Genomic DNA, 72,089 nt, shown 5'->3' on the forward strand with positions numbered 1-72,089 from the left:
GCCACAGAGATTCGCAGTTTTCTTGGTTTGGCAGGCTATTATCGCCAGTTTGTTAGGGATTCTCATCTATCGCATCGCCCTTGACCAAGTTGACTCAGAAGGGTGCTACATTTGTATGGTCGGATGAGTGTGAGAAGAGCTTTCAGAAGCTCAAGACAGCTTTGACCACAGCTCCAGTGTTGGTTTTGCCATCAGCTTCAGGTTCATATACCGTGTATTGTGACGCTTCGAGAGTTGGGATTGGTTGTGTGTTGATGCAGGAGGGTAGAGTTATAGCTTATGCTTCTCGTCAGTTGAAGCCCCATGAGAAAAACTACCTCGTTCATGATTTGGTGGCTGCCATAGTTCATGCATTGAAGATTTGGAGGCATTACCTGTATGGCATATCTAGTGAGGTGTTCACTGATCATCGCAGTCTTCAGCATTTGTTCAAGCAAAAGGATCTTAATTTGAGGCATCAGAGATGGTTGGAGTTGCTTAAGGATTATGATATCACTATATTATACCATCCAGGAAAGGCCAATGTGGTGGCCGATGCTTTGAGCCGAAAGGAAGTGAGTATGGGGAGTTTGGCATGTATTCCAGTTGGAGAGAGACCTCTTGCAGTTGATGTTCAGGCCTTGGCCAATCGGTTTGTGAGATTAGACATTTCAGAGCCTAGTCGGGTATTGGCATGTGTTGTTTCTCGGTCTTCATTATATGATCGCATCAGAGAGCGCCAGTATGATGATCTGCATTTGTTTGTCCTTAAGGATAGAGTTCAGCATGATGATGATAGAGATGTGACCATCGGTGATGATGGGGTGTTGAGGATGCAGGGCTGGATTTGTGTGCCCAATGTGGATGGGCTTTGGGAGTTGATTCTGGAAGAGGCCCATAGCTCGCGATATTGCATTCATCCGGGTTCCACGAAGATGTATCAGGATTTGAAGTAGGACTATTGGTGGAGAAGAATGAAGAAAGATATTGTGGGATTTGTAGCTCGGTGTATCAATTGTCAGCAGGTGAAATATGAGCATCAGAGACCAGGTGGCTTGCTACAACATATGGATATACCTGAGTGGAAGTGGGAGAGAATCACTATGGACTTTGTTGTTGGACTTCCACGGACTTTGAGGAAGTTCGATGCTATTTGGGGAATTGTGGATCGGCTGACCAAGTCCGCACACTTCATTCCTGTATGTACTACCGATTCTTCAGATCGGTTGGCAGGGATTTATATTCGGGAGATTGTTCATTTGTATGGGGTTCCGGTTTCCATCATTTCAGATAGAGGTACTCAGTTTACTTCGCAGTTTTGGAGAGCCATGCAGAGAGAGTTGGGTACTCAAGTTGAGTTGAGCACAACTTTTCATCCTCAGACGGATGGGCAGTCCAAGCGTACTATTCAGATATTGGAGGACATGTTGTGTGCTTGTGTTATTGATTTCGGAGGGTCCTGGGATGAGTTCCTACAGCTTGCAGAGTTTGCTTATAACAACAGCTACCAGTCGAGTATTCAGATGGCTCCATATGAGGCTTTGTATATGAGATGGTGCAGATCTCCAGTTGGTTGGTTCAAGCCCGGTGAGGTCAAGATATTGGGGACTGATTTGGTATAGGATACTTTGGAGAAGGTGAAGGTGATTCAGGAGAGGCTTCGTATAGCGCAGTCGAGGCAAAAAAGTTATTCTGATAGGAAGGTTCGAGATGTATCCTACATGGTTGGCGAGAAGGTTCTATTGAAGGTTTCACCTATGAAGGGTGTTATGAGATTTGGGAAGAAAGGGAAATTGAGTCCTCGGTTCATTGGGCCTTTTGAAGTGCTTCGGAGGATTGGGGAGGTAGCTTAAGAGCTTGCTTTGCCACCCAGCTTGTCGAGTGTGCATCCGGTATTTCATGTTTCTATGCTCCGGAAGTATATCGGGGATCTGTCTCATGTTTTGGATTTCAGCACGGTTCAATTAGATGATGATCTGACCTATGATGTGGAGCCAGTAGCTATTTTGGATTGTCAGGTTCGGAAGTTGAGGTCAAAGGATATATCTTCAGTGAAAGTGCAGTGGAGAGATCGGACCGTGGAGGAGGCTACCTGGGAGACCGAGCGGGAGATGTGGAGCGGATATCCTCACCTATTCGAGGCTTCAGGTATGTTTCTTTACTCATTCGAGGACGAATGTTTTTTAAGTTGGGGAGAATATGACGACTCGGCCAGTCGTCTCAGGAGTTACCACTCTGTTTCCCCCATTTCAGCTTCTTTATGCTTCGTTATTCGTGCTTTTGTGGTATCGGGTTGGTCGGAACGAGTCCGGAATGAGTTTGGTAAAGTTTGAGACACTTAGTCTCTTTTAAGAAGGCTTAAGTTGGAAAAGTCAACCGGATGTTAACTTATGTGTTAGAAGAATCGGAAGTGAGTTCCGATGGTGCGGTTAGCTTTGGGAAGTGATTTGTGACTTAGGAGCGCGATTGGAATGAGTTTTGGAGTTGTAGAGAAGATTTAGGCTTAAATTGGTGAAGTTGATATTTTAGCGGTTCCGGTTGATAGGCGAGATTTTGATATAGGGGTCAGAATGGATTTCCGAGAGTGACAGTAGCTTTGTTGTGTCATTTGGGATGTGTGTGCAAAATTTTAGGTCATTCGGACGAGATTTGATAGACTTTTTGATCGAAAGCATAATTTAAGAGTTCTTGGAGTTCTTAGACTTGAATCCTTTGTTAAATTGGTGATTGATGTTGTTTTGAATATTCCGAAGTTTTGATACGTTTGAACGATGTCATGGGATGTGTTGGTACAATTGGTTTTAAGTTACGGGAGTTGCGGGTAGGTTCTGGGATATTTTAGTCCGAAAATCATAGCTGTAGCAGGTCCAGAAGGGTTGCAGGCTTTGGAACCCACCCACGCGGTCCGCACAAAAAAGAGTGTGGCCGCGGTATGAGCTGTGCGGACCGCACAAAATGAAGTGCAGCCGTGATAGGTGTTGTGCGGCCGCTGTGGGGAACATTTCACTGCAGGTCCAGAAGGGTTGCAGGCTTTGGAACCCACCCACGCGGTCCGCACAAAAAAGAGTGTGGCCGCGGTATGAGCTGTGCGGACCGCACAAAATGAAGTGCAGTCGTGATAGGTGTTGTGCGGCTGCTGTGGGGAACATTTCACTGGTCCTACTTCGGAAGCTCATATCTTTTGATCTACAAGGAATTTTGAAATGATTCAAAAACAAAAGTTATAGCCCTTCGTGTTTAGTTTCCAGAAAGATAAAGATATCGCAATTTGGACATATTTAGAGAAAGTTAAGGTCAAAATAATAAAGCCTATCACTGTAGAGGAAAGCCTATGCGGCCACGGTCGTTTTTGTGCGGACCACACTGGCTTTGTGCGGACTGCGGTCGATTTTGTGTGGTCCGTGAAGGTGGAAATCTGTGGGGTACACTATAAATATGAGGTTTTGGGTTTTATTTGATTTTTTGATCTAGAGAGCTCGTATTTTGGCGATTTTTCGAAGGTTTTTCAAGAAATTCATCGGGGTAAGTGATTTTAACTCAGATTTGGCTAGAGTACATGAATCTATCATTGAATTCATCATTTAATTCGTGATTTGCGATGGAATTTGGGGAGAAAATTATGAAAACCTTCAAAAATGTAAAATGATGATTTGAAGGACCAAATGGTATCAGAATTGGATAATTTTCGTATGGTTAGACTCGTGAGAGTATAACGATTCTAGTTTTGTGAATTTGGTCAAATTCCGAGTGTGGGCCCCGGGGTGGGGTTTGACCAAATTCTAGAATTTTGTGGTAATTCGATTGTTTTCTCTTAGGCTTTGTTCCCTTAGCATATTGTGACGTATTCGTTCTGATTTTGGATAGATTCGACGCGCGTGGAGGCCGATTCGAGGGGTAAAGAAGTCGCGAGTTAGAGATTTAGCTGGTTCGAGGTGAGTAATAATTGCAAATGATGCTCTGAGGGTTTGAAACCCCGGATTGCACATCGTAGTACTGTATTGAGGTGAGGCACATGCTTGATGACGAGCGTGGGGTCGTGTACTATTGGGGATTATGACTTGGTCCATCCCGATTGATGATTTTACCGCGTATTTGACTGAAACTTATTTGTTATCATCATGATTTGGGCTGATTGCTATATTTGGGCTTCGTGCCAACTGTTTGAAACCTTCAGGGATTTTTATTACTATTTCCTCACTATTTTGATTTACTAATTGAACTCAATCATGTTATTTTCCATTGTTTCACTACTTAGCCCTTTTTACTCCATTTTGAGACTTAAATAATATTTTAAATGATGTTTTGGGGCTGAGAAATACTATTTTACTAATGCCCGAGGGGCTTGTGAGTATTTTTGACTGAGTAAGGCCGAGGGCCTAGTTGTGAGGAAACACTGATACTGATTTGAGGCCGAGGGCCTGAGATATGTACGCCACGAGGTGGCTTGTTGATATTGTTTATGAGGCCGAGGGCCTGAGATATATACGCCACGAGGTGGCTTGACTGTTATGAGGCCGAGGACCTAGATTTGATGCTACGAGATGACTTGATATTGCGTTTGGGCCATAAGGGGTCCCTCCCGGAGTTTGTACACCCCCAGTGAGCGCGGGTACCCATTATGATGTGAGATTGAGCCCGAGGGGCTGGCATTGTTCTGAGATTTGAGCCCGAGGGGCTGGCATTATTCTGAGATTTGAGCCCGAGGGGCTGGTATTGTTCTATTTGAGCCCGAGGGGCTGGTATTGTTCCACGTGATTGCCGCTGGTAATATTCTGAGATGTTGCCCGAGGTACGGTTTTGTTGATATTGTGCCCGAGGGGCAAACTTCTATTTGTTTATTTACCTATCAATTACTTGTTTTTACTTGTTAAAAAGGGATTTTACTCGATTCTTCACTGTCTACTAGTTTTAAGTGATTTTTACTGCTTTGGTATAGAATGCCTTGTGTTTTACGTGTTTTCTTACTTTCAGTCATTATTTATATTTATTACTCACTGAGTTGGAGTACTCACTTTTCTCCCTGCACTGTGTGTGTAGATTCAGGCATAGCAGGTCCCGCTCCTGAGTGCTGATCCTTCCAGTCCAAGCGGTGTTTCGGAGACTACGAGGTAGTTGTTGGTGTCTGCAGCCCCCGTCTCTCCCTTATCTTATTATTTCTTTGTTCTTCAAACAGTTATACCAGATATTGTATTTAGTAGACTCGTATCAGGATCCTTAGTTGCTCATGACTTGTGACACCCCAGTTTGGGCTGTGTCGGGTTGGAAATTCTGCTTTGTTATCTTTATTTCCGCTAATTGTGCTATTAAATCATGTTTGAACTGTTCTTATGCTATTTAACTACTTCAAAGGACGAAATGTGTTAGACTGGTTGGCCTTGTCTTCACGAGAGGCGTCATCACGACCGGGTTCGGGGTTAGGGTCGTGACACCACTCATATCCCTTTACCTCATTCTCTCTACTTAAAAATGCACACACACACACGGACGAAAAAAAAGGAGGAGGAGAGGCAAGAACCTCCATTAGAGCCATAAAAGCCCCTCAAATCCATCACCAAATGGCAGAAAAGATGTCCTAAAAATCAACTTCTAACATCATAAAAGGAGCTACAACTTCAGCTCCATTTTTAACCCAAAAAAGAGCTGAAAATCTACCCCAAAACCAACCTTCTTCTCTGTCCCAAAACAGCCCCATAACAGCCTCAAAACAACTGCAAAATCCAGCCTAAGAGAGCGGCAAAATGAGTTGCGAATATGTTGAAAAATCAGTCCAAAAACCAGCCAAAAACTCCATTGAAAGCACCTTAAAACAGTCCACTTTTTCACATAATGCAACAACATTTTTCAAGTTTGAGTTCCGTCGAAGTCGCCGGTGTAGTTTCGTGGTTGAATTAGCAAGGTCGTGTGATAGAGCTCCAATCAACGTCTTGCCCGCTTTCAAGCTTGTAGGCATTTTTCATTGTAATACAACGTTGAAGATTCACTATTAACATGAAAGAAAATTTCTCCATTGAGGCTAACCCTTCTACTTTCGTTTAAATTTTTTATTTCTATACATGTGAATATATCGTTTGAAGTATGAAATTTGTGAAAATTATTCAATGTGATTTAGATTTTTGTTACTTGATTATCTTATTAGTTGTTTTATTGGTGTAGTTCTTGAATATCTTATCATGGTTAGTTCTTTACTTATAGTTAAAACATAAAAATTGCATGTTAACTAGACAATATGGGGTAGTATTTTAATAGCCAGAGTTTCCAAACAATTTATTGAGTAGCTACATTAGACAAGCTAGGCTTTGGGCCGCAATAATTTCTGTTAGGCCCAATTTAATAAGAACAAAAGCTAACCCATTTTTCTCGATTATTCCATAACTCCTTGCTTCACAATAAATCTCAAATGTAGTTAGGAAATAATTCATAAATGCGTTAGAATGATTTAGGCGGTATAAATAAATAAATTATCGTAATTATGTATACGTTCGTGTGACATAGTTATGATCCCACTAATAAATCAAGGTACACGTTCGCGCAACTTTGGCCACACAATCCTAATAAATAATAAAAATGTCATTAATTGTGAATATGTATGTGTGACATGATTTTGATACAATAAACAAAACAGATTCACACATGTGATTCATTTCAAAGATAATCCCATTTTTTTAATAAATAAAAGCGGATAGATAAAATATTAAAAACCAAATAAATCACAGTTTATCCAAAATTAATTTAAGCCAAATGTGGTCAATAAAGCGACCGTGCTAGAACCATGGGACGCGGGAATGCCTTACACCTTCTCCCCGGTCAACAGAATTCCTTACCCGAACTTTATTTTTGCAAACCGATAAAAAGATAGAGTCAAACCTTCCTTTGACTAGGGATTCAAATAAAAGGTGACTTGGAACACCTAAAAATCAATTCCAAGTGGCGACTCTGTAAATAAAATAATCCCTACTCAAGTTTGTCACTTTAATTGGAAAAACTCTTTAACCCACAATCCATAACACACATTATCTTTTGGAGGGGTAAAAAAGGGGTGTGACACCAAGTGTACCACGGTAATTTTTGGCTGACTCTAAAGTCTTCTTAGGGTGTGTTTTGTATGAAGAAAAAAAGATTTTCTTGAAAAATATTTCTCTAAAAATAAGTGATTTTCTTACTTATTTTCTAGTGTTTGGTTAGTTAGCCGAAATTATTTTTGAAAAAATATAAAATCTAAGCGAATACTAAAGGAAATGGGATAGGAAGGGCGAGGGAAGGAGCGAGGTGGTGAGGGTCCATGTTCAGGGTCAGAATCCAGGACGTGGTTCAGGGTTGAGGTCAATTCGTGCTCGGGTTCGAGGTCAGGTCGGGGTAGGGGTTCGCATGCGGTATCAAAACGGGGGTTGGGATCAGGGGTAGTTGGGGGTCCGCGTCAGGAGTCTGGGATGAGGATAGGAGTAAGGTCGGGGTCGTGATCGAGGGTAATTAGGAGTCTGAGTCAGGAGTCTGGGATGAGGTTGGGGTCGGAATTGGGGTAGTTGGAGGTCGGGATCGGGGGTAGTTGGGGTTCTGAGTCAGGAGTCTGGGCGAGTGGTCGGGGGTCAGGTTCCGAGTCGGGATCAGAGGTCACGAGTTCAAATTATAGGTGTGATATTCATGCATTTTTTTAAATACTCTTACTATGCTACTGGATACTTGTGAGACTTAAACTTAATAACTTACCACGGCAAACACGTGTAATTACACAACCCAACATTTAACTAATAATAATACTCATAACTAAGTAAAATAATAACAAAATAAATTACCATCGAGAACTCTCCGAGATCCGCCCGCGCACAACTAAGTCATCAGGACTGCATCTCCCCAACTCAACCGGGTCACACAAACTGTCCAACCCAAGAGTACTACAAAAACTGCTAGGGAACTCCTATTCAAAAAGACCAATTACTTCTATTACTATGATGACCCAACGCCGGAGCTGACCCATTTCTTCGGATACTCTTTGTTTTTTCCTCTGGGGTAATACTTCTCCCTGTCGATATGCAATGATCCCAATCAAAGCCCAAATACAGATAATCCTATCATGAACCACGTGGCCTAGAAGCTCATAAACCACCGCATTCCCTCTGAAGCACCCCGTAATGACGCAACCAAGATGCCCATGCTAAATAGACCTTCTGTGAATCTGAAGTTGTTTCTCCGGCTCCCCTTGATACTGAAATGTTGAGCCATTAATGATGCAAAAATACTGTAAACCCCGACATAATCCCATGAAAGATCTCAGATCTTAATTACATATAAATTTCAGGGAACCTTCGAATACCATATGTCACACCTCCTTTTTCACTACACCCCTGGAAGGGGCATATAAGGGAGTTTTTTCAATTAAAGGATAATCGAAATGGAATTTATTATTAAAAGATTCAGAGTCGCCACCTGGGATAATTATGGTGTCCCAAGTCACCGGTTCAAATCCTGAGTGGAGGAAAAGGTTGACTCTGTATTACAGTTCGCGAAGCAGAAATTCGGGTAAGGAATTCTGTTAACCCGGGAGAAGGTGTTAGACATTTTCGAGTTTCGTAGTTCTAGCACGGTCGCTCAATTGTAATTATTGGCCTAATTATCTGATTTTAAATATGTTTAATCCTATGTGCAATTTTAACTTTTTAACCGCTTCTATTCATTTTTAAAGGAAGATTGCAACGTCATTTAAAATATGTCTCAAACCATGTCACATAAATGCACCCGCAGTCCGCAACACATTTTATCTAACGTTGAGATTTGGATTTGGGTCACATAAATGTGCACCCAAGTTTAGGAAATTAATTTTATGACGTGCCTAAAGCAACTACGCATTTGCAACTTTGCAAGGGCCACGGAAGTTTAACTAAATGGTACGCCTCGGATTCTAAGGATTAAAATAAAATTAATTGAACGAGGGCCATGCAATTGTCATTTTTGTTTGGCACGACGTGCCTCGACTTATTTTAATCAAGAGGCTTCTGTATTAAATTACGAGGGCAATACACGGTGTGTGTCACCTAGTATGGCTCACCTCCAATTCATATAGGGAATCTAATTAATTGAAGGGGAAGACTTATCAAAGCTTTGGCCTAAGAAATTGAACTAACTTTAAATAACAGATCAATCGGGAGAATGGATTCTCTTGGGCTCGAGCCACTAGCCCTATAAAGAGAAGCAACTGATTTCCAACTTAGGCCCAATCATGAGCCCAAATCCTCGGGAAAACTGGGCACCAGCGGGAGGTAGGACTCCAGATCGAGTCTTTAAACTTGCAAGCATCAGATTATTTAAAGCAAGCCTAGTGAATCCAATTCCCAAGTTTTATAAAGCTAATTCGAAGCCCACTATGCCTTTACTTGACCAATCGATCCATTTGGCCCCAAACGACATTGCACATATGACTTAATTCACAATGACCTCAAACGAACTCAATGCTTAATCCACCCAATTCAAATGACCACAAGTTAATTTAAAAATAAATTATGGCTTCTGTTTAACATGAAATCATATTGGTAATGTAAACGTGAATTGACAAACTGAGCCAGCATGAAAGCAAACTTGGTTTAATTTGTGATTCCTACCTCAATTATCCATATGCTTTCGACTCAAACTTACAACCAGACCTTTGCATGTTCAACCAAGCCAAACTTCATTTTTCAAGCAAATACATATACTTAATTATTAAGCATCAACAGACGTGCACCAATTAGAATATCAATCCTAAGACTTCAGTTTTAGGAATAAATAATCACCCTTTTCAATCGAACACACATCAACCCTTTAAAAACCTACATGATAACTTAAGAGTTGAAAACAACAGAGTTTAACCACATGAATGAATATATTTATATTATTAGATATGGATAGCATAACCAACAGTCCACATACACAAAATGGTCTCAAATGTTCTGAATTACTTACACCTCAACAGACTATTAGACCTCATGTTTCCCATTAAGACAGGATGCAGCATGGATTTCCTAGGAAACATTACATTACTACTATATAAAAAATGAACAGGTAAGCTAATCATTGTTACACTACAACACTAGCTTCAGAAATACTAAGGAATAGCTAACATTTATGATTAACAGAACAATATTCATTTATTGAATCTTCAGGCAATTACAACTTTCACACTTGCATCTCATCTTTCATAGAGTCATGGTATACCTGGAAAGCAAAATAACATAGGGAGTGAGAGTAGTAGCAGTAAATAGCACAACATATGACCTCAGATTCAATCACTTGAAAGAGTGAAATTAACCCAAGATGAAACCAATGAAACAATGTTCAACCAGCAGAAATTTTAAGCTAAAACTCTTTCCAAGACTCAAATTCAAATCACTTCAAACCCCAGAATCAGACACCATTTCAGAAATCAAAAACTCAAAAATCAAAGAAAATGTTCAATGGACAGTAATTTATTTTGGAAATCCAGCCGCTTTTTGTTTTTTCTCTATTTTTATCCCTTAATATCTGAAGTTCTTATCTCTTAAAATCTTCATTGAATGGCAAAGAAATTAGCCTTTATAGGCAAGGCAATAGGGCAACAATAGAGAAATCAGATTTTCATTTCAGCCCTTCCCCAATTTTCATTTTAGCTTAACTAACCTTAGTTAATTATCACTTTTGCAAGACAGTCCCCCTCCCCAGCTTCTAGGAAGCTTCCTTTTCAGTTACACTAAAGATTCCTCAAGCCAAATTCCTAAACTAACCTCCACACCCTTGACATTTATCATTAAAACCAACTGGGTCAAGCTGACCCAAATAACCAGCCAACTTGGGTTTTACCAAACCAGTTCTTCCCCTTTCCCTTTGGGCCTCGAATCAACAAGGCCCAAACCAAAATTAAACTCAAAAGACTAATGGGTTAAAGGAAATTACCCCCCCCCCCCACACACACAAACTCAGAATTTACTTAAACAAGAGAGAAACATAATGAAATAAAGACGACAGAACTAATAAACTTAAAACAAACATGAAATAATAACTCTCAAGTTTTTAAGCATGTAGGCATAGCTGACGTAGAACGAGGAAGAAAATGATAGAGAGCAAAAGAGATGGAGCAAATAGGGCATGAACTGGAACTGAACGACTAAGAGAAACAGAAGAAGGATTTGAAATACCTATTTGCAAGTGGACGGGCTTGAAAAACCTCAAGCGGACTTCGATTTTACCCGAAATCGACATCAATCGAGTGTTCTCGTCGAGAACAAGCGACCAATGGCAATTTCAGTCCTAATCGTTCTCTGAAGCTCGAAGATTTGGGGAGGTTTTATCTTTCTTTTTTCCTTCTATTAGATCTGGAATTGACCCGATTTGGTGGGGATTTGAGGGATTATGGTGATGGCTTAGGGGTCAAGGGTGAGTGGGTGTTGCGGAGGAAGATTTTGGGGTGATTTGGAGCTGGAACACCGTAATAATGGCGGATTAGGGCTTTGTTGTGGAAGAGACGAAGTGTCGAGGGATTTGGAGTGAACTGAGTGTCTCTGAGGTTTTTCAGACATTTTTAATCAGGAAGAGAGACAGTTCCAGGGCCGTTGGATGAAACAAATTGAAAGGCCCAGATTTGCCGAGTTAAAGCGCCGTCGTTTGGTTGGGAGACGGAATTGGACCGGGTATTGAGAGAATCGGGCTGGATTTTGAACGGGTAAAAGGGCATTGGGCTTGGGAGTTAAATTAAAACAACCCAAAAAACTGAACTCTCATTTCTTTTTATATCTCCTTTCAATTTTCTTCATTCTAATTTTTCTCTCTTTTTTTTTTAACATTAAGTTAAAATCTAAATTAATTCCTAGAACCTAATTAACCTAAAAAAATACTAATTAAACCTAAATGATAATTATCACAATTAATATAAAAACAAATTAAAAGAAAAACTACACAAAAGTCAAAATTAATATTACAAAGTGCAAATTAAACTATTTTGTGATTTTTTCCATTTTTATAAAACAACTAATTTACTAATTAATCCTAAAATGTAGAATTAAATCCTAAATGCTAATGCCACGTATTTTTTGTATTTTTCATTATTTAAACAAAATTAACATGCACAGACAATATGCAAATAGTAACAAAAAAATGCCACAAAAATCCACAAAATTGCAAATAATGAAAAATTATTTTGTTTTGAATTTTTGGGAGTAATTCATATAGGGCAAAAATTACGTGCTCACAGTTGCCCCTCTTTGCTCGGAAGCACAAAGAGTTTTCGTGCAAAGATAAAGTGAGCGTATACGAGCGATTTTTGCCCGTTTGAATATTCCGTGCGAAGCATTTTTGAAAGATTTGACCGCACCCTACTTCCGAGATTGACTACATATCCTTGGCTATAAAGGAATCAGGTCAGTGTAGTTCGGGAATGTTTGGTAGCTAGGACTACCATGAAGCTGTGATTTCACTATTATTGCTGCTGCTGCTACTGCTTACTGAACTCCTTATTACACCATGTCAAAATAAAAAAAACTAGACTAGACTATGATCTATGCATTACAAGAATCCTATCTATATCTTTAAACTTGATCTTGCAGCTCTTGTTACCATGTTGATTTATTGCCGACTTGAATTGTAATCTAAGATGTTTTCTCTTTTTTCAGGTGGACGCCTGATTGCTTAACTTGAACTGTATTCCCTTGCTCTCCAGGTGGGCGCCTGACTGCTGAACTTGAATTGTATTCCTATGCTCTCTAGGTGGGCTCCTGATTGCTGAACTTGAATTGTATTCCCGTGCTCTCCATGTGGGCGCCTGACTGCTGAACTTGAATTGTATTCCCGTGCTCTCCAGGTGGGCGCCTGACTGATGAACTTGAATTGTATTCCCGTGCTGTCCAGGTGGGCGCCTGACTGCTAAACTTGAACTGCTTCTCCCAGTTCTCCAAGTGGGTACATGATTTCAACAAAAATAGACAAAACAAAGAAAAATTTTCTGCCCCAGTTTGGTAGTTGGGCACATATGTGAGTGTTAAACTGAATCATATTACCAAATATTACTAAGAATTTGAAAGCTAGGTCCCATTATCCAGGGGGGTCCTAACAACTCTTAATTAAACGACAAATTTAAATCTAAGTTATATCTTCTAAAGGTGTGACTTCTGCTAAATCTTGTTATCAAGAGGGTCTTAAACTACTCCCCATTATCCATGAGGGTCCTGAAAATCAAAAGTCAAGTTTTATCTTAAGAGTGATAATTTTATGGCTAAATTATATTACCCTACACCAGAATTTACGCTAAATTTTGTTATCCAATGGAAATTTTAAAGCTAGGTCCCATTATTCAGGAGGGTCCTGACAACTCCTAATTAAACGACAATTTTAAATCTAAGTTATATCTTCTAAAGGTATTATTTCCGCTATATCTTGTTATCTAACAACAATCTTAAATCTAGGTCCCATTATTCAGGAGGGTCCCGAAAACTCCTAATTGAATCCTATCTTAAACATGCAAACTTTGAAACCAACTTATATTCCTTGGGGTATATTTATGCTAGATTTTGCTACTTATGATTGTTTCGATTTTTAAACTAGGTCCCATTTTCCATGAGGGTCCTGAAAATTTACAGTCAAAACTGTCTGGCGCTTGCCTTTCCTTACGGTTGGTTTCTCCGAAACAAACGAAATTTTCTGCCCCTGTTTCAATCAAAGAAAAATCTTGTCAGTTTAAAATGTGGTGGTTGGTTTGTGGCCTTGACTTTGAGGGTGATTGCTCCTTCACTTTCCATGATAACTGATTTCCACTCGAGGAACTTGCTTGTTTATGGACTAACCACTTTCTCTGTCGTCCTTATCACAGAAAATACCCCTTCTCCGTTCAGACCCAATTCCCTCTATCTGTTGCATTGCTCATGAACTGATATTTACCAACCTTTGTGTTTCACCAAAAATACCTTTGATCCGTCCACCTAACACCATCCATCTGTTGCATTGTGCTTTTGTGTTGACATGTACTGCACCTTTGTGTTTCTCATAAATTCCAAAGCACGTTAATTGCCATCAACTTAGTGCGCATGCTGTTCTTTCCTGACTTAAATCACTGGCCTTGGCCTTGAAGTCTATTGTTCCCTCATTTGTCACGATAACTTTGATTTCTCCTTGGAAGACCTTGCTTGTCACTGGTTAACCACTTTTTTTGTTGATCTCATCACAAAGAATACCTTTGACCCGTTCACCCAACATCCTCTATCTGTTGCATTGTTCACGAATTGAAATATATCAAACCTTTGTATTTCTCATGGACCCCAAAGCATGTTGATCGTTACCAACTCAGTGCGCTTGTTGTTCTTTTCTGACTTATGACACTGTGACGTGCTAGCCAGATTTCGTTTTGTGCAATTGGAAAGTTGGTGGCAAATTTTGAAGTCATTTCTTACTTGTTCCGACCAAACACACTCATGAAGAGGAAGTAAATAAGATAAAAGGGATAGAGTAAAGGACAATGGAAAGAGATGATTCCTAACAAGAAAACTACAAAATAGAAACCTATCAGATGTGGATACCAACTCGAATGACCATGACATGCACCTGAGGCCTATTCTGTTAAGCAAGTTTGATGTTCAACTCTTGTTGTACCCTTAAACCGTGAAACTGGACTTCAATGCTCTGATTATTCAATCTGACTCACAATCCTTATTCGACTTGTAGTGCCCGAAGGGTTTTCAGCATCAAGCCTCTCTCATTTTGTTCTTTCTCTCAACTTACAGTCACCTTAAGGTGCCCGTGAAGGTTTTCACCCATAAGACTCTCTCATTTTGATTTTGCTCAGCTTTCATCGCCTTGCGGTACCCGTGAGGGTTTTCATCAATAAGACTCTCTCTTTTTTCATTTCCCTTGTTTGGATCGGAGTGTTGCCCCTGATATGATTCACCTCTACTTGCTCGCCTTGACATCTCTCGAAGACTGATCGGAAGGTCTTTCTTTGGACCGTAATGTGAACTTTTGGATGGGGTTAGAAAGAAAGGGTATCAAAAGGCTCAAAACAACTCATTTGGGTTCAAGATTACAACTTTCGGAATCAGATTTCTTACAAGAACCACAACTTCTGCCCCAATTTCTTGCTTGGGGACTTTTGGATTTTTATTTTTGATAGGACAGAACCGTGAGGCTGCCTACGTATCCTTAAAAGGAATCAGGTCGAACGTAGTTCATGTCATAGGAATTACTTTGTTGTTGTGATTTTTCTTTCCTTTTACTTCCTCTTTCTCCTCTTTTCTTTTCTTTCTTCTTTTTCTCTTTTTGTTATTTTGTTTTTTTGTTGTTTTTTTTTCTTTCTTTTTCTTTTTCTTCTTTTTTTTCCTTTTCTTCTTCTTTTTCTCTCTTTTCTTCTTTTTCTTTTTTCTTTTTCCTTTACTTATCTTTCACGCTTGTGTTTCTGATATTTGTTACTGATTCCGAAAGAGGGGTATGAAAGAAAATAAATAAGGCTCAAAGGGGTAGCAAAGGATAAAGTGTTTAGATAGCAAAACAAAATACCTTCATCATTCCAATCTCCAAAACATGCCAAATGCAAACTACACAATTAAACAAATCAAGGAAAACATTTGTAACATCTTTTGATTGTACCAGATTAGATAACCATATCCACACATTTGCCTTCTACATCTGTTAACTACAAAGCACCTTTGGACAACACCCTCACTCTCATTACCACGAACGGCCTCTGTCAATTTGGGTAAACTTGCCTTTAGCTTTAACCCGATGCGGCATGATGCATTTTAATAAGGTTTCTTTATGTTCTATCTGCCCCAGTTTCACATAATTTGGGCTTGAAATGATCTCACAATGTCTTTACTTATTTCCCTCAAATGTCTCCATCATCTTCAAAATTATTTCATTGCTTCCTGACTAAGCTGACTTTTAAAGATCAGGCTGAGAATTATGTTGTGCATGTCATGTCACTAGAACCATTATGAAAAGAACTGTAAAAGGAGAAGAGAACTGAAAAAAAATGACTAGAAATAGCAAAAAACAAAGAATTGCATTAGACAAACGGTGAAAGGGTTTGAACCACAAAACAAGCAAAATAAAATGGGGTACAACCCTAAAACAAACCTAGATAACACTAGATGAGATACTACGACTAAACGAACTAGACAAAATAAAAGGATAGAAGGGTTTGAGTCACAAGACAATATCCGGATTACAACTCTGAAATAACCCGAACAACAGAAATGACAACAAACTAAACCACCAAAACTCTTCTCCGGCCGACCAAGAAATGGAGCATCTTTCCAATTACCAAGCACGGTATCTTAGCCACTGAATTCTGCATCAACAATACTAGGACCTTCACAAGTCTTCATCACATTGTTTTTAACAAATTGCTTTTAGGTTCCTTTTACCGGCTCGTTCTTAAGATCAAACTCTGATAGCACTGAAAGCTTAGTAGCACATGGACCTTCGAGGCTTCCAGAAGAATTCTCACATTCTCTTTCCAAATAAATCATACCCACCACGTGCGTCTCATTGTGCACAGGTGATGGACTTTGGCTGGTGTCTGCTGCATCTGGATTTTGCATGACAATGTCGCCTGCATCAATAAGCTTCTGAATCACATTCTTCAGATTCCAACACTTCTTTATGTCATGACCTGGGGAATCTGAGCAATATGTACACCTTTGAGAAAAATCAAACTTCTTTGGAAGAGGGTTTGACATTTTTATCTGGGTCGGCTTCAACATTTCCAATTTCCTTAGCTTCTGGAACAGACTGGCATATGACTCTCCTAATGGAGTGAAGGTTTTCTTCTTCCGTAACCTCTTGTTCTTAAATTCTTGATTAGGCCGAAAACCTGATCCAGGGGGTTTTCGGTAGGCTCGTGGGGGTAGATAGGCATTTTGTGGAGCTAGGTACTGGGAAAGTGATGTACGACTTTGGGAATTCTGTGGAGAGAAATAGCATTGGGGAGGGTCATCTGGTGCAAAAGGATATCCACGGGGACGATGTCAGGACTGGAAGTATTGAGGAGGAAGGCCCATCGGATCATCTTTTTTGTTTCTCTTTCTTCCAACCAAGCTTACTGGGATGTTGTGAATGTCTTTCGAACAACTCATGATTTTGCCTGACTTGATTCCCTCTTCTACTAGCTCCCCCATTTTTAACACATCATTGAAAAGCTTTCCTAAGGCCGGGATAAAATGACTGAAGTAGGTGGGCCCCTGGGCTTGTAGGAAAAGCTCAACCATTTCTTCTTCACCAATCGGGGTATTGGCTCGAGCAGCTTGCTCCCTCCATCTTAGCCCAAACTCCCTAAAGCTTTCTTCCGGCTTCTTTTCCATTTTAGATAGGGAGGAGCGGTCTGGGATAACACCTGATTTGTATTGAAAGTATCAAACAAAATATTAAGCCATATCACCCAATGTAGGCCACTTACCAACATCGTGACGAGTATGCCAGTCCATAGCTGCCCCAGTCAGGCTCTCACTGAAATACGTCATCATCAAGTCATCTTTCTCTCCAACAATTCGCATTTCACTGCAATAAACCCTCAGGTGGGCTACCGGATCTCCACACCCATCATACAAGTTAAATTTTGGCACTTTGAACCCCGCGGGCAGGCGAACACCAGGGGACACAGATAGTTCTTTGTAAATCGTGCTACCCTGGTCTCCCCTTCCTTGCTTGTTCTTCAAGGATTGTTCTATGCCTTTCAGCCTCCTAGGTATCCCATCTTTCCCTTCTCTTCCTGTGAACCTTTCATTTTCAACATGAGGCTCATCCCGCGGGCTCTGTTTGTATGAGTAGGGAACCTTGTGGGAAACCTCTAAGGGGTAATATTGGGCATCATGAGCTTGGAGATATGTGGGTGGATCTGGAGAGTATGGAGGATCATCTGGCATTATGTCCGGAGCTTGGGTAAGGGCGGCATCTAGGAAGCTATGTGGTGGCAGGGGTGGTGCCTTTCCAGTCATCCAAGCCTGATACATGTCCGCCATGTGTTGTCTTAACATCTTTACCTCGTCAGCCAAACCAGTGTCCTGTTCAACCAACTGCTTCCAGGCCCCGGTATCAACCAACTCCGGTTCTATTGTTGTTTGCCATTGCCTTTTGACTTTATGTTGTGGAGAGGAGTTACTACTTCGAGAACCACAAACCAACCACCTTTCAAAAATGAAGCCATCACGTTAGCGTTAAGGTATTTTAACATAAGATAATCTCACTTTCTGTGCAATGCACCTAGCCACAGTTATCGGTTCTAAAATGACTTCGAGGGTACAAAGGTCAGTTGGCATCATCCCAATTTGTTCATTTCAACCTCTCTTTTCTTTGCTTTTCCAGCACTTGCTTGCTCATTTTCCTTCCTCTTTTTCCTTCTAATTATCACTCTTTTCTTTCCTCTCATTTCTCACATCCCATGATTTCTCCTTTTTTTCCTTTTTCCTCTCTATTTTTTTTTCTTTTAATAAATAAAAAAAATGATTTGGTCGAACCCTATGTAGGTTCCCTACATATCATGACGCCGCATGAATCAGATCTTTGCATAGTTCTGGAAGATCGGGAATAAAGTAAACAAGCCAACGTTCTCTTTTTTTCCTTTTTCTTTCTTTTTTTACCTTAATGACTGCTCTGATGCAAAAAGAGAAATAGCAGAAGCAAAACCCCCTTTTTTTTAATTTTCTAGCCTCAACGATCTATGACCTATTCTAAACTCAAGCTTAATGAGCAAATATTTTTGTTCTCTTTTTTTTTTCTTTTTGAAATAAACACTCTAAGGGAACTTATTAAGGAAAAAACTCTACAAAAATATTTTTTGATTCTTTTTTTTAGGAAGGAAATCTAAACAATAAACCAAAGAAAAAATATTCAAATTTTTAATTGATATCCTTGAAGAAAGATTTCAAAATGAAAAAGATAAACAAAAAAACTGTTTTTTGATTTCAATTTAATTACCTGAAGGAGAAATGTTTAAGGATAAACAGAAGATAAGGTATGTTATTTCTTCTATGTACAATGTCCTAAAGTTCTTGTAGAATAAAATAATTTTCCCTCAAAAGAAAATCTCTTTTTTTGGATTTTTGGAATTAATATCTTAGAGAAAATCTTTAAAGAGGTACTAAAACAAATATTCTTTTTTTTTTTTTTGAAGTTTTGGTCCTAATATAGTAAAGGAAATATAAAGACAATTTTTATTTTAAGTCCTAGATATTAATTGCCTAAAGGAAAAACCACCTCCAAATTTTTTTTTTCATTTCTTCAATTAGTATTCTAAAGAAAACTTATAACGGAAATATAAAAACGCAAAAATTTCTTTCTTTTTTTTTTTGCTTTTTTTTTTTGGATTTTTGACTTGTAACACATTTCCAAACACAATAACAAAAGACTCGGCAAACTTAACTAGACTATTATAAACTCAAAAATCAACTAAATGACTGAATACTACTATACAGGACTAGAAAGTAAAATATGAAAAAAGACTCTAAAACATAAAAAACTCCTCAGGCAACTCCCGGATGCAGTGATCCTGGGGTATCTGTCATGCTCACACTCCGATAAATAGATCCACACCTGTATGAGAAAACTTAAACCAACACTATGTGAGACAAAAACATTCCCTACTAGACACACGCAAGACATGATTAAGGCTATTTTCGCAAAATGGTTTATTTGGCCAAAAGGTGGCTAGAAGTGTAAAATTTGGCTAAGACCCCGCAAAGCCAATAACCTAAGATTTACTAGGAAGACCGGACCCAATGTGGGTTGCCTACGTATCACGCCCCGAAAGACGAGAATCAGGTATGTATAGTTCGGGCAGATTAGATACGGGCGAGAATTAAAAAAATAACTAATTTAGAGAAAACATATTTTTTTTCTTTTGCTTTTTCTTGAAAAATGATTAAACATGTAAAATCTTTTTGGATTTTTTTTTTTTTGATTTTTGATTTTTTAAAAATGATAAAAAGTGCAAAATCTTTTTTTGAATTTTTGATGTTTTTTTTTTCTTAATAAAAATGTAACAAAAAACATAACCAGGTCCTACTTGCTTTATCTTCACACTTCACCCTCTTTTTTTCTTTTTCTCTTTTTTCTTTTCATTTGCCCTCAACTATCATTGGTCCGCCAAATGACCCTTTTACCCTTGAAGAAATGCAACATGTAGCACATTAGGATGCATCAGGATGGTCTTTTCATTTCGGGTACACCTGTCCTAGACAGACCCAACCCCTGTATTGAGTCTCCAAAGTCAAATGCACATGATGCAAACAAACGTTCCTACTAGGGATCCGGCATGAGGCTGAGTTATTCTAGGTTCAAAACCTGAGTATGTGTTCTAGACTGTGTACCCGAGCGGACAACTCGAATCGAGGAGGGGCTACGTACCGGGAACCAAAAGGCAATCCGGCATGGTAACTTGTCCGAGCCTCTTTCTTATTTCAAGATGTAACGACCCGACTGGTCGTTTTGAGCTTTTGCATTTCGCTCGCCAGTTCTCGGGCATGACTTGCCTCGTGTGATGCAATATGACTTATGTAAATCGTTGGTGTTGGGTTTCAAGTTAATCAGAATTTAATTTGGAAGAACAATCTCAATGAAAGCTTAAAATTTGAAAGGTTTGACCAAGATTTGACTTGTGTGTATTTGATCTCGGATTGGAATTTTTATGGTTTGGTTAGCTCCGTTAGGTGATTTGTGACTTAGGAGCGCGTTCTGAATGGGTTTTGGAGTTGTAGAGGAGATTTAGGCTTGAATTGGCGAAATTGATATTTTAGCAATTTCGGGTTGATAGGTGAGATTTTGATATAAGGGTCGGAATGAAATTTCGAGAGTTGCAGTAGCTTCGTTGTGTCATTTAGGATGTGTGTGCAAAATTTCAGGTCATTCGGACGAGAATTGATAGACTTTTTGACCGAAAGCATAATTTAAGAGTTCTTGGAGTTCTTAGGCTTGAATCCTATGTTAAAATGGTAATTTGATGTTGTTGTAAGCGTTCCGAAGTGTTAAACATGTTTAAACGATGTCATAGGATGTGTTGGTACAATTAGTTTGAAGTTTCGGGGGTCCCGGGTAGGTTCCGGGATGTTTTAGGCCGAAAATCATAGTTGTAGCAGGTCCAGGAGGGTTGCAGGCCTCGGAAACCATCCGCGCAGTCCGCACAAAAAGAAGTGAGGCCGCGGTATGTATTGTGAGGACCGCACAAAAAGAAGTGCGGCCGCGGTAGGTGTCATGCGGACCGCACAAAATGGTGTGTGGCCGCGGTGGGGAAAGATTCACTAGTCCTACTTCGGAAGCTCATATCTTTTGATCTACAAGGAATTTCGAGATAATTTAAAAACAAAAGTTGTAGCCCTTTGTCTCTGGTTTCACCAACAGTAAAGATATTGCAATTTGGACATCTTTAGAAAAAGTTATGGCCAAAATACTAAAGTCTGTCACTGCAGAGGAAGGCTTGTGCGGCCGCGGTTGTTTTTGCGTGGACCGCACTGGCTTGTGCTGACCGTGGTCGATCTGGTGCAGCCCGCGGAGGCTGAAATCTGAGGGGTACTCTATAAATACGAGGTTTTGGGTTTTATTTAATATTTTGACCTAGAGAACTCGGATTTTGGCGATTTTTCGAAGGTTTTTCAAGATATTCATCGGGGTAAGTGATTCTAACTCAGATTCGGCTAGAGTACATGAATCTATCATTGAATTCATCATTTAATTCATGATTTGGGATGGAATTTGGGAAGAAAATTGTGAAACCTTTCAAAAATATAAAATGATGATTTGAAGGACCAAATGATATCGGAATTGGATAATTTTGGTATGGTTAGACTCGTGAGGGTATGAGGATTCTGAAAATGTAAATTTTACCCAATTCCCAGATGTGGTCCTGGGGCTCGGGTTTTGGTAATTTTGGGAATCGTGCCCTTTGTTGATTGTTTTTGCTTGGGCTTTGTTTCCTTAGCATATTGTGACATATTCATTCTGATTTTGGATAGATTTGACGCTCGTGGAGGCCGATTTGAGGGGCAAAGGTGTCGCGAGCTAGAGATTTAGCCGGTTCGAGGTGAGTAATGATTGTAAATGATGTCTTGAGGGTTTGAAAACCCCGAATTGCACATCGTAGTGCTATATTGAGGCAAGATACGTGCTGGATGATGAGCGTGGGGTCTTTTACTACTGGGGATTGTGACTTGGTCCGTCCTGATTGATGATTTTACCGTGTATTTGACTGAAATTCATTTGTTATCATCATGATTTGGGCTAATTGCCATATTTGGGGTTCGTGCCAACTATTTGAACCCATCGGAGATTTTTATCACTATTTCCTCACTGCTTGACTTATTATTTGAACTCAGTCCTATTGATATCTATTGTTTTACAAATTCAACCACTTTTACTCAGATTTGAAACTTAAATGATATTTTACATCATATTTTGGGCTGAGAACTACTGTTTTACTAATGTCCAAGGGGCTTGTGATAATTTTTGGACTGAGTGAGGCCGAGGGCCATATGTGAGGATATGCTGAGTGATATGAGGCCGAGGGCCTGAGATACTTTATATGTCACGAGGTGGCTTGAGGGATGTGAGGCCGAGTGCCGAGTGATGTGGGGCCGAGTACCGAGTGATGATGCCACGAGGTGGCTTGATATAGCGCTTAAGCCGTAAGGGGCCCCTTCGGAGTCTGCACACCCACAGTGAGCGCGGGCACCTATTATGATCTGAGAGTGAGCCCGAGGGGCTGATACTGTTCTGAGCGATTGATACTGAGCCCGAGGGGCTGATACTGTTCTGAGCGATTGATACTGTGCCCGAGGGGCGGATTTCTACTTGTTATTTACCTATTAAATTACCTGTTTTACTTGTTTTAAAAAGGAATATTATTTGATTTCTTCACTGATTTACTGCTTTAAGTGATTTTACTGCTTGATATGGAATTTCTTTGTGCCTTTACGTGTTTTCATACTTTCATCCATTATTTATAATTATTACTCACTGAGTCAGAGTACTTACATTACTCCATGCATCATAAGTGCAGATTCAAGCATCGCAGAGTCCGCTCCTGAGTGCTGATTCTCCCAGTTCAGGCAGTGATTTGGAGACTACGAGGTAGTTGTTGGCGTTCAAAACCCTGTGCCTCCCTTATCTTATCATTTTCATATTTTTAGAACTATTGTATCGGAATTAGTGTTCAGTAGACTTGTATCCGGATTTCTTAGTTGCTCATGACTTGTGACACCCCGGTTTGGGCTGCATCGGGATGGTTCTTGCTGTTATTATCGTTAAATTCCGCAATTTATGGATATTATATTATGTTTTATTACCGTTTATGATAATTAATTATTTAAAAGAGGTGTTCCGTTTTGGTCTTGCTGGCATTGTCTTCACGAGAGGCACAATCACGACCGGGTTCGGGGAATTGGGTCGTGACACAAGGTATGACACTAACAGAATATGGAGTCTCGACCAGCGAGCACATCCCCTAAGATGAGAAGAGAAGGGTTTCGTAGTAATTTATATACAGTTCGGATAATATCAAAGCGATAAAAGCAATACTTAGCACATTAGGCCCAAACATGTACCAAAATCAGATAATAAATAAAGCCAACTATAACAATTCTTCTAAGCTCGAATTCTGAACCTTGAGCCAAAGATTCTGGGTTTGATTCCCCAGCAGAGTCGCCAGAGCTGTCACACCTCCTTTTTCACTACACCCCTGGAAGGAGCATATAAGGGAGTTTTTTCAATTAAAGGACAATCAAAACGGGATTTATTATTAAAAGATTTAGAGTCACCACCTGGGATAATTATGGTGTCCCAAGTCACCGGTTCAAATCCCGAGTCGAGGAAAAGGTTGAATCTGTATTATAGTCCGCGAATCAGAAATTCGGGTAAAGAATTCTGTTAACCCGAGAGAAGGTGTTAGGCATTTCCGAATTCCGTGGTTCTAGAACGGTCGCTTAATTGTTATTATTGGCCTAATTATCTGATTTTAAACATGTTTAATCCTATGTGCAATTTTAAATTTTTAACTGCTTCTATTCATTTTTAAAGGAAGATTGCAACGTCATTTAAAATATGTCTCGAACCACGTCACATAAATGCACCCGCAGTCCGCAACATATTTTATCTAATGTTGAGATTTGGATTTGGGTCACATAAATGCGCACCCGAGTTTAGGAAATTAATTTTATGGCGTGCCTAAAGCAACTATGCATTTGCAACTTTGCGAGGGCCACGGAAGTTCAACTAAATGGCACGCCTCAGATTCTAAGGATTAAAATAAAATTAATTGAACGAGGGCCATGCAATTGTCATTTTTGTTTGGCACGGCGCGCCTCGACTTATTCTAATCAAGAGGCTTCTATATTAAATTACGAGGGCCATTCACTGTGTGTGTCACCTAGTATGGCTCACCTCCAATTCATATAGGGAATCCAATTAATTGAAGGGGAAGACTTATCAAAGCTTTGGCCTAAGAAATTGAACTAACTTTAAATTAACAGATCAATCGGGAGAATGGATTCTCTTGGGCTCGAGCCACCAGCCCTATAAAGAGAAGTAACTAATTTCCAACTCGGGCCCAATCATGAGCCCAAATCCTCGAGAAAACTGGGCACCAGCGGGAGGTAGGACTCCAGATCGAGTCCTTAAACTTGCAAGCATCGGATTATTTAAAGCAAGCCGAGTGAATCCAATTCCCAAGTTTTATAAAGCTAATTCGAAGCCTACTATGCCTTTACTTGACCAATCGATCCATTTGGCCCCAAACGACATTGCACATATGACTTAATTCACAATTACCTCAAACGAACTCAATGCTTAATCCACCCAATTCAAATGACCACAAGTTAATTTAAAAATAAATTATGGCTTCTATTTAACAAGAAATCATATTGGTAATGTAAACGTGAATTGACAAACTGAGCCAGCATGAAAGCAAACTTGGTTTAATTTGTGATTCCTACCACAATGATCCATATGCTTTTGACTCAAACTTACAACCAGACCTTTGCATGTTCAACCAAGCCAAACTTCATTTTTCAAGCAAATACATATACTTAATTATTAAGCATCAACAGACGTGCACCAATTAGAATATCAATCCTAAGACTTCAGTTTCAGGAATAAATAATCACCCTTTTCAATCGAACACACCTCAACCCTTTAAAAACCCACATGATAACTTAAGAGTTGAAAACAACAGAGCTTAACCACATGAATGAATACATTTATACTGTTAGATATGGATAGCATAACCAACAGTCCACATACACAAAATGGTCTCAAATGTTCTGAATTACTTACACCTCAACAGACTATTAGACGTCATGCTTCCCATTAAGACAGGATGCAGCATGGATTTCCTAGGAAACATTACATTACTACTATATAAAAAATGAACAGGTAAGCTAATCATTGTTACACTACAACACTAACTTCAGAAATACTAAGGAATAGCTAACATTTATGATTAAGGGAACAGTATTCATTTATAGAATCTTCAGGCAATTACAACTTTCATACTTGCATCTCATCTTTCATAGAGTCAGGGAATACCTGGAAAGCAAAATAACTGAGGGAGTGAGAGTAGTAGTAGTAAACAGCACATCATATGACCTCAGATTCAATCACTTGAAAGAGTGAAATTAACCCAAGATGAAACCAATGAAACAGTGTTCAACCAGCAGAAATTTTAAGCTAAAACTCTTTCCAAGACTCAAATTCAGATCACTTCAAACCCCAGAATCAGACAACATTTCAGAAATCAAAACTCAAAAATCAAAGAAAATGTTCAATGGAACAGTGATTTATTTTGGAAATCCAGCCGCTTTTTGTTTTTTCTCTATTTTTATCTCTTAATCTCTGAAGTTCTTATCTCCTAAACTCTGCCTTAAAGGGCAAGGAAATGAGCCTTTATAGGCAAGGCAATAGGGCAACAATAGAGAAATCAGATTTTCATTTCAGCCCTTCCCCAATTTTCATTTTAGCTTAACTAACCTTAGTTAATTATCACTTTTGCAAGACAGTCCCCCTCCCCACCTTCTAGGAAGCTTCCTTTTCAGTTACACTAAAATTCCTCAAGCCAAATTCCTAAACTAACCTCCACACCCTTGACATTTACCATTAAAACCAACTGGGTCAAGCTGACCCAAATACCCAGCCAACCTGGGTTTTACCAAACCAGTTCTTCCCCTTTCCCTTTGGGCCTCGGATCAACAAGGCCCAAACCAAAATTAAACTCAAAAGACTAATGGGTTAAAGGAAATTACCCCCACACACACACACACAAACTCAAAATTTACTTAAACAAGAGAGAAACATAATGAAATAAAGACGACAGAACTAATAAACTTAAAACAAACATGAAATAATAACTCTCAAGTTTTTAAGCATGCAGGCATAGCTGACTCAGAACGAGGAAGAAAATGATAGAGAGCAGAAGAGATGGAGCAAACAGGGCTTGAACTGGAACTGAACGACTAAGAGAAACAGAAGAAGGATCTAAAATACCTATTTACAAGTGGACGGGCTTGAAAAACCTCAAGCAAACTTCAATTTGACCCGAAATCGGCATCAATCGAGTGTTCTCATCGAGAACAAGTGACCAATGGCAATTTCAGCCCTAATCGTTCTCTGAAGCTCGAATATTTGGGGAGGTTTTATCTTTCTTCTTTTAGATCTGGAATTGACCCGATTTGGTGGGGATTTGAGGGATTATGGTGATGGCTTAGGGGTCAAGGGTGAGTGGGTGTTGTGGAGGAAGAGTTTGGGGTGATTTGGAGTTGGAACACCGTAACAATGGCGGATCAGGGCTTTGCTGTGGAAGAGACGAAGTGTCGAGGGATTTGGAGTGAACTGAGTGTCTCTGAGGTTTTTCAAACATTTTTAATCAGGAAGAGAGACAGTTCTGGGGCCGTTGGATGAAACAAATTGAAAGGCCCAGATTTGCCGAGTTAGAGTGGCGTCGTTTGGTTGGGAGGCGGAATTGGACTGGGTATTGGGAGAATCGGGCTGGATTTTGAACGAGTAAAAGGGCATTGGGCTTGGGAGTTAAATTAAAACAACCCAAAAAACTGAACTCTCATTTCTTTTTATATCTCCTTTCAATTTTCTTCATTCTAATTTTTCTCTTCTTTTTTTTTCAACATTAAATTGAAATCTAAATTAATCCCTAGAACCTAATTAACCTAAAAAAACACTAATTAAACCTAAATGATAATTATCACAATTAATTTAAAAAACAAACTAAAAGAAAAACTACGCAAAAGTCAAAATTAATATTACAAAATGCAAATTAAACTATTTTGTGATTTTTTTTCCATTTTTATAAAACAACTTATTTACTAATTAATCCCGTAGAATTAAATCCTAAATGCAAATGCCACGTATTTTTTGTATTTTTCATTAATTAATCAAAATTAACATGCACAGACAATATGCAAATAGTAACAAAACAAATGCCACAAAAATCCACAAAATTGCAAATAATGGGAAATTATTTTGTTTTGAATTTATGGGAGTAATTCATATAGGATAAAAATCACGTGCTCACACCATATATACACATCTCAGGCCAAAACTGATATAACACCTGACTTTGCGATCTGCATGCCGCTAGTGGATTCTCCCACTTGGCGCGAAGCCATGTGAAACAATATCTAATGATCCTCAAAACTAACCTTCACAGCTCGTACAACACCAATCACAAGGTACTCCAAGTCATCTACTAAGCGCACGTCCATTCTCGTGACAGTCAAACTCGCCTCCTTCAACGCCTTGAATGATAACATGTACCTTTCACTGAGTAGAAATCCCATACAAACCACAGTCTCCAATACCACCAACTATCCTCAATCAACATTCACCTCATGACCCCACAACGATCTCGATGACTAGCCAACCAATTAAACCTTCCCAAGCTCGTACTCATCAACCAGATGTCAGAACCTACTGCACCTTTATGTGAACAACTGAATAGTACTTCAATACCTACGCATCTTCAGTCTGGATGACACGTTGAGACAATGTTTGAGCATCCCTAGCTCCCCCTAGCCTATCTACAGCATCATGAACCACTGGCGCATAGCTGATACTGAAAGCGCAATACCGTACACGAGGAAATGCAAAGGAATGTAAGGTATATGATTTGAGTTAAATCAATATCGCACGACAAGGAGTGAAAGAAGTGGAATTTTCTAATAGTTTCTGTAGCCTCTCGAAGATAAGTACAGACATCTCCGTATCAATGCACAAGACTCTATTAAACCTGCTTATGACTCGTAGCACCTGTGGACCTAGGGCTCTGATACCAACTTGTCACGACCTAAAATCCTGCCGAATGAGTCATGATGGCACTTAGTCTCTATAACTAGGTAAGCCTAATATTAACAGAAATAACGATAATATTTACTAACATCGAACAATTTAGAAATAGAAATCTCTATACAATTTACAATCCCAAAGTAGTAGTACAAGTCATAATCCTTTCTAGGAGTAGTTATACAGAATGAATACATCACTGTCTAGAACAAAAGGAAACAATGGAAATAAATACAATAAAAGGTGACTTCGGAGCCTGCAAACACCCAACAGGTGTACCTTGAAGTCTACAGCCACACCAAGAACAAGTCTCAAAACCAACTCGATCTGAAGTACCTGGTTCTACATAAAAAGATGTGCAGAAGTGTAGTATGAGTACACCACGGTGGTACCTAGTAAGTATCAAGCCTAACCTCGGTAGAGTAATGACGAGGCCAGGTCAAGACACCTACCGAACATATAAACCTGAGCAGGATATGACATAAAGCTAACAAGATAGGGATATCAAAGTAATGCCAATAGCAGGAATAAATCAAATTACAAACAGTAATGACGATAAGGGGAAAACACGAATGGAAACGAGAAATAACCAAGTAATTAAACAACAATACAATTGGGATACAAATAAGTGTAAATGTGCTCAAGTAGGAAAAACGATGTCAACTCAACCAAACAAATTGTTTCTAATACACGATTCCAATAATTCCATCTCTTGTAATCTCATACCATAAACCACAACTTCCAACCCTTTAACACATACGACACCTTATGCCCACTTCTTTCCATCTCACTTTGCACGGAGAAATCCACGTGCTACTCAATACATAATATCCATATCAATTGCTAATTAAGATGTTCAAGAGATTTCATTTATATATCATAAAATAAATTTACAATTTCTAGACCACATAGGAAATCAACAAGAAAGATGAGTTTTGTTTTAGAAATTATTTAAATGAAGAAAATAATATTTTCAAATAAAATTCAACATCGAATAGCTATTGCATTTAATATAGAATTTATTAAGTTAAAACATAATAACCATTCCTTTTTAAGTAAAATAAAACCCCAGATAGGTTAAGAAGATTAAGCTGGGGAAGTAATTGAAATAAAATATAACGATAATTAGAAATAGTAGATACTGAAATATACAGTGAGTTCTAACTTAAAGTCACACAAGGTAGCATGATATTAGTTCTTTCATTTTAAATCACTTTATATGACTAAAGACTCAACAGGGCAGGAGGTAAAGACTCAACGTAGTAGATTTACTTTGAAAATTAATTCACCAGAATAACAATAACTCGATCCTTAGAATTCAGTGAAAACCAGTAATACAGATTATCAAAGTCTCGCACGAAGGAACTAAAGCCAATATAATAAATCAGGGGATACCAAAATACAAAATATGTTGTGGCGCGCAACCCGTTTCCACCATATAATATCAATATCATAGGTCACCCTTATTCCACCATATCAATTCACCCTTATTTCCCCTGTTGCGGCGTGCAACCCGATCCCACCGTACAATATCAATATCATGACAATAAACATAATATGTTGTGGCGCGCAACCCGATTCCACCATATAATATCAATATCATAATTCACCCTTATTCCACCATATCAATTTACCCTTATTTCACCTGTTGTCGTGTGCAAACCCATCCCACCGTATAATAACACTATCACAATATAAATATCCTCCCTTATTCCACCATCTCCCTTATTTCACCTGTTGCGGTGTGCAATTCGATCCCCCGTACAATAATTTAAATCAACAATAACAATTTAATAACTTAATTTACAAGAATTTCTTCAACCAAGCGTATGAGTACACGGCCACAAGGGAATCATGTAAAAATCAAAGGAATATAACAACCTTTACAAAATAACAGGACATGTAAGGCACATGATAACTACGCATGCAATCACAATAATTTGGACATGTAGCATATATGCACAGAGTCATAGAGGAACTCACAATTAAGAAGTAATAAAATAATAAGGAAGACAATAACTTCAACAAAGGAAAATAAGATCCAAACAATGAGCAAGAGATAAATAAGTGCTAACAACATCATATAGAGCATGTAAGAGTAGCCTAATAATAAGATACTACATATTATGACAATTTAATCAAAGGCATGAAAAGATACTAGGCAATCTAACCGGTCAATACCACATATAGACTGTGTACCCACTCGTCATCTTGCGTACACAGCTTTCACATATCAAGATAGCACAATTGACTCAATTCCTAAGGGGTGGTTTCCCCTACACAAAGTTAGACAAGATACTTACCTCAATTCGGCCAACTCAATACTCAATTTAGCTTTTCTTTTACCAATTCACCATCGCTCAGCCCAATCTAGCCAAAGACGACTTAAATACATTAAACAATGCAAGAGAAAATAGTTTTAATTAATAAAGCTATGATACTTATACAATTTGCAAAAAGTCAACAAAAGTCAACTCCCCGGGTCCACACTTCAGAACCCGATAAAATTTACAAAACCTAAACACCCATTCCGATACGAGTTCAACAATACAAAAATTATCAAATTCCGATACCAATTCGTCCTCCAAATCATGATTTTACATTTTGAAAGATTTCATAATTTTTCCCAAAATTTCCTTTAGATTCTCATGAATTTGATGTTAAATCTAAGATATAATCACAAATTATAGCTGAAAATTAATTAGAGGCACTTACACAATGGTTTGATATGAAAATCCTGTCTCAAAATCGCTCACTCTCGGACTTAGGTTTCAAAATATGATAAAATGAAGCTAAGATTCGGAATGCCCAGCTTTTAGCAGGCTGCAGATGTCGCATTTGCGACACTGAGTTTGCAAATGCGAACTCACAAAAGTGAAGAATCCTTTGCAAAAGTGAAGCTTGGAACAATCCTGCCTTCATCGCAAATGCGATAGGGAGTTCGCAAATGCGAACTCTGAAGGCTTCGCAAAAGCGATACTTTCTTCGCAAATGCAACCCATTCCCCAACAGCCCAGGTTCGCACTTGTGATGGCTACCTCGCAATTGCTGTTGTTGCATTTGCGATAAAAGCATCGGAAATGCTCGAAAACCAGAACCAGCACACAAAATAGTTTAACAAAAGAATTCGAAGCTAATCCAAAACTCACCTGAGCCCCGCAGGCTCCAAAACAAACACCCACACAAGTTTGAACACATAACACGAACTCGTTTGCACGATCGAAACACCAAAATAACTTTTAGAACTATGAATCGGATGCCAAAAACACATGAAAATCACCTTGAACTTCAAGAACTTCTAAAATCGCAACCAAGTGTCCGAACCATATCAAATCAATTCTAAATGACACCAAATTTTGCAGGCAAGTCCCAAATGACATAGTGGAGCTATTCCAACTCTCGGAATCGCATTCCGACCCCAATATCACCAAAGTCAACTCTCGATCAAACCTCTCAATCTTCCAAAACTTCAACTTTTTAATTTTCGCCAAAATGCTTCAAATTACTCTATGGACCTCCAAATCCAAATTTGAGCGCACACCTAAGTCCAAAATTACCACCCGAGCCTTTCAGAACCATCGAAACTCCAATCCGAGGTCAAATACTCAAAAGTCAAATCTTGGGTCAAATCTTGGTTAATTCTTTCAACTTCAAGCTTCTCAAATGAAGGTCACTTCTAAAATCCTTTCTGAACTTCTCAAAAACCCGAATCGATGATGCACACAAGTCATAATACATTATGTGAAACTACTGATGACTTCAAAGTGCCAAACCGAACGCAATTGCTTAAAATGACCAGTTGGGTCGTTACATTTACTTATGCATTTGGTATTTCCTGGTTGCGGAATAATAGAGTTTATACTCTAAAATACCCCTAAACTATCACGTTTTTGTCAATTTCCTGCTTAAACTATTCGGTGTCCCCAAAATCTCCTTAAACTATATTTTCCTTCATATTGAAACACCCTCGTTATATTTCTGGTAGATCATGTGTAATAACTTGCTATTGCGCGCGTGATGACTGGAAAATCTATCAAAAGGTCTCCACCTGACAGCATGTAACGACTAATTAAACCTTTCTTCCTCTCTTTTTTCACCATTTCCCTTCATTTTTTCTCTTTTCTTCTTCATTTCTCCATCTGGTTCCATATGAAATTCTCCCTCTCTTGTTATTACTGGATCTTCTTTTTATCCTTCTCATTTTATTCTTCTTTCATTTATTACCCAAATTTATTTGAAAGAAGAAACACTCTTTCAACAACTCACAAGAAAAATCTAATTTTTTGGGTAAAATTGACTTGAAGTTACCCAACAAATTTATGCAATAATTTTGCAACAAAGAAGTTAGTTTTTAAAGAAGTAGTACTTGTGCATAGCTATATTCTTCAAAGCAACTCAAAGTTTTACCAGTAATCTTCACTCAATTAGAAGTCCAATGAACCTTAGTTTTTTCAGCAAACCTTAATTTTTAATGTCTAATCTTGAGCAAAAACAAAATAAGACTAAGCAATCGAGGGTTACTGGGGGAAATCAAGCTTACAACAAAGCTTAATGGAGCAAATCGCTACTGAGAGATGTAGTATCCATCATCAGAAGAGAGGAGAGAAGAATTGACGGAAATAATTCTATTCTACCCCTCTTTTTTTGGTTTCTAACTGGGTAAATATTTATCCCTCTAATAATACTTGATTATTATTTAAAATAACTAAGTCAATTTCTAGATTAAGCTAATTAACCCCACACGTGTATTGCCACATGGCAAATGATTTTGATAATTTGGAGCGTGTAACACACAAACTATCAGAAATACAATGAGGGTGTTTTAATATGAAGGAGAATATAGTTTAGGGGGTTTGGGGGGACACCGGATAATTTAAGCATGAAACTGACAAAAACATGATAGTTTAGGGGGATTTAGGATATTAACTCATTTATTATAATGATAGGATTATAATATGGATATTAGTGACATTTTATAGAATCTAAGGGGTGAAATTGACAAATATCTTTTTATTAACCTTCATTATGCCATTATCCTCTTCTTTCCAATTTCATTCTCTGCTCAGAAGAATGCCACACTAGACCAAGCAGAGAACCAATGGCAACTCTAAGCCTCAATCTTTATTCTCCTTCAGTAAGGCATCAATATCTCCTCCCCAAATCTCATTATTCAAAATCCAATTTCAGAATCTCATGTTCCACCTCTTTCTTACAAAATAAAAAGGTGCAATTTTTATTCACCAAGACTTGATTTTTATTTTTTTGAATTTCAAGAAAACAGATTTTCTGGGTATCCAATTGAGTTCATTGTATATTTTGTGTGTTTTTATGGTTCTTGAGCAGTTTAAGAGGGAGTATACAAGTGTGATGATAGTGCCAACAGGTGTAGGAGCAGCCATTGGTGGCTATGCTGGAGATGCTTTACCTGTTGCTCGAGCTCTTTCCTCTGTTGTTGACTGCCTTATCTCTCATCCTAATGTATGATTAATTTTATGTTTCTTATGTTACTAGCATATCAGCATTTATTTATTTGCTTATTTTTTCTTTATAATAATAAAAATGATAGCCTAACTAGTATAGTTACTACCATGTGACCAGGAGGTCACGGGTTCGAGCCGTGAAAACAGCCTCTTGCAGAAATGCAGGCTAAAACTGCATACAATAGACCCTTTGTGGTCCGGACCTTCCCGGACCCCGCGCATAGCGGGAGCTTAGTGCACTGGGCTGCCCTAATAATAAAAATGATGTGCTTATTTTATCTGATGTGGATATTAACATTAGTACCATTGAGCGACACACAGGGTCAGAAGGGTTTTAAAATAGTGTGTTTCATCAACAATTGGTGTCTAGATGAAACTCCGAAGAGTAAGGGGTCCGAGATGTCAAAACCAAATAATATGTTTATGCCTGATATTTTAAAAATTATAGTGTGACAATTTGTTGTAGTATGATTAACTAAAGATTGAATTAATGGAGTTGATGAAGGAGCTTACTGATCCATCTAAATTCACACATTGTATATGTATTGAATTGGCAATCGAAGTTAAGATATTTTTAGAATTCAAAGTGGGGAAACTTCAAGTGAAGAACTCATTAACTGCTGGTTTTCATCATTGAAATGTAGAGTGTAATTTTTCTTTTAAGAATATTTTTTAGGCTTCGAATGTAGCTTGTCCTTAATATAATGGCACATTTATAGAGAAAATGATGCAGGTATCACTATACCTAAGAAATTGTGCTTCAACCTAAAGTAGCTACAAAGGATATCGTGGATAGTATAGCATTTTAGACGCATAATACATTGAGCTATGCTTTTCTTGAGCAATTTGATAGCCTCTGCAACGTTACATTTACATTCTGTAAAATTTCACTACCTAGCTGAGTCTCTATCTTGGAACTTAAATTCTTAGTATGTCCCCAAAAAAATACTTCTGTGGAACAAAAAATTCAATATAGAGAGGCAAGTCAAGCAACTGAACGATTTGATGGGACTTGATCCATCAATAATGAAAAATTGAAAAATATTTCATTTGCTTTAGGGCCAAGATAGAGTAAATTCTACTTGTTTCTTTAGATTGTCGACAGAATAAGGAATCAACATTCACACATTGGATCAGAAGAAAGAAAAGTGACAGGAACTATGCTGGAATAATTGCGTGGATGAAGTAAATAGGTTGTCAATCTAGAGTAGGAAACACGCTTACGTTTTGGTTTAACATGCATTATTGTTAGCTCTCTGTAAAATTGTAAGTCATACAGGTTCTTAATGCAGCAATGCTGTACTGGCCGATGCCGAATGCACTCTATGTTGAAGGCTATGCACTGGATCGATTTGCCGAAGGCCTCTGGGGATTGCAACCAGTTCATCAAAATAGGGTAAGCTGTAAAAAAGTTTGCTTGTATATCCTGTGAAATCAGAGCTGTATTCGAGCTGTTGCTGCATCATTCAGCTTGCAATCACATTGTGAACTTGTAATGTGAAAGCAGGTGGGATTAGTTTTTGATGCTGGGATAGAGAAAGAGCTTCTTATTCGTCATCTACAAGTAGTTGATGCAACAAGAGCTTCTCTTGGATTGCCAATAGTGGGATACACTGTAACTGATACACCTCTACTGGTATGCTTTTTGGTTTCTAAGTTGAATTCAAGTAGATGTTGTGGGGGTTATATTTAGTTACTATTTCATATATCATAGTAGATCAGAAATAATCTGATTTTCTTTGGCTTAGACGACAGTTTCATTGTCACATCTATTTATTATTAACTTCACATTAACTTCTAATGTATTGCTAGCTAACACGGGGTGTATGTAAACTGTAAAGGTGGAGAAATGGGTTGACCCAACAAGTGGCCAATCAACAGGGAGGATACAACGCCCAGATTCACTATTGAGAGCTGTGGAGACCTTGCAAAATAAGTCTAAGGTAAATGCAGTAGCAGTGGTGGCTCGCTTTCCAGACGATGATACTGAAGACTTGGATGATTATCGACAAGGAGTGGTATTAATTTTTCTATGAATATCTTCTCACTTCATTGCAAATGTAGTCACCAATAGTATCTATCTGAATTCCTAGATACAAGACGGTCTCAATTCATGAGCTCATTACAGAATAAATATGTTTCAGCAACTCCTAAAGTGCTATGTCCTAAAGTTTGAGTCTCTACAATTTTGCCATAACTTATGTGTGTGAAATTATCTAACTAGAAGGTGTAATATTTGAGTTCAGTATAATATCAGCTTGAGTTACCTTCTTCCATTGATTACTCTGCTAAAGTTGTACTGTTTTAATTTGACAATTTATAATGAGGAAATTCAACTTAAGTTCCTGATTTCAGTTTTATTCTATACCCTTTAAATCTACAGGGGGTAGATCTTTTAGCAGGTGTGGAGGCTGTTATAAGTCATCTAGTGGTGAAAAATTTTCAGATTCCCTGCGCCCATGCTCCGGCAGTATTGCCTCCTCAATTAAGCATGTCTCTATGTCCAAAATCAGCTGCTGAAGAGGTTAGTTATTGTCCTTTGATTATAACAAGATTTAAGCTATCACCATGTATAATCATGAATTGAAGGCTGTGTGCTGTTTAATCATGAAGAAGTTTGTTGTCCATTAAATGACTGGGAACTAATGTAGAATGGCCAGGACATATTTTCTCTGCAGCTTTTGGTTTGTTACACAAGGAAAGTGTAGCCCGGTGCTCTAAGCTCCCACTATGCACAGGTCCGGGAAGGTCCGGACCACAAGGTTCTATTGTAGGCAGCCGTAACCTGCATTTCTACAAGAGGCCGTTTCCACGGCTCGAACCCCGTGACCTCGTGGTCACATGAGAGTAACTTTACTAGTTACACTAAGGCTCCCCTTCCAACACAAGGATAGTGCATGAGATTTTTTCGAATTATAGTTTCTTCTTAGGGGATTTTAAATGATAATCATTGTAAAATGGAAGCATGATAATCCTTAGCCATTTAGGTCTTCTCTTGCGTGAGATGGTCATTTTCAAAAGGAGCTAAATAGTTCGTAAACACTTTCTGAAGCTTTGTATTTCTTGACACTTCTTGGATCCAATTTGTTGCCGACCTTCTCCTACATACTATTTGGAGACACTGTAATAGATCCTCTGATGTATGGGATATTATTAAGTATGGTAGCTTTTGGTTTAGCTATTTCATGTTGAGTTACTGTATTAAGGTAATATGCTATGTTGCTCAGACTCTCCAAAAGTGTTGCCGTACCCATGTTGGATCCTCCAAAAATGCACTAAATTTGGAGGATCCGACACGCACCCACCAATATTTTTGAAGAGTCCAAGTAACATAGGTAATATGTGGGTTTAGTAGTTTCTGAAAATTACTATATGTGCATCTTTCACTGGTTTATTAATATGGACAGATTTTGGGCGAAGGAAGATGCATTCTAAATCTGCAATTCTAGAAGCTGCGACAAAATTCTAAATTTTAGTTTCTTCTCAGTGTTTACTTCATGAATTCTGAAAAGTCAAACCTGTTCAGAATATTAACGTGTATTCGTTTGGTTTTTCTTTGTATAGTTAGCTGCACTTGCTACTCACATTCTTTAATAGTTTAGGATGTTTCTAAATTATAGTAATATTATGATAAAAGCATGCTGCAGAAATTGTTTGTCTTGGGCATTTATATTGAGTAAGAGGGAGATATGACTTGGTTCCTAAAATCATGATGTATAAAACTGCTAAGATAGTACACTTGCATTCTCTAGTATCTTTTCCATTTGTCATTCTCATAATATTTTTGTTTTCTTCTGTCAATTTTCGGACAGATAGGATTTACATTCTTGCCATGTGTACTTGCTGAGCTTAGCACTGCACCACAGTATTTGGTCAAGGGAAACAATTTTTCAGAGGACTGCATTGTAGCAGGTGATGTTGACAGTGTAATTGTACCGATCGACGCTTGTGGCGGAGATGGTGTTCTTGCTTTTGCCAACGGCAAAAGACACAAGGTAATTGGCTCTTGATATTTTGACATCAACTGGATGAGTCTAGTGTTTGCTAGGCTTGGAGATAGGCCTTTCCCTTGCGACAGCTGACTAGTTGATTCAATCGGAATCATCCCACTCCCCTTTCCCTTCTAACGGTAGGGAAAAAGAAAACACCTCATTCCTTTTCATGGTTATTAAGTATTCCGTGCCCCAAATTACACTACTTTTCTCTTCTTCCTTTTGTCGTGACAGTGTTACCATCGGTTGCCTAAACTTCCTCTAATACTACTAATGCTAGATAGGAGACAACTTGTCAGATACCTTCAGCATTCATGATAATAATGCCATTTTTCCTATTTGCTCATGTTTTGCAGCCTCTTATAATTGCTGTTGAAGAGAATCAAACTGTTCTAAATGATACGCCAGACTCACTCGGTATCGAAGCTGTAAGTAAAATCTTACTTCCAATACCTTGTTTATTTTCTCATCTAGTTGTCATATTGGCAAGCCGCAAAAACATGAAGTGCCAATGCCCGTAGCCAAATACATTTTCATTTGATAAAACTGGTGACTTTGGAAAAAAAAGTGTCGATGCTTGTGTCATATAAGTAGAAAGCTTTAGCACAGCATGTAAACTTATCAACGATCATTTACCTGCGCAGTGCATAATTTACAATAACGTTGTTGATTAACGATACTAGGGGAGATGCTAATTAAAAGGGGAATATGAATACTTATCCCCCCTCATGAAAAAAAGAGATTAGTCAACGTAAAAGTCCATTCCTTTCTTATAGAAATAGGATCTGCAGGTGCATGCAAGCTGGTCCTGACACTACCGTTATAAAAAGAAATAGGACTTGCATGTTCTCCTTTATACTAAAAAAGAGCAGCTCGGTGCACTAAGCTCCCGCTATGCACGGGGTTCGGGGAAGATCCGGACCATAAGGGTCTATTGTACGCAACCTTACCCTACATTTCTGCAAGAGGCTGTTTCCACGGCTCGAACCTGTGACCTCCTGGTCACATGGCAGTAACTTTACCAGTTACCCCTTCCATGTTCTCCTTTATACTAAATCTCGTTTTATATCATGCTGTCCTACATGAGAATTTGGAGTATGAGAATGGAGTTTATTTTCCAGGTGAAGGTCTCAAACTACTGGGAAGCCATAGGTGTAATTGCAGCTCACAAGGCAGGAATAGACCCAAATTCTCTTAGAAGGAATAGAATCAAGAACATTGCACCAATATCTTTTGTTCCTTCAAATGGTTATGCTACATCAAGTGCCAAATCACTTGTTTGACCACAAAAGTTATAGATATTCATCACATTAAAGGGCAGTCAGCTGCACAAGGCATCTCGCGTTCACGCAGGGTCCGGGGAAGGGCCGCACTCTAAGAGTTACGAATTAATTTGATTTGTATAGCGGAAAAGGTGAGTTTAAATTGGAAACATGGTCAGTGAGGATTCATATATTCGAGCCCAACTAATTGGGACTGCGGCGTAGTTGTTGTAGTATAGCGGAAAATGTTTTGTATTCTGCCTTCATTTTTCATTCTTAGTTTTTGTATTATCATTAATTGAGTACATAGGGCAGTATTATAACATGATCTGCTCATTTTTTAGATTTCATTTTGGTGTTTATTTTCTATTGATATTTTGGAAACTCATTTCGTTATGTGATGGATTCTAGAGAAAGTAGTGTTGTAAATCTAGGTATTGTGCTAAAATCACCAGAAGCTATTTTGCGCTATGAAGAAGGTAAAACATATTACGGCAAAGATCACTTTTAGTCCGCAACCAAAATTATTTATATTCGGTAGCCATAAAAATATATAAAAGTTGTATATTTTTTGTATATGACAACATACAAAAGTGTATACATATATAAAAATATATATATTTTAGCTATTATTTTGAGAGGGGCTATACAATGTCATTTTCCCAAACTTCTTAATTCTTTATCTGTTTGAGATCAATCTGAGCAATCTCTACTCATTTATTTTAGAATAGAAAACATGATTTTTAGTAGTTCTACAGCATGCTATTGATTCTTTCTTTTCTACACTCTTAAAGCTTTAAAGAAGATTAATAATACCGTTGAATCAATTAAATTTGGATGAACTTCAAATTTCAAAATAAAACCAAAAACAGTCACAGAATATAACTAACCAAATGTATAGCAATACTTTTTTTTTGGCAGTCTTAATCATCATGCATGCTGTCGATCTAGGATCTCTGTAGTATTATTATATGACATATAATTATTTGTCATTTTCAAAATAGCTTAAGTCAACACTTTAAAATATATCGGACGTATTTGCATTATACTCATTTTGTTAAGTTACCTTTTATCTTCGTAATCAAATAGGTTTAATTCCCAATCACATAGTAACAAAAGTTATTCAAAGTACTAATCTCTTACCTTTGGACCAAAAAGTGCATAAATTTTGTATAATTTTTGTAAATTATATATATCTTTTTCCATAGTCTGTGGCCCAATTTATTTGATCCATATGTAAATTTGAAAATGTTTTAATTTTAATTTTTAATTTTTTTTCTTAATGCTATTTGCAAATGACATTGTACTGATCGACAAGACGCGAGGCGGTATTAATGCGGGGTTAGAGGTTTGGAGGCACACCCTAGAGTCTAATGGTTTCAAGTTGATCAGGACCAAGATAAAATACTTGGAGTACAAGTTCAGTGGTGCGACTCAGGAAGTGGATGAATACGTGAGGCTTGATTCACGAGTCATCCCTAGGAGAGATTGTTTCAAGTACTTTGGGTCAGTTATACAAGGGAATGAGGAGATGAAAGAGGATGTCACATACGTATTGGGGTGAGGTGGATGAAATGAAGGCTCATTTCTGGTGTTCTGTGTGATAAGAATATGCCACCAAAACTTAAAGGTAAGTTCATAGAACGGTGGTCAAACCGACTATGTTATATGAGGCTGAGTATTGGCCAGTCAAGAACTCTCATATCCAGAAGATGAAGATGGCAGAAATGAGGATGTTGAGATAGATATGTTGTCATACCAGGTTAGATAGGATTAGGAATGAAGCTATTCGGGACAAGGAGGGTGTGACCTATATGGAGGACAAGATGCGGGAAACGAAATTTAGATTGTTCGGGCATGTGAAAAGGAGAGGCACAAATGCTCCAGTTAGGAGATATGAGAGGTTGGTCTTGGAGGGCCTAGGAGAGGTAGAGGTAGGCCGAAGAAGTGCTGGGGGAGGTGATTAGGCAAGACATGTCGATGCTCCAGTTCACCAAGGACATGACCTTGGATAGGGAGGTGTGAAGGTTGAAGATTAAAGTAGAGGGGTAGGTAGTTGAACGTTGTTCTTGCTCACACGAGTAGTGTAGTGCATCACCTATTGTTATTCTTGTAATTTCTTAATCTTAGATTTTTGTTATTACTTGCTGCCTCTTTCACTTCAATTTTCTGATTGCAGTACTGAATGTTAATCTTGTATGTTCGCTTCGGTTTTCTAAGTGGTTGTGTAACGATCCGGTCGGTCGTTTTGAGCATTTTCACTTCACTCGGTAGTTTTTGGATATGAGTAGCTCTGTATGATATATTATCACTTATGTGAATCATCGGTTTTGGTTTTAAATTTATTCGGAGTTGATTTGGAAGAATAATTTTCAACTTGAAGCTTTAAATTTGAACAGTTTGATAAAGTTTTGACTTTTTAGAATTTGAACTCGGATTGAATTTCTGATGGTTCCGTTAGCTCCGTTGGGTGATTTTGGACTTAGAAGCGTGTCCGAATTTTGATTTGGAAGTCCGTAGTGGAAGTTGGCTTGAATGGCGAAAGTTGAAATTTTGGAAATTTTGACAAGGAGTGGACTTTTTGATATCGGAGTTGGATTCCAATTCCAGAAGTTGGAGCTAGTCCGTAATGTCAAATGTGACTTGTGTGCAAAATTTGAGGTCAATCGGACATGATTTGATAGATTTCGACATCGGTTATGGAAGTTGAAGTTTCAAAGTTCAATGATTTCGAATTGAGGTGTGATTCGTCGTTTTGATATTTTTATGTATGTTTTGAGGCCTCGAGTAGGTCCGTGTTAAGTTATAGAACTTGTTGGTATATTTAGATGTGGTCCTGAGGGGATCGGGGGAGTTGCGGACAAGTTTCAGACTATTTTTCCTTCTTTATGCACTGCTGGTTCTGTAGAAATTAAGCATCTGGTTTCCTAAATCGCAATCGCGAGGTATGGATCGCGATCGCGTAGAGTTATTATGAAGGCTGGGAGAAATTGTTCATCGCGTTTGCGAGTCTTCAAACGCGATCGCGTAGGCTGCAGTAATTTGAGCACCGCGTTCGCGTAAGCCTTCACGTGTTCGCGTAGAGTATTTGGCTGAGCTGGGCAGTGTCCACTTCTTCTTCGCGTTCGCAGTCCTTTGTACGCGATCGCGTAGTGAATTTTCACGGGCAGTGCAATTCCTTCTTCGCGATGGCGATTCATTGATTCGCCCTGTGATTATAAAGTACTCTATTTCGAGGGTTTCGGCTATTTTTGCACTTTTGGAGCTATGGAGCTCGGATTGAGGCGGTTCTTGAAGCAAATTTTACCATATGAATTGGGGTTAGTGTTCTCTATACTTTTGGGTTATATTTCATGAATCTATCTTCGGATTAAGCTTTTGGTTGATGAATTTTAAAGAGGAAATTGGGGGTTTCGGATTATGATTTTTGGCCGGATTTGGAATTTGATGTAGAATTCGATCTTTATCATTTGTAATTGTTTCTTTGGGCTTTATGTGATGTATTTGGGTTACTTTTGGCTAGTTTTGGTTGTTCGGAGGTCGTTACGCGTGTGATGGCATTCTTGGAGCATCGCTTGTCTTGCTTAGTGTTGGAATTGGCTTATTTAAGATAAGTAACTCTTCTAAACTTAGTGCTGAGGGTATGAAACCCCGAATTATGTGTTGTGTGATTGGTGTTGAGGTGACGCACATGCTAGGTGACGGGCGTGTGGGCGTGCACCCTGTTAGTTGTGACTTTGTTGTTTCCAAGGCACTGCTTAGTGGCCCACCTTGTTGATAATTGTATTTTTCACCATGTGATAAAGTAATTGAGTTGTACATCATGCTAGATATCATGATTAAGCTTTATGCTGATATTGTTGGGCCTTTAGCGGTCGTTTCTTGCTGTCATCTCTTTGATTTCATTGATATTTCATACTCAGTCACATTCGTGCATTCATATCTCAATCTCAATTGTTACTTATGGATACATCATATTATTATCCCAGATCAATTTTCATTACATTGTGAGCCTGTGGGTGAGACTGGAGAGTGATGACTGAGTGAGGCCGAGAGCCTGATTATGAGTGACAATTATGGGATCGGGCTGCACGCCGCAACAAGTTATATTGATTTATGCCATGATTGACTTGTTATAGCGCTTTGGCTGTAGGAGCCCCTCCGGAGTCTGCACACCCACAATGGGCATGGCTGATTATATTCAGGGATGGATCTTCCCTTGGTATGGAGATGGATTTTCTCCATGAGGCTAGATTGGCCTGTTGTCCTCGGTACTGGAGACTGATGATCAGTGATGTATATATTCCGGGATGGATCTTTCCTGGGCCGTATGAGCCATACACAATACCGAGTGGTTGAGCATATATATATATATATATATATATATAATTGGAGATGGATCTTCTCCATGGAGCCAGAATGGCCTTTTCTCGGTACTGGGTGATTTATAGTCAGTGTTGTATATGTTCCAGGATGGATTTTCCTGGGTTGTATGGGCCATATACAGTACCGAGTGGTTGAGTATGATGAGTGAAAAGTGTGAGACAGTGAGATTGAGTACTCTGGGAGTATGAATACATGATTCATCTCTGAGATACATGGCATTGGTATGCACACATGACATACAAGCATAGAGATGTATTTTTCCTCATGTTGTACGGTATCACATCATTCATGACTTTTACACACATTGTTATGTGGTATAGAGAGGTATTTCACACTTATTATTTGGAAAGAAAATGAAACATCTTATTTATTGTGAAAAGGTTTTTTAGAAGAATTACAGTTTTTAAACTATCTCATATTTTACCACGATTTCGGTAAAGGATTTGAGTTTCACTGATATTCTTGAAAAGCGAAACTATTTTCAGAAAAACTATGGAAAAGGTGAACATGTGTAACTCGGAGATTATTTCCTTGGTTATATGCTCTACGTTGTATGAATTGTTGTTGGCTATTTGTGTTGGACTCGACCTATGTTACAGCTCGTCACTGCTTTCAACCTGAAGTTAGGTTTGTTACTTTTTGAGTACATGGGGTCGGTTTTACTCATATTGCACTTCCTACACATTGCATGCAGATTCAGAATGCCGATGTTGCTGTATTTGATAGTTGCTGGATTTGAAGGCATACCTGCGTTCCTGCTATAGCTGCCTCTTGTTCACAGTAGCCTTAGATTACAAAATTCTTTTTATGTGCTTTTCAAACAGAATGTGTATTTTTTTCATATTAGCTCTATTCTTAGAAGCTCATGATTTTTACTACTAGTCCTTGGGAAATATAATAGATCTAGATAATTTATTTTGTTCAACTGCCTTATTAAATATTATGGGAATTGGATAGTATAGTTGGCTTACCTAGGGGGTTGGGTTAGGTTCCATCACGACTAGTGAATTTTGGGTCGTGACAGATTGGTATTAGAGCTCTAGGTTCATAGGTTCTACAAGTCATGAGCAAGTGTCTAGTAGAGTCTTACGGATCGGTATGATGACGTCTATACCTATCTCTGAGAGGCTATAAGACACTTAGGATATACTTCCCATCTTTCTTTCCTTATTGTACGATATTGATTCGGCTTGAAGCGTAACTCCTTGCATTCCTTCCATGCATTCGTATGCGCACATGAACGCTCGGTATCAGCTGTGCATCGACGACTTATGATTCTAGGGATGAGGTGCGAGATGTGATTTCAGTATGTTGATGATGGGCTAGTTTGGAGGACTTGAGGCCGGGTTTTGACTATAGCTTGAGCACTAAGGTGTTGATTGTGTGAGCACGTGCTTTTGGATCTATATGTCCGTTAGTGTTCCTATTGTGGAATTTGTGGTTGGATGGCTACGTGTTAAGTGTGATGTGACTGCGATATGTGTTCATATGGTTTGAATGTGATGAGAAGGGTCTTCTTAAGGTGTAGAAAGAACTATTTGGTGACTAATTTCCATCTTGATTTGATGTATAGCCTCGAGTTATGGGTGTGTTGAAGGATCTTTTCATGTTGTTTACTTGAGGAGTGAAGTAGATTTCATGTTGTGATATGAGTTCAGACTCAAGAAGATTAAGTGATTGCATAATGTTATGACTGTGAAAGGGTATAAAGAGAGGTCAGCTTGAGGCAAAACAGGTGTGTTATCTCCTGCGTGGTGTCCTGAGATTCGTGTAATCCCTATGTTTTTTGTTGGGAGTTCTTTTTAACCAATAAAATATATGTGTTGCAATTTGAATTTGGATCACTTATGAGAGTGGGCTTGACTATTACAAGGGTGAATGCGAGATTTGCAGATGATTTAAAATACTAGACGGTTTGTATTGCATGGGCTTATTAAGGATTTAGTTGAATCTTACTATGGTATTTTGGCAATAATAGAGTATAGGCATCATGAGTTATTGTATGTTTGGATCTATGGCTTTGAGCCAAGTGGAGGAGTCTGCTATTGATAAGTTGATTACATGGTTATATGTTATATTGGTTTTGGTTTGAGGTATACTTGTGAATGAGTTATGTTCTGCAGAAGGTGAGATTGATGATGACTTGAGTAAAGGAATTTCTAGGTACGAGTTGTATTAAGCTTTATGAGTATATAAGAATCACGGAATGATTCGAGTTGTTATCAGTGAAGGATGTAATGTGCATGGAGCAGAAATTTATTTGGTTGCATTAAGATGGGGTCACTTCCTTGGGTGTTGGAGTGCTAATGAGGCATAGGTCGTTCGGTCCGTTTGATTAGTCTAATTGAAATTTGAGCAAAGTGGATGACTCTCAAGAGTGGTTCTAATGAATTCAAGATTTATACGTGGCAATTGAGAATATTGTAGGTTCGTATATGGCTAGAAGTTGAGAGTTACATTGGATGGTGTCGAGACTCGCAGTATTTCTATATCATTATGGATTCTACATTCAGTATCAGGAAGGTAAGATGAACAACTTGAAATTCACAGAAGGTCTCTTCAGAGTGGGTTTCTCGGTTGTGGTACTTTTGGGGTTCTTAAGAGAGCATTCAGCGGCTTATGAGCCTTAGGGACATGTGGTTTTATGTTAGGGTCTTGTGTGGTGAGTCTGAGTAAAGATTGTGGTATTATGGCAAGGAGAAGTATCAATTTGAAGGTAATTCAGAAGGAACTCGTATAAATAGGACAGCTTGGTAGTAGGTTGGATCGGCATGTAATGGATATGATTAGCTCTTTGGGTGCTTATGAGGTAATAGTTTCTAGTGGCAATGCTCTTGGGTTTTGACGACCTGCTTAGCTGGGTTGAGTTAGAGGAGTTCAGTCCTGACGTTTTGGTTTTGTGCAAATGGGATTCGGGGAGTTCATGATAGTTTCTACCACGGTTAGAGATGTATATTTCCTATTGGCGCGAGGAGCATATGATGTATAGTGATTTCCTCCTGGATGGGATTAAATGGAAAGTTCTTGGCTAATTGAGTATGTAGTTACTTGTGACTCGGAGTAGATTATGAAGTTCTCATATTTATCATAGGATGGCATGGTATATGCTGTGTGTTGTGTGGGATCGAGATTAGGCATGTGCAAGGTCACGATTCAGTTTTGAAAGGAAGGTCATGAGTCCTTAGGTGGTACAGACAGTTTCAGATGACTAGGTAAATGGCATTACTATGTGGTATGACTTGATGAGAGTAAACATTTTAGAAAGGAAAATGTGTTTGATTTGTGGGTACTTCAATGGCATTGCGGCACTCTCTTGGTTGATCGGTTGCTGATTCAAATTTTGCTTTGTAGTACAGGAATTTTTTTTATAGAAGTATTCCTCGTGGGATGATCGTGTAATTGGAGAAGTGTTGGACATTCAGGCGGTGAAATTGAGATCAGATATGGTGATTCGTGTGTTCTATGGATTTGGAGACTGGGAGTTCTCATGAGTAGTTTGTTTTGTGGTTGTAGACTGTGAAAATGTTGCCAAGGTTAGTCAGAGGGTAGTGTGTGTTGTGTTTCAGTCACTGTGGGCTTTTGGAGTATTGTTTATCTATTGTGGGTGACCAGAGTTGATTTGGGGTTCACTGGTTGGCTAATTAGGATGTGTATTCTGCATCGAGTCAGATTGATTGGCTCCGTACTGCTATTGTTGAGGAATGTGCCATTCGGTTGTTGTGAAGCTTATTCGTATTCTGAAATGATTTGTGAGTTGCTCTTCTATGCTACAAGGAGTTATGAATTGTGGGGTATAAGCATACATGGTGCGGTTCTATTTCGGCTTTATAGCGGAAATTTGAGCAAGATGAGTATTTGTGTATTTCGTAATTGATTGCGCGTTGACTATGTTCTTTCCAGATGGTGGCATTGTGTTATTTTTTCTCCGTGGTTATGGTAATGCACTTTGGGTACTTGATGTCGAATCTCGAGTGGTTATGGATTTGAGCAGGGTGGCTTGAGGTATATAATATGGACCAGCATTTGGATAGGGTCACGCATTATAACAGAGTTATATAGAGGTATGATCCTTTGTGTTAGATTCATGTATCTTGGTTTTGCGGTGTGCTAGGCTCTTAGCATGGTATTGTGATGGTACCCGTTGAGCTTGCGAAACGGTTCTCTTGTTTGATGTCATTTTTCCATGATTGAGTACATTTGAAATGTTGCTTATTGGTACACGGATTGCACGAGTTGCGGCTTTAGATTGTATTGATGTGTCATGTCACTAGAATGGTCGTGTTGGATGAGATGGGGTCATTACACCTAGAATGAATACTATCAGAATTGATTACAGCATGGTTGGAGAATAATATCGAAAGTCGGCTTAGAAATTTGCTATAGTCCTTGTCGAAGGAGAGAGAGCTCCATGACTTGTTGATCTGATGAATGGTTATGAGTTCTGCTTGTTTCTTTCATCATTGGCAGTGTACGAAGGTGTTCGAATGAGGCTCTATTTGATAAGAGGTTTATTACCGGTATTGGGTTATTTTGAGCAGCTACTGTGATTATAAATTATCGCTATGAGTGTTTGAGTTAGGCGGTATATCGTGTGATTACATCATGTTATGGATATGGCTTGATACAGCGTGTTTAGACTTATACATTGTGTAGATGCGAGATTCGGATTTTATGGAAATTTCGGATGTGAAAAATTTGGTTCTAAAGCTTATGGGCTAGGTTGAAGTATGAAATTTCAGTTATGTTGTGTTATCGAACCTATATGGGATAGGGTGACTTGGGATCACTCCCGGGTATGTGCATGGTAAGGTTATACAACGATTTGATGGATTTTGGAATAATTCTGGGCACTTTCGAGGACGAACACATGTTTTAGTGGGGGAGGATGTAATGACCCGACCGGTCGTTTTGAGCATTTACACTTCACTCGGTAGTTTTCGAGCATGAGTGGCTCTGTATTATGTATATGACTTATATGAATTATCGATTTTGGTTTTCAGGCTATTTAGAATTGATTTGGAAGAATGATTCTTAGCTTGAAGCGTTAAATTTGAAAAGTTTGACCAAGTTTTGACTTTTTAGAATTTGACTTCGGATTGAATTTGTGATGGTTCCGTTAGATCCATTGGGTGATTTTGGACTTAGGAGCGCGTCCGAATTTTGATTTGTATGTCCGTAGTGGAATTTGGCTTGACATGGCAAAAGTTAGAATTTTGAAAAGTTTGACCGGGAGTTCACTTTTTGATATCGGGGTTGAATTCCGATTCTGGAAGTTGGAGCAGGTCCGTAATGTCAAATGTGACTTGTGTGCAAAATTTGAGGTCAATCGGACGTGATTTGATAGGTTTCGACATCAATTGTGGAAGTTGAAGTTTTAAAGTTCAATGATTTCGAATTGAGGTGTGATTCGTCGTTTCAATGTTTTTATGTGTGTTTTGAGGCCTCGAGTAGGTCCGTGTTAAGTTATGGAACTTGTTGGTATATTTGGATGTGGTCTCGAGGGGCTCGGGGGAGTTGCGGACGGGTTTCAGACTATTTTTCCTTCTTTATGCACTGCTGGTTCTGCAGAAACTGAGCATCTGGTTTCCTTAATCGCAATCGCGAGGTATGGATCACGATCACATAGAGTTATTTTGAAGGCTGGGAGAAGTCGTTCATTGTGTTCGCGAGTCTTTAGACACGATTGCGTAGGCTGCTACAATTTGAGCATCGCGTTCGTATAAGCCTTCACGCGTTCGTATAGAGTATTTGACTGAGCTGGGTTGTGTTCACTTCTTCTTCGTATTCGCAGTACTTTGTACGCGATCGCGTAGTGCATTTTCAGGGGCAGTGCAATTCCTTCTTCGCGATCGCGAGGTTTTTTCCGCGATTGAGATTCATTAATTCGTCTAGTGATTATAAAGTACTTTATTTCGAGGGTTTCAACCATTTTTGCACTTTTAGAGCTATGGAGCTCGGATTGAGGCGGTTCTTGAAGTAATTTTCACCATATGAATTGGGGTAAGTGTTCTCTACTCGGTTTGGGTTATATTCCATGAATCTATCTTTGATTTTAGCTTTTGGTTGATGAATTTTAAAGAGAAAATTGGGGGTTTTGGTCTAAAGTTTCATAATATGAAATTTTTGAGTTTTGAACATTGATTTGGTGTCGGATTTGAGTGTAACTAGTATGATTGGACTCGTAATTGAATAGGTTATCAAATTTTGTGAGTTTTGTCGGGTTCTGAGGTGCGGGCCCGAGTGTATTTTTGGCAGGATTTAGGATTTGATGTAGAATTCAATCTTTATCATTTGTAATTATTTTCTTAGGCTTTATCTAATGTATTTGGGTTGTTTTTGGTTAGTTTTGGGTTGTTCGGAGGTCGCTACGCATGATGGCATTCTTGGAGCATCGCTTGGCTTGATCGGTGTCGGAATTGACTTATTTAAGATAAATAACTCTTCTAAACTTAGTGCTAAGGGTATGAAACCCCGAATTATGTGTTGTGTGATTGGTGTTGAGGTGACGCACATGCTAGGTGACGGGCGTGTGGACGTGCACCCTGTGAGTTGTGACTCTGATGTTTGCAGGGCACTGTTTAGTGGCTCACTTTGTTGATAATTGTGTTTTCACCATGTGATAAAGTAATTGAGTTGTATATCATGCTAGATATCTTGTTTAGGCTTTATGGTGATATTGTTGGGACCCCTAACGGTCATTTCTTGCTGTTATCTTATTGATTTTATTGATATTTCGTACTCAGTCACATTCATGCATTCATATCATATTTTAGTCTCAGTTGTTACTTTTTGATACATCATATCATTATTCTGGGTCAGTTTTCATGACATTGTGAGCCCGTGGGTGAGACTGGAGAATGATGACTGAGTGAGACCGAGAGCCTGATTATGAGTGACCGTTATGGGATCGGGCTGCATGTTGCAACAAGTTATATTGATTTATGCCATAATTGGTTTGTTATAACGCTTGGGCCGTAGGAGCCTCTCCGGAGTCTACACACCCACAGTGAGCGCAGTTGATTATATTCAGGAATGGATCTTCCCTTGGTATGGAGATGGATCTTTTCCATGAGGCTGGATTGACCTGTTGTCCTCAGTACTGGAGACTGATGATCCGTGATGTATATATTCCGGGATGGATTTTCCCTGGGTCGTATGAGCCATACAGAGTACCGAGTGATTGAGCATTTATATATATACCTGGAGATGGATCTTCTCCATGGAACCGGAATGGCCTTTCCTCGGTACTGGGTGACTTATAGTCAGTGTTGTATATGTTCCAGGATGGATTTCCCTGGGTCGTATGGGCCATATACAGTACCGAGTGATTGAGCATGATGAGTGAAAAGTGTTAGACAGTGAGATTGAGTACTTTAGGAGTATGAGTACATGATTCATCTATGAGATACATGGCATTGGCATGCACACATGACATACATGCATAGAGATGCAGTTTTCCTTATGTTGTACGGTATCACATCATCATGACTTTTACACACATTGTTATGTGGCATAGAGAGGTATTTCACACTTGTTATCTGAAAAAAAAATAAAACATCTTATTTATTGTGGAAAACATTTTAAAAAAAATTACAGTTTTCAAACTATCTCATATTTTACGACGATTTTGGTAAAGGATTTGAGTTTCACTGATATTCTTGAATAGCGAAACTATTTTCGGAAAAATTGTGCAAAAGCTGAACATGTGTATCTCTGAGATTATTTCCTTGGTTATATGCTCTATGTTGTATGAACTGCTGTTGGTTATTTGTGTTGGACTCGACCTATGTTCCAACTCGTCACTGCTTTCTACATGATGTTAGGTTTGTTACTTTTTGAGTACATGGAGTCGGTTGTACTCATACTGCACTTCCTGCACATTGCGTGCAGATCCCGAATGTCGATGTTGCTGCGTTCGATGGTTGCTGGATTTGAAGGCGTACCTGCATTCCTGCTGTAGCTGCATCTTGTTCACGGTGGCCTTAGATTACAAAATTCTGTTCTGTTTATGTACTTTTTAAACAGAAGATGTATTCTCTTCATATTAGCTTTGTAAACTCTATTCTTAGAAGCTCATAATTTGTACTATCACTCTTGGAAAATGTAATAGATCTAGAAAATTTATTTTTTTCAACTACCTTATTAAATATTATGAAAATTGGATAGTATAGTTGGCTTACCTAGCGGGTTGGGTTAGGTGTCATCACGACTAGTGAATTTTGGGTCGTGACAGGTTGGCTAGTTGTTGCTCCTTCCTTTTATCTTTCTGAGGGGAGGGTCTTCCATAATCTCTGCCTTATTAAAGGTAGATGTAAGGTCTGCGTACACACTACCTTCCCAAACTGCACTTGTGGAATTATACTGGGTCTGTTGTTGTAATTTTTTTTATTGATTTTTTTCGTAACAACACAACTGTTATGACACATTTAATATACACGTTCAGAAAAAAGAATTTCTTTAGCAAGCTATTATTGAGATGGATAGAATTATCTTGTACTCCCTCCATTCACTTTTAGTTGTCCATTATACTAAATATACATTTTCATTTTTACTTTTCTATTATCCTAAATCAAAAGAAAGATAATCTTCTTTTACTTGTCCAATATATATATATATATATATATTGTCATGACCCAGATTTTTCACCCTCGGGAGTCGTGATGGAGGCCACTAATATGAGCTAGACAAGCCATTTATGTGAACAATTTACCCTTTTTTACCCATTTTATATTCGTTAATAATTGCGAAGTAATAACATTTAAACAGCGAAATTTAACATAAGCGGAAGAAAAAGTAATAAGCTAGCTGAACATGAACCCAATACAACTGTTTGAGTCTCGACTAATCAGAACTGGTGTCACAGTTTCACAAACGGTCTAAGAATACTACAATTAAAGGTCTGAAAGAAATAAATACAACACTATCTCTGGAAATACATGAAAGAAACAGGAATAGTAGATAAAAGGAGACGCCAAGGCCTGCGGACGCTTGCAGGACTACCTCGGGTCGCCTGATGAGCAAGAATCAACAATCCCACTGCGGTCCGAAGTCTACAACACTAAGGTTTGCACAAAAGAGTGCAGAGTGTAGTATCAACACAACCGACCCCATGTGCTGGTAAGTGCCTAGCCTAACCCCGACGAGGTAGTGACAACGCTAGGACCAGACTACCAAATAAACCTGTGCAGTTCAATTATATATAGCAGGAAAGAAATACAGAAATAAACAAGTAAAGTTGGGAGGGGGAAACATGCTTCGGGGAATAGCAGGTAAAACAGAATATCAAGAGAATTATAAGGAATCATAACCACCCACTAACACGAAAAAGGGAACAAAGGCATATTTACTTTCTTTTCATATCTCGTGGCAGGCGTACCGCCTGCTCCCATTTCACTTGTCTTGGGGTAGGCGTACCACCCGCTCCCATTTCATTATATTTTTGTTGCGGCATGCAACCCGATCCACATTTAATATTGTTGCGGCGTGCAACCCGATCCACATATAATATTGTTGCGGCGTGTAATCCGATCCACATATAATATTGTTGCGGCGTGCAACCCGATCCACATATAATATTGTTGCAGCATGTAACCTGATCCACATATAATATTGTTGCGGCGTGCAACCCGATCCACATATAATATTGTTGCGGCGTGCAACCCGGTCCACATATAATATTGTTGCGGCGTACAACCCGATCCACATATAATATTTACAATTATAACGAGAGTCCCGACAAGAGATCAATAAGGTCTACACTATCCCGAAAGAAAGGGATTCGATAGCATAAGCAAGCACGTCCGGCCAAGGGAGAAACAGCTATAACCAAACTTGATACCACACCTAACTACCTTAGTTGTAACCAAACTCGTTACAACATCTAACCACCTCAGCTATAACCAAACTCGTCACCACACCTAACTAACTCAACTATAACCAAACTCATCACCACACCTAACAACCTCAGCTCTAACTAACCTCATTCTGACACCTAACTACCTTAGCTATACCCATAATCCCTACCCGACACAAAGAATCCTCAACCTAAGCATCTGTAATATCAATTAAGAACACAATGCAAGGGAACCATAATTCAACAATAGCTCGGCAAGGGGGCAACACAATGATCTCTTCTCTTTCTCACTTTTACCTCACAATTCACTTCGCAACTCGAGCCAATGCTCTAGAGTTTCGACTATCACTTATACTTTCACAATTCATTATACAACTGGAGCCAACACTTCTCAATGTTCATAAGTCACAACTTTTTCACAACTTTACACAACAAATAGAAGTCTTCACCAAGGCATGAATAATACAACGAGATCATAAAATCACAAGATAAGATTCACGGTCATGCTTGACACCAACGCATAGATACTCGTCACCATGCCTATACGTCGTACTCAACAAGAAACAAATAGCAAATAGGACACATCTCCTAATCCCTCAAGCTAAGGTTAGGCCAAACACTTACCCCGATGCCTCGAACACAACTCAAGCTTCAATTATAGCTTTACCCCTTGATTCTACCGCCAATTCGCTCGTATCTAGTCACAAATTACTTAATTACATCAATAAACGCTAAATGAATCAACCCCAATGCATGAAAATGAGTTTTCCAAAGTTTTACCCAAAAAGTCAAAAATCGCCCCGGGCCCACATGGTCAAAACTCGAGGTTCGAACTAAAGCCCGATTACCCATTCCCCCACGAACCCATATATATGATTTGTTTTGAAATCGGACCTCAAATCGAGGTCTAAATCCCCAATTTTTGAAAAATATAGGTTCTACCCAAAACACCCAATTTCCCCCGATAAAATCATTGATTTGAAGTTGAAATCATGTTAAAAGATGTTTATGATTGAAGAAAACTAGTTAAAAATTACTTACAATTGATTTGGAGAAGAAATGTTGTTTGAAAAATCACCTTTTATGTTTTTGGGGTTTTGAAAATGAAAAATGACTGAAAATCCCGTCTATTTATACCCCTCTCAGACCCCCTGTGCGGACCGCACAAAATGGACTGCGGCTGCACAGGCCTTCCTGAAGTGCTGCGGTCCAGCGCCCTGTGCGGACCGCACAAAGCCGACCGCGGCCGCACAGGTCTCCACCGCGCTCCGCACGAAATCGACCGCGGACCGCACTGTAGCGCCCTGTGCGGACCACACAAAGCCGACCGCGGCCGCATAGCCTTCACCGCGCACCGCACAAGGTCGACCGCGGACCGCACTGGTGGGGGTTCAGAGACCTGCAATTTTTTTCTGGTTTTAAGCCTAAAATATCCCGAAGCCTACCCGAAACTCACCCGAGCTCTCAGAACTCCAAACCAAGTGCACACAAAACCTCAAGAATATCGTACGGACTTATTCGTGTAATCAAAGCATCAAAATAACATCATGAACATCAAATCAAATCTCAAGATCAATGAAATCTTCTCAAAACTTCTTTAAACATCAACTTTGCAATTTAAGTCCAAATCACGTCATATGACATACGTTTTTCACCAAATTCCACAGAAATATCTTAAATCATATATACGACCTGTACCGGGCGCCGGAACCAAAATACGGGCCCGATACCATCATGTTCTAATCAAATTTCATTTCAATTTTTTTTAAACAATTTCAGAAAATAATTTCCTTTGAAAATTCATTTCTTGGGCTCGGGACCTCGGAATTCGATTCCGAGCATATGCCCAAGTCCCATATTTTCCTACGGACCCTCCGGGACCGTCAAATTACGGGTCCGGTCCGTTTACCTAAAACGTTGACCGAAGTCAAATTAGCTCATTCTATAATCAAAACTTCTCGTTTTTCATAGATTATCATATTTAAGCTTTCCGGCTACATGCCCGGACCGTGCACGCAAATCGAGATGACTCTAAATGATGTTTTCAAGGCCTCAGAACATAGAATTTTATTTTAAAACAACACATATATATATATTGTTATTAATTTTGTGAGCGGATATACACTTTTAATTTTTTTTAAAAACGTTAGGGTAGACTTCCTATAGGAACGTGGGCTAAAAGCCACTTTCTCTCTCTCTCTGATTATTCTTTGAAGACGCGCACTTCGGGAAACAAACAACACATGAAAGACAGGGTAATTTTATTTTTCTTTTTTACACTATTTTCCACTTCCATATTTTCAGATCAGACTTTGAATACATTAATTAACTTACACAGTTACACTCCTTAATCTTTCACGATCCTTAGATCATACAACAACAAGACAAAATTTTTATTAAAAAGATTCAAAAATAAACAATTAAAAAAACATACAAAACCTTTGACTTTTCACCCAAAATCATGAATTTGAGATCAAAACAGCAAACCCCATTTGAATTCTTGAGTGTATGATGGAGAAAAAAGCAATCTTGGTGCTTTTGGTGCTGTCACTGAGCCTAATCAGTGGCCAAGAACCAAAAAAGATTGAAACTTTAAAGGCACCATATAGGATCCACACTTTATTTTCTGTAGAATGTCAAAATTACTTTGATTGGCAAACTGTAGGACTTATGCACAGTTACAAAAAGGCTCAGCAGCCTGGACCAATTACAAGATTATTGAGTTGTACTGATGAAGAGAGGAAGAATTATAGAGGAATGGAGTTGGCTCCCACTTTTGAGGTTCCTTCTATGAGCAGACATCCCAAAACTGGTGATTGGTAAAGCTCCCAACTTTAAATTTTGTGTGTAGCTTTTTCAGTTTTTGTGGATGCATATGGTGTTTGGTGATCAAATGCTGAATTGGGGTTCTTGATTCTTGTGAATTTGATTGCTTTGAACAGTTAAAAGATGAAAAGATGATATTTTGTTGATCTTTCAATGAAGGGTCAGCTTTGGTTTATGGCTTTATGCCTTCAAATTTTTGTGGGTTTTTCAGTTTCTGTGGATGCGTGTGGTGTTTGGTGATTTAATGCTGAATTGGGGTTCTTGATTTTTGTGAATTTGATAGCTTTGAACAATTAATAATATGAAGAAATGAAATTATGTTGATTTTTCCAACAAAGTTATCAGCTTTGTCTAGTGTTGTGTGATTGCCACCCTTATTTGGTTTTGCCTATTTTATGCATGGATACAATGCTGAATTGGGTCCTAAACTGGTGATTGGTAAAGCTCCCAACTTTAATTTTTTTATGTGGTTCTTTCAGTTTTTGTGGATGCATGTGATGTTTGGTGATAAATGCTGAATTGGGGTTCTTGATTCTTGTGAATTTGATTTCTTTGAGCCGTTAAGAAGATGAAAAGATGCTATTTTTCTGATTTTCTAACGAGGGCAAGCTTTGTTTAGTGTTGTATGATTGTCACGTAATTTGGTTTACGCCTTCAATTTTTTGTGGTCTTTTCTGTTTTTGTGGATGCATATGTTGTTTGTGATAAAAATGCTGAATTGGGTTTTTTGATTCTTGTGAATTTGATGGCTTTGAACAGTTAGGAAGATGAAAAATGATATCTTGCTGTTTTTCTAACGAGGGTCAGCTTTGTCTTGTTTCGTGTGATTGCCACCTTTATTCGGTTTTTGCCTTCAATTTTATGTATGGATTCAATGCTGAATTGGGTTTCTGATTCTTGTTGATGCATGTGTTGTTGATGATTAAATGCTGAATTGGGTTTTTGATTCTTGTAAATTTGATGGCTTTGAACAGTTAATAGTATGAAGAGATGAACTTATGTTGTTTTCCCCATGAAGGTATTGTGTGACTACTGATTACCACCTTTATTAGGTATTTTCCTTTGATTGTATGTGTTGATTCAATGCTGAACTGGGTTCTTGGTTCTTGTGACTTTGATAGCTTTGAACAATAGAATATGAAGAAATGCAAACATGTTTTTGTGGATGCATGTGTTGTTGGTGATTAAATACTGAATTGGGTTCTTGTTCTTGCGACTTTGATGGCTTTGAATAATTAAGAAAGTGAAAAGATGATATTTTGTAACAAGGGTCAACTTTGTCTAATGTTGTGTGATTGCCACCTTTTGCCTTCAATTTTATATATGGATTCAATGGTGAATCAGATTTCTGATTCTTGTGGATATTATGGCTTTGAATAATTTGGAATCGGAGCAGATCAATTTATGTTGTTTTCCACTGAGGGATCAGCTTTGTCTAGTGTTGTGTGATTACCACTTCTTTTTGGTTTTTGCTTTTGATTTTCTATGTCGGCTTCAATGCGAAATTGGATTTTTAATTCTTGTGTTCTTGTGGCTTTGAACAGTTAAGAATACAAAGAAAAGAACTTATGTTGTTTTCCCAACAAAGTTATCAGCTTGGTCTATGTTTGTGCGATTTCCTCCTTGATGGCTTTGAACATTTAAGAACGTGAAGAGATAAAAATATGTTATTCTCGACAAAGGTGTCAGCTTTGTAAAATGGGAGTATTTGATTGATCTTTCTTTATTTTTCTTCTACTTTTGGATATTCATTTGTGTATAGAAGTTAGTGTTGGTTGTTGTCCCTGGTGGTTTTGAAATATCAAGAATTTAACAGATATAAAAAGTTCAAAGGTGATTGAGATATCTCTGATAATAGAAAGATTAGATTCCCTTCCGGTTCTTTGTCAGTTACTCTTTCTTTCTTTCTTTTTATTTATGTCGTAATCTTTCTGATCTGATTTGGAGGTACTTCTGTTGGTTAAAGGCAACATTAGAAGCATAAAATACAGTTTAGAGAAAATCATGCTGTTCTGTTTGTTTCGGCAGGTATCCCGCAATAAACAAACCAGCTGGAGTTGTTCACTGGCTTAAATACAGCAAAGAGGCACAAAATGTTGATTGGGTTGTCATACTGGACGCAGACATGATTATTCGAGGTCCAATTGTACCATGGGAGATTGGGGCAGAGAAAGGGAGGCCTGTTTCTGCGTATTATGGGTAAACTCAACTTTCCATTTTGTCTCATTTTTAGTTTCAGCATTTTAGTAAGATCTTGATATGGAAACAAAAGAATTTCTTGATGGAAACAAAATAATTAGCAATCATGTCCTATTTACATATGTTAGTTAATGTTTATGTGAACATATATGTCCAGTAAACTTCTTAGATAACCAAAATGAAGTAGAAAGGGATTAAGAGAAGGAATAATCCCGTGCACTTCCTTTATAGTTTAATATTAGTGCATCAACTTTTATTGCACTTGGCATGTGGAAAGCAGATTCCCGGTTCAAGGAAAGCCATAAATATCGATGAATTAAAAACCCACGTTTTCTTGAGGACCATTTTGGTGTTTCCTTGACACCAAAATGTTTATTTTGACATGGTTTAATATTAGCTCGATTGTTGAGGGGTTGTTGATTCCGAAGAGTTTATTTTCTAATTAGGTATTTAATTGGATGCGATAATGTTCTTGCGAAGCTGCATACAAAGCATCCCGAACTCTGTGACAAGGTTGGTGGGCTATTAGCCATGCATATAGATGATCTTCGAGCTTTGGCACCGCTATGGCTTTCGAAGACTGAAGAAGTACGGGAAGACAGAGCTCACTGGCCAACCAATTATACCGGCGATATCTACGGAACAGGGTGGATCAGTGAGATGTATGGATATTCATTTGGTGCTGCGGAGGCAAGTTGTTTCATTTGTTTACGTATCTTTTATTTTACAGATATCTGTTGCTGCTTTTCTAAGCTTTTATTAAGATGATAATATATATCCTTGATATTTGATTTCTCAGGTAGGACTCCGGCATAAGATTAATGATAACTTGATGATATATCCTGGCTATATTCCACGAGAGGGTGTTGAACCTATTCTTATGCACTATGGCTTGCCTTTTAATGTTGGAAACTGGTCATTCAGTAAACTACAACATCACGATGATGACATTGTCTATAATTGCAGTCGGCTCTTCCCTGAACCTCCTTATCCCCGAGAGGTAAAATTTAGTCTGCACAACTAAAATAGATCATATCAGTCTATGCATCGTATAGATTTCTTTTTGTTGCTTACCAGCTTGGTTTCCATTTTCTGAATACTAACTCAGCTGAATGTGCGCTGATGGAAAAAGTCAATGTCAATTGATACTAAAACTTGTAAAGCAACGAATTCATATATACAATACGAGCAAAAGAGTATGTTTAATCTTATTGCCTTCTGGGGTTGATGCTTCTACCACCATTCATTTATGCGTATTCAAACATGTTTAACAAGATTGATGAAGTAAATTAGGCTGTGCAAGCTAATATTATCTAGCTATCTGTTAAATCTTCATAAACCGAGATGCTTAGTGGTTTAAAATCTCTGGCTTAAAAGATCATGTATTATTGGCCATATGGAAAGTCAATGAGCAATCAAGTAATTCTATTCCAGCTCAATGTGGTGAACTATGGGTACTTGCTCATAGACATAATAGTAAGAGTTACGAAATTTGGAGTTTAAATTTAAACACTTGACCAGCTTAAAGCTTCCTTTTTGGGGCCTCTAAAATACAAATATACTGATATAAGTTTTATAGTTGTATAATAAGAAGTTAATGAGTTTACTGGATAGTGCTCCCTTCCACTCTTAGGGATCGTTTGGTACGAGGGATAAGGGATAATTAATCTCGGAATTAAATTTGAGATGAGTTTATCCCATGTTTGGTTGGGATAAAAGTGTGGTATAACTAATCCCAGAATTAGTTCTACAGGGATTATAGTGTTATTTTTATTCCTATGGGAGAGCGGGATAACATTCCCGGGATAACTAATCCCGGAATAATTAATACTAGGATAACTTGTTTCCCAACGAAACGACCCCTTAGTCACCAGAAATTTGCATCATTCATTCTCCGACATAACTTGCATTCTATTTTCTTGCAATGCTCATTAGAATTTTTGCTTCTTGCAGATAACACAGATGGAACCGGATCGTAACAAAAGGAGGGCGCTGTTTCTGAATATAGAGTGCATTAATACCTTGAATGAGGGCCTTTTGTTACAGCATGCTGCCTTTGGATGCCCTAAGCCAAAGTGGTCAAAGTATCTAAGCTTCTTAAAGAGCAAAACATTCGCTGAACTAAGTCGGGCAAAACCTTTGACTTCCCAAAGTCGGCAGATGATGGAGGTTGAAGTTCATAAAGAAGTTGATAATGCGCCTGAAAAGCCACATCCAAAAATCCACACCATTTTCTCTACAGAATGTTCACCTTACTTTGATTGGCAAACAGTGGGGCTTGTCCACAGTTTTTACAAGAGCGGTCAGCCAGGGAATATTACGAGGCTTCTAAGCTGTACAGAGGAAGACTTAAAGCAATACAAAGGCCATGATCTAGCTCCCACCCACTATGTCCCATCCATGAGCCGACATCCATTAACTGGAGACTGGTAATCTATAGCTTACCTATGTGTGCAGCATCGTCAACTTTGCTTGCAAAGTTTAAAGCGCAAAAAACCTTTTGTTTTCAGTAATAATGTAGTTGTGTCACCATTCTTAGTTTTTGCTTATTTCAGGTATCCGGCAATCAACAAACCAGCCGCAGTTCTTCACTGGATGAATCATGTGAAGACAGATGCTGAATACATTGTGATTCTAGATGCCGACATGATCATGAGAGGACCAATAACACCATGGGAATTCAATGCAGCTCGCGGCCATCCAGTTTCAACTCCCTATGAGTAAGGGTTATAAGTTTGCGATTTTCATTTTCATTGAGTTGGAGGATTGCATGGTTTAATTGTTCTGGTGTATCAGTTCTTGCCTTATTCACCTGGCACAGATTCTTACACAATTAAATTTTGTTCCTGTTGAATCAGCTACCTTATTGGCTGTGACAACGTACTTGCAAAGCTCCACACTCGCCATCCTGAAGCTTGTGACAAGGTTGGGGGTGTGATCATAATGCATGTAGATGATTTACGTAAATTTGCGCTGCAGTGGCTGCACAAAACAGTGGAGGTCCGACTCGATAGATCTCATTGGTCCAAGAACATAACAGGAGATGTCTATGAAGCTGGGTGGATTAGTGAGATGTATGGTTACTCTTTCGGTGCTGCAGAGGTATGTCCTACTCCTTGGCATCCATTGCTAACGGTAGTCAGTAATGTGTCTAATCTGAATTTTGATGTTGCGTAGTTGAATTTGCGGCACGTCATAAGCGACGAGATTTTGATATACCCGGGATATGTTCCTGCTCCTGGTGTGAACTACAGAGTTTTCCACTATGGCTTGGAATATAGGGTTGGTAACTGGAGTTTCGACAAAGCAAACTGGAGACACGTTGACTTGGTTAACCAATGCTGGGCTAAGTTTCCCGATCCTCCTGATCCATCATCACTTGATCAAAGTGATAATAATTCCTTACAGCGCGACTTGCTTAGCATAGAATGTGCAACGACATTGAATGAAGCTCTTCATATACACCACGAGAGAAGAAAATGCCCCGATCCTAACTCTATTTCCACTGCCAATCAGGACACAACCAATGAAACTAGAACCAATGCTGAAACTAGAACCAATGATGATGAAAGTAGAACCAATGCTGAAACTAGAACCAATGATGATGAAACTAGAACCAATGCTGAAACTAGAACCAACGGTGAAACTAGAACCGACTCCGAAACTAGAACCAGTGCTGAAGCTAGAATGGCTGTTGAAACTACTACTTCAAGAAAGTTTGGAAAAGTTGACGACATTCAGGGTTTGAGGCACGATGACGTGCCCAAAAATAATTCTCAGCAATCTTCCCAACCTGACACGTCAAACGGGACGTTCAGTTCCATGAGATTTTGGATCATGGCATTGTGGGCGGTTTCAATTTTCGCCTTCTTGGGCGTCATGTCTGTCATGCTTAAAGGCCGTAAGGGATTGAAAAAGAGAGGTAAAGGTTACAAGTCTAAGAGAAGAACTTCGTATTCTGGTTTCTGGAATACGAATGGACAGGATAATAGGCATATACGCAGCGCTGAAACAGCATAGAAAGAACATGGTCATTCGAGACAAAGGTCCATGAAGTTCATCGTTTAGCTGCGACGAAACGTTTCTTTTGTTCGAGTTAGTAATTGAGTCATCTGCATTGCTGGATGGATAGCTACAACACTATCTGGTGTAATGGAAGATGTTTTCTGATGCTCAATTGATTGATTATTGCCTTTGGTTCAACTTCACGTGAAGCTGGTAGTTTGCAACAAATGCATACTGGGACCATTGCTATGGACAAACAGAAGGTAGGTATAACTTCAGAAACAAAGTTTTCTTAGTCTTGCTGCTGTTTTTTCCCTTTTCAGGAGAATAGGGTAGTAAAGTTTTTTTTTTTAATTTAAAATAATTGCAATATTCTTTTTTGTATTGTAATTTCTGCACCTGTAAGTTTCACAAGTATAATAAGTTTCATTTCAGGTTGTGTTGTGCAAGGTTTAGTAAAAACCGAACCAACCCGTTCCATGTACACCCTTACTTATGCAATTAGTTAAAGACATTACTTTTTTTTTAAAATAATATTCAACAGAATTGGGTTGGAATATTTGGTGGGTATGTGTCTCACGTTTGAAACTGTTCACAAATGATGAAAGATGGGTGGAGGAAAGTAAGAATGAAAAAGGGGAGAGTAAATCTTTCATCCCCCCCCCCCCAATATAACACCCACAGAAACTTGGGTTACTATCTTTTCATTTGTAACTCCCTTGGTCATGGACCTTATATGGTCACTCTCATAAGAATGGAATGGTTTTTGTTTCCTTGTCTTAACATTCAAGGTGTCACCAACAAGGGTTGTGGTAAGTACTCCTTCATTCTTAACCAGAGGTTTTGAGTTCGAGCCCCTAGGTGTGGAATCGCCTTTGTAAGGGAGCGCTTTACCCCCAATGTGTGACTTCCCGGCGCGAATCCGGATTAGTCAGGCCCCAATATGGATACCGGATACCTGGTGAGAAATCAAAAAAAACATTAAAGGTGTCTACACTTGTCACTTCTTTCAATTCTATTATGTTCATTTAATATTATTATTCGTAATAGAATATCTGTCTATTGAATTCGCCCTTAATTTGAATGTCTTTCTTTCTATCTATCTTCTTGAAATTTGAATTCGCCCCTAATTTGAATGTCTTTCTTCGTGATCCAAAAACGTACTTTTTATTTTCCACTTTCCTTATCTAATAACATCTTAATCTTCACTCTACGAATAAGAAATAAGAGCATCTAGCCGAATAGCAGATAGTAAGCGGAGAAAAAATTAAAGGCGCCTGCTTTCCAAAGGTGCATAGAGAACGGGCCAGATGCAGCAGAGCGACAACCGAGGAGCGGGTTTCCCACTGGAAGGAGGACACGAGACGGCCATCTCAAGGCACATCATGACCTACAGGCAACACCGGCTAAACTTGGAAAACAATCCGAAAAAAGGGTCTTCTATCACAAGCTTTCGAGAATAGAATAAACAAGACTTGGGATCGCATTTTTCTATATATGTATGATGTTAGGTCTGGTTAACATTAAGGTCTGGTTAAATTAAGATACTATAGAGAACCAATAATTTGAAGTATCCACATTAGATAACGAGTCATTTGTAACCTTACAAGAACAGATTAGAGTAGCAACAACTAGGGTAATATCATAGATCGTACGTAGCTCAACTTTTATTTTATTATACCAAAGTCACTACACTGACTTTTGTAACAACTAATGAAAAATTACTCAATTTTACGTAAATATATGAACTCACTACGCTATTTTGTAATGAAAGAATCACTTAATTTCGCTAAATAAGAAAACATTTTCAAGATAAACGAGGTTATTTGGGACCATATAAAGTATTTTTCCACATGGCAAAATCTTATTGGGATGTCAAGAATCTGTCACGTGACAACATCGTCCAGATGACTTACATACATAACTCTCAGACCAATCGAATAGACACAAAACATTTGTTTAGTTTAGTTTATTCATTTGTTTTTTTGGTCAAAAGTTTATTCATTTGTTGTCATTTTCCTTTGGAAAAATCAGAAGTTTCGTCTGTCTAATCTGCGTAAGCGATTGGCCATCTGCTTTTCTCATCAAATTTCTGTACTAATCTTGGCAATAGGTATCACCTTTTTATATTTAATTAATAAGTTTCAATTCTAATAGTTTCAATTATAAAATTCAAAAATTCTTTTCATAAGGGTCATCTTGTATTCACGCAAATAGGGGAAGGGCCGCATTCTAAGAAATGTGATGTAGACTGTTTATTTTAATGCAAGTATTAGTGGCTATTTTCATAGCTCAAGACTAGAGGTGGATTTATCGCTTTATTAACCGTACACGTGAACCCATGATCATTCCACCAAATTAAGTATTTTATGTATATATTTCCTATTAGGGATGTACATAGGTCGGGTTGGTTCGGATTTTACAATTACCAAACCAAACCAATTGTGTTGGGTTATTAAATCTAAATATCAAACCAAACTAATAAAACTCGGGTTTTTCAATCTCGATTTTTCTCGGTTTTTCGGGATTTTTCGGGTTTTTTTTCTGGTAAAATCTTCGTAGAACAAAACATATAACTTGTGCTCAAAATATTTCTTTAATCCTAGTAAGATACTACTATATAAAGTATTTTCCAAGAAAATAATATAAAATATGAGATGTGTCATGGCTTATCCTAAAATATTCAACAATAAAGACATGTAATATCAATATTGCTAATTAAAAAGTCATAATAAAAATAAACATAATCTAAAAATACTAAGTCATGCTAAAATAAGTAGACTAATAAGGGAGTATTAATTACATGACTAAATGCTAAAGAAAAATAAAAATTGGTTATGCATTTTTATTTAAATTATTGCAAAACAAAAAAAAATAGATATTCAATACATTTTACGTTCGTAATATTGAATTGAATGTCTTTTGTTAGCATTAGTATTGATTTAATTTTGGTTTGGGCTTTTGTTAGCATTATTTAGTTTACTAATATTAATGACTATAAAACTTATTGGAACATTCAAAAGTTCTAAGTCCAACCTTGAAATAATACCTTAAAAGATAAAATTATGAATTTTTTTAAGAAATATTTACAAACAACATCATAATAAGTATATTTATATATTAAATATATCTAAAATTTCTCTATATATAATGTCGGGTTGGTTTGGTTTCGGTTTGACTTTCTTTAGTTAAAACCAAACCAAACCAATTATGGTCGGGTTTTTTTCCCAAAACCAAACCAAATCAAACCAAACTATAGTAGGATTTTTTCTCGGTTTGACTCGGATTGTCGGGTTGGTGCGGTTTGTCGGTTTCCTTTGTACACCCTTATTTCCTATAATTGATCTAATATAACTTGCTGATACTCATGCTCCAAAAAACTGAATGGTGCACTTGATTGAGTGCTGAATTATTTATCCAATAGATCAATGATCGATTCCCATTTAATTTTTTTCCTTTTTATTAATGATATATTCATATTTTAAAAATCTTAGATCTGCCCCTTACTCGAGACATATATTTTAAACGGAGGGAGTACATGTAGATATATATAATTAGAAAATAGGAAAAATATGGACCTTTCATTCTGAGGAGTAAGGGGCTACTTCATGTGAAAAGGCTTTTAACTTATTTTGTTCAACATTAAAACAAACAAACGACTATGGCAAATCATGTATATCTTCTTTTGTCCTCTCTCATTCCAGAATGATTGATCAAAATAAACTTGAGGTACTTTTATCCTAAAATATCATACTGACAATCAGTACCAAAAATTAACCTAATTACAACACTTAATTAAGTTATAATGCCAATGAAATAGTAATTTAATCGAAGTTAGTTGTAGATTGAGTTTTTAATTGGTTAGCAAGCTCATATTCGAGCTTTACTAAGCAGGATCTTATGTTGTTATGATTTGAGTATGAAATTGATAAGGTATTTAAATTGTAGCGGAAAATCATAATTCAAATTATACAAAATGGTATTTTGTGCTACGTCTTTTTACCAAAAAGAAAATAAATGGAAAAATTGAAAAATTTCAACCAAGCTGTATGTATGAGAATTAGGTGTGTCAAACGGGGGATATAGATTAAATTTGAACAGGTTAAAACATGACAAAAATTTTCAACCAAGTCATATGCAGTTCGGTGTACGAAGTATTCCATGTTCACGCATGGTCCGAGTCGGGAAGGGCTTTGAATCCTTAGAGGATGTGATGTAGGCAGTGTATTCTGATGATGCAATCATTAGTGATTGATTCCAAAGCTCGAATCCGTGATCTGATAATTTTATCGTTGTTCCAAAACTCCCATTCACCGTAGAAACTATTATTCACAAATTAATTAAAATAGGAAGAGGGAAAGTTGGGAATCATCACGCGTTGCATGCATGCAAAGACCAAACCACCAGTCCAAACTTCCAAAGTCAAAACTTTCTATCTTCATTCAATACTTATTATAAAAGCATTGTTACATAAGGTTCATTGCTACAATATCCACTTCCCAAAGTACAACGTCCTTTCTCTAGTATTTTCTCCATAAAAAAGATAGACATTAAATTAAACTACTAGAATATCAAATACCTAAAATCATGAGAAAAACTTGCTGCGATAACAAAAAGGAAATGCATAGAGGAACTTGGTCTAAACAAGAAGACCACAAACTCATTGATTATATTACTCAACATGGAGAAGGTTGCTGGCGTAACTTACCTAAAGCTGCTGGTAAGTACAGAGTCATTTTATAGATTCAACTGAACCCGTTGCTTTCTGTTCGAACTACGCTTACATATGAAAAGAATTATTAAAGTGTATATATCCTCAATACTCTAAAGGGAAAAGTTGGTGTACTATGAGGTCACGGGTTCGACAGTGGCGAAGCCAGGAATTTTTCCTATGGTGTTCAAACTTGAAAGAAGTAAAAAAAATCTCGTCAAAGGGTGTTCAATATATGTTATATACCTCTAAAACCTAATATTTTACCTATATACGCAGTGTAATTTTTCGACGAAGGATGGTCAATTGACCACCCTTATCATAGTGTAGCTTCGCCCATGGTTCGAGCCATAGAAACTGCCTCTTGCAGAAATGCAAGGTAAGGCTGCGCACAATAGACTCTTGTGGTCCAGTCCTTCCCCCGACCCCTGTCGGCGTAGCAGGAGCTTAATGCACTGGGCTGTTTTTTTGCTCTAAAAGGTATTTTTTCTTTTTTGGCTTTTTAATTTGTGTGTGTTTGTGTATGATTAGGCCTGATTAGATGTGGTAAAAGTTGCAGACTAAGATGGATGAATTATCTTAGCCCAAACCTTAAAAGAGGAAACTTTTGTGAGGATGAAGATGATCTCATTATCAAGCTTCATGCCCTTCTTGGCAACAGGTTTTCCACTATTTTTTTCTTATGGAACATTTTGAGTTAATTAAAAGAGAAAAATCATTACATATGGTCAAATGGACTTGTTCGCTTTGAACAAATGTCAAATGTGAACTACTTTTCTTATTAAGACAGGAATTTTTTAAAGGATTCCTAATAATTATATTCCTTCATTTCATTTTATGTAAATATGTTTAATCATGCATGAGGTTTAACAAAGAAAGAACAACTTTAATAATTCTGGTTTTAAACAGGTCGTATCATGACATTTTGTGGCTATAAAGTCATAATAAAAGGATAAAATGAAAGTTTAAAGTTAAATTGCTTTTAAATATAATTCTTTTTTAAGAACAAATTAAAATTGAAAGACTGTTACGTACATTGAAATACAGGGATTGGAGTACTCAGTGTCATTGAATGATGGTTGTTCAATATTTTTTTTTCCTCCAAGTGGCCAAAAATATAGTTTGATTACTCCCTCCGTCTCAGATTATTAGTCGTAATTTCTAAAAGTAGATGTCTCAAATTATTTTTTATTTTAGAAGTTCGAGACATAATTAATTATTTTTTTTTCATCTTACCATTAGTAGTAATTGTTCTTGAAGATAAAAATTGTACATAAATAGAGTAAATATTCAGTAAAGAGAGATTATCTTAAGACATAAATAATGGTAAAATAGCCGAAAAACCCTCCTAATTAAGGTTTTCTTAAAGGGTATGTAAAAGAGAAACACGACAAATAATTTAAGTCGCAGGGAGTAATTAATAAATTTTGTTTTATTAGTTAGTTGGGTGAAATATCCAATTCAAGAAAGTTACAAGTAGCTAGTGCTGACCGATGTTGTTACAAATTTTTATTTTTGCTATTTAATTTTTAGGTGGTCACTAATAGCTGGAAGATTACCGGGGAGAACTGATAATGAAGTGAAGAATTATTGGAATTCCATTTGAGAAGAAAACTTATAAAAATGGGAATTGATCCAAATAATCATCTTATATCTCATTATCTTCATAGGAAAAGACTTGAGTTTTGGCCAGAAAATAGCAAAACTGAATGATCACTACTCTTTGATGCTGGAAGTTCTTGTGCAAATGATCAACAACCAATTGGTTCATTGCCTGATCTTAATTCACTTCCTTCAATACATCCATAGATATCGATGACGTTCTTGACTAATAATATGCGTCATAGTTGGCTCGGACATCGCCGTTATAAGAAAATTAAAAAAAAAAAGCTGTTATAAGTCTATGTTTTAGTTATGATGAGATTCACTTCTAATTAATGGTTTCCTTATCTTGCAGTTTTGTTACTTGAATTGAAAATAAAATGTCCCACTTATTGCTCTTTTCTAGATATAAAATTTAAGAGGGGATTGGATAAGTTTTCCTAACATGTGAGGCCAAAGGTTAATTTTATTTCCTGTTGAGAGGAATTTTTTAATAAGTTTTTAGTACATGAAATGCATATCCAAAATAATACTATGTCTGTCTGCATTAATTACTATTTCGTAATATTAGGTGCAAACTTAGGGTAAATATATGTTGTACTGCACCTAACCCTGAGTACAATAGACTGAAGGATGGATATCTCAACTAGAGCAACTTAATTCTTGGGTTATACATGGTGTAAGGGTCATTTTGGTACGATGGATAAACAAAAATAATTCTGGAATGAAAATATAGTACTGCTTTATCTCTTGTTTGGTTATTTAATTTTGGGATACGTTATTCCAAGATTAAATATAGTACATGAATAACTTATACTTGTCAAAGGGTAAAATAGTAATTTCAGGATAAATTATCACGTGATAATCAGTAAAATTGGTAATCTTAGGATTAATACAACATACAAACAATCAACCGACCCCTAAAAAGATAGGCTAGTCCTAGGTAGTATGTACAGAAGTATTACACTTCAAACTTGTGATTTTGCCAAATTGTCATCCCCTCGTGGGCTGTATGAGCATGTTGTTGCTCCTAAATAATTTATTTGTACTCGATATTTATATTAAAATTAAATAATTTAGCTTTTTAATTAAAAATCAAAGTAAGAAAAATTATATGTTGTAACATGTTAAATGAGATTTTATATGTTGTAACATGTTAAATTGATCTGAGCGTTTAGAAAAATTACACTGTCAATGTGTATAAGATATTAAAATAACACTTTTTAATGTAGAAGGCACTTTGGCGAAAAAATTAATAATTTCTTTCATCGTAATAAAAGCAAAATCTTGAAATTATAAATTCTTCCCATGACAACAAATAAAACAAAATGATGCCCAATTAAAAAGAGGGCATTGGATTATTAGTTCTCAATATATGAGGCCAGATGATATATTTTCCTGCTGAGAGCACTTCTATGGAGACACTTAACACATAGTACTATATTTGTTTTTTAAATTTATTTTATTACATTAGGGAGGGAATGAGAAAAAGTAGCCAAAAATGTAAATATATATTGACAGTGGTGTAGCCACATAGAGAAGGGTGTCCGGTTAAACACCCTTGATCGAAATTATATTATGTATATAAGCCAAAATTGTAAATATATATTAAATTTTAAACACTGATCTCTTTACAAAATTTCTGGCTCCGCACTGATTATTGATGAAAGTTAACCTATATAACCTTAAGTGGGCGTTTAGACATAAGAAATGTAAAATTTCAAAAAAAAAGGTGAAAATGGTATTTGAAAATTAGAGTTGTGTTTGAACATGAATATAATTTTGGGTTGCTTTTGAAGTTTTTTTGAGTGATCTGAGTGAAAATTTTGAAAAACGGCTTGTTGGAGTTTTTCAAATTTTCGAAAAATTCCAAAATACATCTTCAAGTGAAAATTGAAAATTTTATGAACAAATGTTGATTTCGAAAAAAAGTGAAAATTTTTTTAGAAAAAAGGAAAAATTTACTTATGTCTAAACGGGCTCTAAGTTTTGTGGTGGCTTATGTACTCTCAATCCCTACTTAGCTATAGGAAAATAAATAAATTATGTGCACCTAAATACTCGTAACACACTAATATCCCAATATTTAATTAATTTATTCACTTTTCTGTAACACGAATTTAATTATACAACAACAACAACAATAACAACCCAGTATAATCTTACAAGTGGGGTATGGGGAGGGTAATATGTACGCAAACCTTACCCCTACCCCGAAGGGTAGAGAGGCTGTTTCCAGGAGACCCTCGGCTCAAAAAAGCAACAGGAAACGATATATTAGTACCATAAAAATGCATAATAAAATAACAGCAATATAGGAGATATGAAATACAGAATACGAAATACGAAATAGATGGCTGGTATAGTAAAAACTAGCAGGTGAAGCCCTGCATCAATAGACGAGCAATGACATTCTTAGTCTAACTCCTAACTGGCTAGTCTCACTCTATTGTGCTGTAGAAATATTCACAATTTTTCACCTAACCTACAACCTTAATGCTCGACCTGCATAATTCTCTGTCAAGGGTCATGTCCTCAGTAATTCTAAGTGGTGACCATTTATCAAAGTGGGCCTCTTTTGGATTAGCTAACTTCTTTATTCCCATTCATCCCATAAGATGCAGAAATCTTTTTGTATCTAAACGTTATACCTGATTTGGTGAGACTAACTTCTTTATGTGATGAAATTCCTTGCCCATTTAATGATTTACTTGAATTTTAATGTAATGTGTGTTTCTTTGTGACTATTTTTACATTGGTTGTCAACTTATTGCGACTATTTCCTATTATTTGGATATGAGATCAACTAGTTATATGCCAAATTCAGATAGACAGTGTGGTACTTAGTAAGAAAACATTAAAAAAAAGAATTACATAATTCGTTTTCAAGATAAGATATGTCATCTTCTTCATCGTTTCCTTTAATTTTAGTTTGCCTTTCCATCATATCTAGTCGACATTTTGGGTCCTTTTAACTCTAAAGACGTGCAATACTTATGCTTCTTTTTTATAGGATAATTTACACTATGAAGGGTTAAATACAAAGAAGTAAATTCAAGAAAAAGTCCAGGAGTATCAAATATATAAATATATATATATATTTGATATATTATCTAGCTACACAATATAATAGCCCGACAAAGACGTATCGGTTGACACCCCAAGAATACATATGGTTCTGCGGCTAGAATTGTCCTAGACTTTGTTTGGTTCATAATACTTCCTCCGTTCCAATTTATGTGAATTTATTTGACTGAGCACGGAGTTTAAGAAAAAATGATGATTTTTGGAATTTGTGGTCCTAAATAAGTTAAAAAGAGGCCCAGAGTATTTGTGTAGTTATAAAAGCTTCTCATTAAGGGTAGAGTTGTAAGTTTATACTAAATTGTTTCCAAATTTAGAAAGGATTCATTCTTTTTGGAACGGACCAAAAAAGAAATAAGTTCACATAAACTGGAACGGATGGAGTATATATTACGCTTTCCGATTTGTGACTTTAAATCATAAATTCTGAATATCAGCTCAATAATAAATCTTTTAATA

The 72,089-nt window shown here is 37.8% G+C and overlaps 2 protein-coding genes and 1 pseudogene across 5 annotated transcripts; all 3 read left to right on the top strand.

Moving 5' to 3' along the window:
- Positions 1-33,283: 33,283 nt before the first annotated feature.
- On the top strand, positions 33,284-39,314 carry LOC104243942 (uncharacterized). 2 transcript variants are annotated; one of them, XM_009799226.2, is made up of 9 exons: positions 33,284-33,454; positions 33,574-33,708; positions 35,003-35,106; positions 35,218-35,346; positions 35,552-35,728; positions 36,094-36,234; positions 37,523-37,705; positions 38,059-38,130; positions 38,824-39,314. In XM_009799226.2, exons 3-9 carry the CDS (start codon positions 35,005-35,007, stop codon positions 38,983-38,985), a joined length of 966 nt encoding a protein of 321 aa, XP_009797528.1. In that variant the 5' UTR covers positions 33,284-33,454; positions 33,574-33,708; positions 35,003-35,004; the 3' UTR covers positions 38,986-39,314. The 2 variants fall into 2 exon arrangements, with proteins under 2 accessions (XP_009797528.1, XP_009797527.1); XM_009799225.2 differs by having other exon boundaries at positions 33,290-33,454; positions 34,990-35,106.
- A 16,055-nt stretch (positions 39,315-55,369) lies between these two features.
- LOC104243941 (peptidyl serine alpha-galactosyltransferase) lies at positions 55,370-62,794 on the top strand. 3 transcript variants are annotated; one of them, XM_070160317.1, is made up of 9 exons: positions 55,370-55,458; positions 55,869-56,022; positions 58,058-58,228; positions 58,675-58,922; positions 59,032-59,228; positions 60,182-60,657; positions 60,784-60,948; positions 61,087-61,330; positions 61,406-62,794. In XM_070160317.1, exons 2-9 carry the CDS (start codon positions 55,874-55,876, stop codon positions 62,246-62,248), a joined length of 2,493 nt encoding a protein of 830 aa, XP_070016418.1. In that variant the 5' UTR covers positions 55,370-55,458; positions 55,869-55,873; the 3' UTR covers positions 62,249-62,794. The 3 variants fall into 3 exon arrangements, with proteins under 3 accessions (XP_070016418.1, XP_070016417.1, XP_070016419.1); XM_070160316.1 differs by lacking the exon at positions 55,370-55,458 and having other exon boundaries at positions 55,489-56,022; XM_070160318.1 differs by lacking the exons at positions 55,370-55,458; positions 55,869-56,022 and adding an exon at positions 56,446-56,467.
- Positions 62,795-66,820: 4,026 nt separating this feature from the next.
- Positions 66,821-68,731, top strand: LOC104243940 (transcription factor MYB3-like; annotated as a pseudogene).
- The last annotated feature ends 3,358 nt before the right edge of the window (positions 68,732-72,089 follow it).

The sequence above is a fragment of the Nicotiana sylvestris genome, chromosome 10 (genome assembly GCF_000393655.2).
Source record: "Nicotiana sylvestris chromosome 10, ASM39365v2, whole genome shotgun sequence".
Taxonomy (NCBI): Eukaryota; Viridiplantae; Streptophyta; class Magnoliopsida; order Solanales; family Solanaceae; genus Nicotiana; species Nicotiana sylvestris.

Coding starts and splice junctions, on each gene's coding strand:
- LOC104243942 (XM_009799225.2), top strand. CDS start 33,329: ATGGCAACTCTAAGCCTCAATCTTTATTCTCCTTCAGTAAGGCATCAA. Junction 33,709..34,989: donor GCCTTATCTCTCATCCTAAT/GTATGATTAATT, acceptor TAAGTCATACAG/GTTCTTAATGCAGCAATGCT. Junction 37,706..38,058: donor CCAACGGCAAAAGACACAAG/GTAATTGGCTCT, acceptor CATGTTTTGCAG/CCTCTTATAATTGCTGTTGA.
- LOC104243941 (XM_070160316.1), top strand. CDS start 55,712: ATGATGGAGAAAAAAGCAATCTTGGTGCTTTTGGTGCTGTCACTGAGC. Junction 58,923..59,031: donor ATTTGGTGCTGCGGAGGCAA/GTTGTTTCATTT, acceptor TTTCTCAGGTAG/GACTCCGGCATAAGATTAAT. Junction 60,949..61,086: donor CCAGTTTCAACTCCCTATGA/GTAAGGGTTATA, acceptor CTGTTGAATCAG/CTACCTTATTGGCTGTGACA.